General features: G+C 33.1%; 5 protein-coding genes, 1 long non-coding RNA gene and 1 pseudogene across 7 annotated transcripts; 6 read left to right on the top strand and 1 right to left on the bottom strand.

Annotated features, from left to right (window-relative positions):
- The first annotated feature begins 6749 nt into the window (after positions 1 to 6749).
- Positions 6750 to 15067, top strand: LOC139896108 (uncharacterized). The gene is made up of 20 exons (XM_071878691.1): positions 6750 to 6768; positions 7235 to 8773; positions 8860 to 8928; positions 9007 to 9205; positions 9386 to 9467; positions 10228 to 10350; positions 10976 to 11044; positions 11302 to 11383; positions 11469 to 11528; positions 11620 to 11672; positions 11758 to 11924; positions 12434 to 12602; positions 12948 to 13005; positions 13087 to 13143; positions 13241 to 13489; positions 13592 to 13653; positions 14092 to 14148; positions 14235 to 14328; positions 14468 to 14608; positions 14747 to 15067. Exons 2-20 carry the CDS (start codon positions 7256 to 7258, stop codon positions 14831 to 14833), a joined length of 3396 nt encoding a protein of 1131 aa, XP_071734792.1. The 5' UTR covers positions 6750 to 6768; positions 7235 to 7255; the 3' UTR covers positions 14834 to 15067.
- An 11296-nt stretch (positions 15068 to 26363) lies between these two features.
- On the top strand, positions 26364 to 27757 carry LOC139896106 (probable long-chain-alcohol O-fatty-acyltransferase 5; annotated as a pseudogene).
- Positions 27758 to 39824: 12067 nt separating this feature from the next.
- Positions 39825 to 40294, top strand: LOC139896105 (splicing factor 3B subunit 6-like protein). The gene has a single exon (XM_071878690.1). The coding sequence runs from the start codon at positions 39920 to 39922 to the stop codon at positions 40292 to 40294; it is 375 nt and encodes a 124-aa protein (XP_071734791.1). The 5' UTR covers positions 39825 to 39919.
- Positions 40295 to 41763: 1469 nt separating this feature from the next.
- On the bottom strand, positions 41764 to 46826 carry LOC139896104 (magnesium-chelatase subunit ChlD, chloroplastic). Its single transcript, XM_071878689.1, is given in 14 exon segments — positions 41764 to 41895; positions 41976 to 42096; positions 42252 to 42407; positions 42778 to 42912; positions 43141 to 43248; positions 43498 to 43653; positions 43734 to 43972; positions 43975 to 44176; positions 44411 to 44506; positions 44969 to 45061; positions 45189 to 45312; positions 45422 to 45823; positions 46110 to 46288; positions 46494 to 46826. Coding segments are annotated over 14 exon segments (2391 nt in total). The 5' UTR covers positions 46788 to 46826; the 3' UTR covers positions 41764 to 41809.
- An 8777-nt stretch (positions 46827 to 55603) lies between these two features.
- Positions 55604 to 59472, top strand: LOC139899631 (uncharacterized). 2 transcript variants are annotated; one of them, XM_071882484.1, is made up of 9 exons: positions 55604 to 55927; positions 56574 to 56784; positions 56897 to 56987; positions 57075 to 57220; positions 57333 to 57576; positions 57671 to 57775; positions 57851 to 58033; positions 58199 to 58403; positions 58477 to 59472. In XM_071882484.1, the coding sequence occupies exons 1-9, from the start codon at positions 55693 to 55695 to the stop codon at positions 58962 to 58964; spliced, it is 1908 nt and encodes a 635-aa protein (XP_071738585.1). In that variant the 5' UTR covers positions 55604 to 55692; the 3' UTR covers positions 58965 to 59472. The 2 variants fall into 2 exon arrangements, with proteins under 2 accessions (XP_071738585.1, XP_071738584.1); XM_071882483.1 differs by having other exon boundaries at positions 55606 to 55927; positions 57327 to 57576; positions 58477 to 59469.
- A 1503-nt stretch (positions 59473 to 60975) lies between these two features.
- Positions 60976 to 61722, top strand: LOC139899574 (uncharacterized). Its single transcript, XR_011777589.1, has 3 exons — positions 60976 to 61041; positions 61398 to 61494; positions 61669 to 61722. It is a non-coding gene; the product is annotated as an uncharacterized lncRNA (long non-coding RNA).
- Positions 61723 to 62999: 1277 nt separating this feature from the next.
- LOC139899979 (organelle RRM domain-containing protein 2, mitochondrial-like) lies at positions 63000 to 64648 on the top strand. Its single transcript, XM_071882800.1, has 4 exons — positions 63000 to 63117; positions 63748 to 63816; positions 63960 to 64145; positions 64596 to 64648. Exons 1-4 carry the CDS (start codon positions 63000 to 63002, stop codon positions 64646 to 64648), a joined length of 426 nt encoding a protein of 141 aa, XP_071738901.1.
- Positions 64649 to 72089: the final 7441 nt, after the last annotated feature.

Below are 72089 nucleotides of genomic sequence, written 5' to 3'. Positions count from 1 at the left end.
TGGATTTTCAGGGGGGCAGGGAGGGGTGTTGGCCCTCCCAAAGTTCTGAATAACTAGCGTATGTAGTTGATTTATTTTAGAAGAAAATGAAAGGTCGGTTTCAATTCAATGGAGAATTTTGCAACTGTAAATAAAAATGGTGATGGTGAGAAAGAGAGCAGGTAAGAAAGAGGAAGTGGGGTGAGTGCTACTGCTTTTGATTCCTTTTAAAATCATATCCTTTAAGTTTACATGGACGTTCACTTTTAACCTTATAACTTTAAAATATTAATTAAAATACTCCGAAAAAATAAGGATTAACTTTATAAAATAATCCGTACTCCCTATAAAGTAAGGAGTAAACAATTAAGAGATTAAGAGATAATAACTACATTATGAACAAATTTTTACAATATGCATCTAAATAACTAAATTCGTACGCTATTTTATTTTAGCCACTTAATAATTAAACTGAGTTGGAAGACTAAATATGTAGAGTTAAAATGTATTCCATATATAATTAAAAAGTTATGTTTAGTAGACTACTTATTTTTCAAGTAATGATTCATCAAAAGATATCATACATATTTTTTTTTTCAAACTATAATTTACGTTAAAAAAATTTTTGGCCCTCCCAAAAATTTGTTCAAGATCCGCCACTGGTCGTCCACCACTTTATCATCACCACAAAAGACAGCCAAGACCAGAGGCGGAGCCACCATATAATCACTGGTGGCACGTGTCACCAGTCAAACGGATGTCAATAGGTTGTCCAACGGTTGTTCACGGAGTAAAATATTTGGGTTTTGAGTGGTGCACCCATTAAAAAAATAAAAAATTGGCGCTACCGTTAACTCATATGAAAACAGATTTTTTAAGCAATTCACAATTGGTAGATGAAGTCATGAAGAATTTAATATATAAATTTGCTTTAGAAAGTTAGATTTACTACCGTGAAATAAGAAAGAAAGGAATTTTATAGAAAGATAGGGATACATGGAGATTTGAGAAAGAATAAGACTAATCCCACCTACTCTTTTAACTTTTACTGTGATGTGTAGGGATAACAAATAATATCTTCTTTAGAACCCGTGTTATTAAATGGGTATATAATTTAAATCCACAAGTTCAATACCTTTATACCTTTAGTCCTTTATATATTTATAAGTCAATTTTAGATATGTTATCAACAACTAATTTTATACGTAGTAAAATTTATACTTCTAATGTAAATTGTACATATAACTCTTAATAACAACAATAAAAGATACGGAGTATTTATAATAAAAAAAAACATATAGGAAATACTTACTGTATAATATAATTAATGAGAAGAAATAAAAAAAATGTTATGAAGGCTATATGAAATATTATGAAGGCTATACGAAAAGCTATGAAGACTATATAAAAAACCATGAAGACTATATGAAATACCATAAAGGATATGTAATGCCATGAAAGCTACGTGTACTGACACAAAGACTATATTATTGCCATGAAGGCTATAATCGCTAGATTGGGATAATGAGCGAGATTTATAAATTCTTTGATCAAAGAAATAATGATGCGCAAAACATAATATCAACCACCAAATAAGTGCACAAAATAAGTGGTTTGAATGAAACTCTTATAAGAATCATGAAGATTATTGAATCATGAAGATTCTTGTGGTAGCATAGACCACTGATATAAAACTTGTCGATCTTAACATCTTATTAAGTTGTATAAGGAACTATACATATCTGGTCTTAATAAAATGAACGGAAAAGGCAAAATTCATGTTACAAAATGGTACGAATTTTATGATAAATAATGTCTTGTTTTCAAAAAGAAATTTGTTAAGTTTCTCTGGTATATGTCATAATGGATATGATTATCAGTAAATGATTAAAAGCGCATATGATTAAAAACGCATATGATAAAAAGCGCATATGGTGAAAAGCGCATATGATGAAAAACGCAGCGCATATGATTAAAAACGCATATGATAAAAGCGCAGCGCATATGATGAAAAGCACATATGATAAAAAGCGTATATGATGAAAAACACAGCGCATATGATAAAAGCACAGCGCATATGATGAAAAACGCATATGATGAAAAACGCAGCGCATATGATTAAAAGCGCATATGGTGAAAATGATATATGATGAAAAAGCTCATATGGTGATTAATGAAAAAGCACATATGGTGATTAATGAAAAAGCACATATGATGATTAATGAAAAACACATATGGTGATTAATGAAAAACACATATGGTGATTAATGAAATGTATATTGTGAAAAGGAATCACAAATGTTTCTTGAAATAATTCAATGTGAGATATGTGAATAAATTCATCCACCATGTGGACCATTTAGATATTTCATGGTCCTAATAGACGCATCTAATAGATGGTCTCATGTTTGTCTGTTATTAAGCCGTAATATGGCATTTGCAAAGTTTCTTGCATAAATTATTAAATTGAGAACACATTATTCTGATTACACCATTAAAAGGATGAGACTTGATAAATGCTGGTGAGTTAACATCTCAAGCATTTAATGATTATTATATGTCTACAGGGATTGTTGTTGAACATACAATTGCTCATGTGCATACACAAAAATGGTTTAGCTGAATCAATAGATAAACGCTTGCAGCTAATAACTAGACAATTAGTAATGAGTACAAAACTCTAAATATTTATATGGGGACATGTAAATTTACATGATGCGACATTAATTCGCATTAAACCAAGTGCAAGTCATAAATATTCTCCATTACCAACTTAATTTTGGTCGAGAGCCAAATATATTTCATCTTAGAACATTTGATTGCGCAGTGTATTTTTAATTGCACCACCACAACAAATGGTTCCTCAAAGAAGGATTGAAATATATGTTGGATATGAAACATCTTCAATCGTAAGATATATTGAATCCATGACGGGTGATGTTTTTACAGCACGTTTTTGCTGATTGTCGTTTTAATGAAAAATTGTTCCCTAGATTAGGGGGAGAAATGAAAAAATAAATAGAATGATGTTTCATGATGTGAACATCAATTAAGGTATCTTGATACTCGCACAAAAGAATGCGAAGCAAAAATTCAAAAAAAAAAATAATAAAAAAATAATAATAATAATGCATATGCAAGAACTTGCGTATAAATTGCCCGATGCATTTACAGATGCAAAAGAGTGACTAAATCATATATATCAGCAGTAAATGCTCTAGCAAGAATTGAAATTCTAAAAGTTGGCAATAATGTCACTCATGAGTCTTTTGTCACATCTGAAACGTGGAGGACAAATTAGTTCCAAAGATAAAAATCCTCGAAAAGGAAATTCAGCTGATAATGAGGTAAATAAAAAAAAGTGTTCAAGAAGAACCACAAATCAATATTCCTTATGCAGAGGATATTGACGATGTAAATACATAAATTGCAATAAATTATGCAATATTATGGAACCGAAACAGAATGATAAATATTGATTTTTCATATAATCTTACAATGACATCATGAATAAAGATGATGATCTGGAACCAAAATCTGTCATTGCATGTCAAAATAGACATGATTGGACTCAATGGATAGGAGCAATACGAGCTGAATTAGAATCGCTAAATAAAAGAAAAGTTTTCGGATCAATCGTTATCACTTTTAAAGATGTGAAACGTATGAGATAAAAAATGAATTTTTATCCGAAAAAGAAATGAAAAAAAAATGAAGTTACAAAATAAAGCTAAACTTGTAACTCAAGATTTCTCTTAAAGACCATGAATGGATTATGAGAAAAACTTATTATCCTGTTATGGATGCAATTACTTTTAGATACTTAATCAGCCTAACAGTTTCTAAAAATTTAGAAATGCATCTCATGGATGTTATTACTACTTACTTAAAGGAATCACTTGATAGTGATATATACATGAATATCCATGAAGGGTTTAAGGTATCAGAAACATCTAATGCAAAACCTAAAGAAATGTATTCCATTGAATCACAAAGATTTTTATATGGGTTGATACAATAGTATAACTGATTAAGTGATTACTTGATAAGAAAAAGGGTATACAAATAATCTTATTTGAACATGTGTTCTTATTAAGAAAACAATGTCCGGATATGTGATTGTAAGTTGTTTATGTCAATGATCATAACATCATACGAACAAATAAAGAGATCTATGAAATTATTCAACTTCTAAAAAAAATTTAAATGAAAGATCTTAAAAAAAAAAAAAAAAAAAAAAAAAAAAACCAAGTATTGCCTTGGATTGCAAATTGAGCATATGCCTAACGGTTTACTTGTACATCAAACAAACTATACCGAAAAGATTTTAAAACATTTTTAAAGGCAAAACTATTGGTTGATATATCACTCAATATTGACACTGATCCATTTCATCCCCGTGAAGATCATGAAGATCTTTACGGATCAGAATTTCCATATCTAGTGCAATTGGGGTTATTATGTATTTTAAAAATTGTATAAGACCTGACATTTTTTTTGCAGTTAATTTGTTGACAAGGTTCATCTCAACCCCTACAAAAAGACATTAAAATGGGATCAAGCAGATATTTTGATACCCTTTAGGAACTGCTGATTTAAAATTATTTTATTCTAACGCTTCAAAACAAGATTTGGTTGATTATATATATGCAGGTCATTCATCAAATCCTCATAAAGATAAATCTCAAACTCGATATGTATTCCTAAATGGAGGTACCACAAAATCATGGCGTTCTTAAAACAAACACTTGTTGCAACATCATCAAATCATGACGAAGTGATTGCATTATATGAAACTACTCGAAAATGTGTTTGGTTGAGATCAATGACACAAATCATTATTGATTCTTGTGGACTAGAACGCTATAAAAGACCAACAACTATCTTCACCAACAACTATATATGAAGATAATGCAGCTTGCATAATACAAATGAAAGAAGAGTATCAAAAGTGACAGAACAAAATATAAATGTCGATGAGGTGCCAAAGCCATTGACGGTCTTAACGGTCATAAGTTTGATGGAAAATAATGGTATGTTGGTAAAACGCAGAAAAAGACTGAAAGAGATAGGAATTGAAACAACGGTTTGAGCAAACCACGAAGGAGACTGTAGACAAATCACATAGGCTAAGCTTGTACATAAAAGATTTAGATGAACACACGTTCACAATATTGGCATGAGGCATGTTCAAAAGATGTGACGACTCATCGATGTCTACTTGAGGGGAAGTCAACTCTATGCTGCACTCTTTTTCCCTTAGCTAAAGTTTTTATCCCACTGAATTTTTCTTTAGCAAGGTTTTTAACGAGGCAGTACTAGTTGATCTCTAACGAAACAAAATTATCATCCAAGGGGGAGTGTTACGATATGGATGGATTCTCATTTTGTACGCATGCAGATGAATAGAGATGATTGATAATCTTGCACAGTAAAATTATGAATTATTGATTACTATTTCACCTACTCTATAATTGAAAATGAAAACGAATAATGTACAGTTAACTTTTAGTATTATAAATACTCACTCAATTGTAAGGATATGTACACCATTATTGAATAAGAATTTAATCTCTTCTATCTTCCTTCATATTAGTATCTTCCTTCATATTAGTAAGATATATGTCATATACAATATGAAATTATAACATATATTATATTATATTCTTGTGCATAGTTGACTTATAATTTTAGGTCCGTTGCGTCGCGCGTTGATAGTTGGTTCATGTCCCGGTTCCAGATTTTCGAACGTCCTTGCGTACTATTTGATATCTTGTACTTTGCGTTTTGCGGCTCGTACTCTTGTAACTTTTAGACGTTTCTCAGCAATAATTTGAACCACTTAGATTGTACTTTGTATTTTTTAGCTTTTTGGTCATTTGCGTCTTCAAATCGTCGAATCTGTCTTTTGTCTTTACCTTTTATTATTTAAACGAATATTACTCGTAAATAGAACAATTGCAATTAAAAGCTTGTCTTTCTTGAAGGATAATGCTATGAAATATGTGTTCGTTTTTAGCATTATCAATATCAGTTCGAGGTTTTTAGAAAACAACTACTTATGTAGGATAGAAATTAAGTAGGTGTGATATATGTGAGATTGATTGCTGGTAATTCCGTATACTAAACAGGTTTCACACCGGCTTAGAAGGTACACTTTTGAATCTTCATCATTGATGTTTGGTTAGGATCGGGATATCATGCACTAATGAACACATTCTGGATTGATAATAACAAATTATCATATATGTGAGTACCTTGTGGATGTCCAAACACATGTGTTTTACTGATATACACTGGTCAATATAGTGATATTCATCGCTATATTTATGTTTTTGAACAATTCCATATTTTGTGTTTGTCTTTGAGTCGACATAACATTTATACATAAACACTTTTTTTGATTAAGAGTCACCGTGCAACGCACGGGCTCTTAAAGGCTAGTAATATAATATAATATAATAACTTGTATACATTAGTCGATCTCAACCGTCCATCTCCATATCATCAGATCATACGTCTCTGATCGCCACATGGCATAATCTAATTAGATAGTTGTATACGGGTCCCACTAATATCGTTTTTACTTTATCCATCCCCACCTTACTTACAACCCAACCCCTCTTCTCGTGCCTTCCATATCTCACGATTTTTTTTAGTCTCCCGCGAACACAAATTTCAGTTTCGTTGGTTGCCGCTCTATTCGTTGAATAATGCAAAAAATAGACGAAATATTGAAAAAATAAAATACCAAAAATAAACCCTAATTTTTCAAATTCGATCTTCACGGTTAGTTTCTCGCCCTTCTCTATATTTCAATTTCGATTACAGATCTATATCTATTATTCTGTATATACGTATAGATAGATACAATAAGAATTCAGATGCTCGATTTATGATACATAGATGCATGGAAATTGAATAGTTTATTGGTGAATTGAGATTACGTTTGATTGTGTTATCACGGTACATAACTAGATATAAAAGCTATTTCGTTCTCTGAATTAATATTTTAAGAAATGGATTTAGATTGAATAACGGAATTGAAGTTGTTTACTAAAGAACTGAATTCTGAGAAGTTGAATATCGCATAATTAGTGTTAGAGGTTGAATGTTGTAATTGAGTTTATTGAAAGAGTAACACGGGGTTTTAGATGCTATTGTAGGAATTAGGGTTTTAGCTTGATTAATTGGTTTGGAATGGTGTTGCTATAGATAGTGAATTAATTAACGTGTGATAGTTTTGAATTTGTAGAGTAGTAGTAACATTTTTGGGATGGGAGAAGGGGAGGTGTGTGTGGCGGTTGTGAGTAATTCGGTGGATATGGAGAGTGAGAAAATTCAACAAAAGCGTGATCATCAGTGGCTATCCGGTAATTCGGATATGGGGCCTGTGGCGAAAAAACAGGCTAAAGAGGGTTTAGTTGAGGTTGAAGTAGATGCTTGTGTTAGGGATCAGTTGGAGTTGGTCATAGTTCCTATTGAAGAAGAGTGTTTTGATAAAAAGCTGCCCACAGAGGGTTTCAATGGTATTAAGCTTGACCCTTGTGTTGAGCAGAACGTTAATGAAACTTCAGATAAATTGGAACTAGTGCCTTGTGATAAAATGCAATTAGCAGAAGCTATAAACGACCCCGTCACTTCTAATGAGTGTTTGAACGTGGAAAAACAATATATATCTGAAAGCAAACAAGCAACAGGTAGTGTTAATTATCTTGGTGTAGATTCCTTTTTTGAGCAGCCAGTTAAAGATGGTTCAGACGACATGAGGCTAGATTCTTTTGGTGAGATGGAACCGAAAGAGGCTTTGGATGAGAGTGTTTCTGAGTCTTCTGTTCAGAAACCTATCATAGAATGTTTGGGTGAAATGGAAACAGAGGCTTGTATCAAGATGCAACCAACTACGGATTTAAACGAGGGTGTTACTGAGTCTTCTGTTTTGCAACCTGTCAAGCCATGTCTGAGTGAGACGGAGATGGAAACTGAGGCTTGTGACAAGATGAAACCGGCAGAGGCTTTGAATGAGGTTGAACTGGAGCCTTCTGTTCAGCAACCTGTCAAAGAATGTTTGCATGAGATGGAATTAGATCTCAGTAGAAGGAAGAAGATTGCACAAGATTCAACTTATTCTGTAATAGAGCCTGCTGTTATAAAGCAGATAACACAGGCCTTGAATGATGCTGAGTTGCAGTTTTCGGAGGATCAGTCTGTTAAAGAGTGTCAACAAGATATAGTAGTAGATCCATGCATCAAGAAGGAGATGATGGAGGCTTCAAATGATGATATCTGTTCTGAGGTTTCAAACCCTAATGTATCTCCTCGTGATAATTGTTCTAGTTTTCACACTGCTAATAGCCAGCCTAATGTATCGGGCTGTTCTGGTAACTTGAGTAGCGAAGGGAGCTCGAGCCAAGAGGAGCAGGGCACAAATGACGCATGTATGGTGACAACGTCAGATGTTGTACTCGAGGTTCCAAAGAATACCAATACTTTATATGGAATTAGGAAAATTACATTCAAGTTCAGCAAACGGAAGGAAGACTATGATAGTCAATTAACCGTTTCTGCTGTGAAGGGCATGAGCAATGCATTCAATAATGGGACTCATAAGGTACCTAGGGTTACACATATTAGTGAGCAAGGTTTGCATGAACTTGGTGATTCTCTTTTATACCCTCCAAATATGGAAGTGATGCCTGAGCAAGTTGTTCCTGATGGTTATCCTACTAATGTGAAAAAGCTCTTATCAACTGGGATTCTTGATGGAGCAAAAGTGAGATATATATCTGCTGTGGTAAGGCACATCTCTTTTTTTTTAATCTATATATAAATTTAATGGTAACAGAATTTGAGACTTGTATATCTTTTTTATAAAACCAGGGGGAGCTTATTGGAATTGTGAAAGATGGTGGATATTTATGTGGCTGTGATACATGCAATTTTACTAATGTAAGTTTCACTTGTGTTTCAAAATGGTATATTTTTTGGATTCTATTACTATGCTTAAGGGCTGAATGATGGATTCAGGTTCTTCGGGCTCATGAGTTTGAGGAACATGCGGGTGGAAAAACTAGGCATCCTAATAGTCACATATATCTGGAAAATGGCAAACCTATATACAGTATAATTCAGGCGATGAAGACTGCTCCATTTGGTACAGTTGATGAAGCGATAAGAAACGTAGCTGGTTCGTCTGTCAACGAGGAACTTCTTCAGGTTTGGAAAGGTGACTGATGGCATGATTTTTTATGAACTTAAAGCATATTTATAGATTATTTGGAGATACTGTAGGTAGATAAGGATAATGGCATCGGAAAACATGTTATTTTGGATACTTTAATACTTACAGATTTATTGCTCTCTCCTTGCTGTTCCAATTCCGTTTGCATTTTCTTTTAATTTGCAGGGAGTCTGCAAAGAAACATGGATTGGGCTAAGACAGACAGCAACCATCATATGAAGCTTATGAACTTGTATCATTCGACAAGGTGCAGACTACCCCTCTTTCATCTTGCTCTATTATACAATCTTATGTGCGAACACGTGTTCATTTATCCTTTCCTTGTACACACTAGCATTAAACATGTTTCCAAGCTATAGGATACTCGTGTCTGGTTCTTTGGTCTATGTTCTAATGCGTGTAGTGTGTACTTGGGAAATTTGTATGCAGTATACAAATTTAATATCATATTTGGAAAAGCCTTATGACATGTATTAATTAGTTTAGACTATTTTATGACTATGGTGCAAATTGGATAGAATAATTAGAGTTGGTCTTCTTGCATAGTTGCACCATTATAAAGTTAAATTCACTTGACCCTGTTTAATTGCTCCAGTTTAGCGTTTGGGTTTATCTGCCTTTTTACACCCACAGTTACATACATTATGGTTTTCTGAAAATATCCTATAATGGTCAAATTGAAAGCTGGGAATATCGGTTTCTATAATTTTAGATTTCTTTTTTTACTATAAGGTATTGTGTATTATAATGTGTTGTCCATACTTTTGCGACTTCTTGCCGAAAGATATTTGTGTGTTCGGTTATTGATCTTGATTACTGTCAGGCTAGAATGGATGATCTTAGTTGGAAATGAGAATTTACAACTTTTGTTCTTGTCCGAAGATATTTGCGCACATATGGTTTTGGATCTTAGTTACTGTTAGACTACAATTAATGACATTTGTGGTATACTATATAGTATTATAGTATGAACTTAGTGAAGTTTTTTTTTTTTTTAATTCTTTTAGCTGCACCAGTGACATGAAAGAAGATGGTTTTAGCCCATACAGTTTCTCTCATAAGAGTTTGGCTTTGCAACCTCGATCTTATGCTGATGAGTTCACGAAAGAGCGAAAATGCCTGTTTAAGAGGTATGTATTCTCCGTATCTCTTTTTCCTTGTCATATCTTTCCCCTCTCTTTTTCTCTCCCTCACTCACATACGGATTGTATCACTTATACATACACATAGATGTATATATGTATGTATAAATAGGATCCATTGGAAATGGGTGATATCTACCTAGACTTATAGTTGAGTGATTGGCACCAAGAAGTGTACAATTTTGTTGAATTGGAGTTTTGTATGCTATGTGTGTCAATCTTCTTTTCCAAGCTTGATAGGCAGTAGGCCCCTTTTTTTCGTTTGCTTATGTGTATACAATCACACAATATCTTACGTACGACGTATTGATAAACAAAGAGATCATGTTACTTGTATAAATTTTCACGTACACAAATCATTTCATCTACAATGTGTCAATAAACAAAGAGAAATGGTTACATGTAAATGATCTGAGAGAGGGGCCTTGCAATGCGTTTATGGGTGCACTCTACCCGTTTGTTGCTATACCTTTGGTTGCTCAGGAGTTTACGAGAGTCAAAAAGGCGACCCATCTACCTAATTTGTTGCTATCGGACTTATTTTGTTATATATATGTATTCTTTTGTGTATATACATATTTTTTTTTCATCCGGTTTCACATTTATGTTACAGGCCAAAGTCGTACAGCTCCTGCACTGCAGTTGAAGCTAAACGAAGCTCTGAAGGTGGCCATAAGAAAAGGTATAGTCTGTATATGCAGATCCAGTTAGTTATATTAAAATTTTATATATGATAATGTAACTTGTACCACCTTATAGCCCAGTCCAGGGGCTGTAAGTTAAGTTTTAAGGTTTCATGTTGTGGCATATGCAAAACATGTTCTTCCCATTGCCCTTATCTTGAACTAGACAGTGATCAAGTGTTTCTTACTGCTATTACTATTTTGTTTTCCCCCGTTATGTAAGAAAAATGTTGCCCTCATTTGTATATGATGACAGGGATAATGATCTGCACCGTTTACTATTTATGCCAAACGGACTTCCAGATGGGACTGAATTGGCTTATTATGCCAGAGGGAAGGTGAATGTTTTTCAAACTGAATATTGGATAATTCTTATATTGATACACATGTATCTTTTGCTAAATAATCATATAAATATTGCAGAAAATACTTGATGGTTACAAGCAAGGGAACGGTATAGTCTGTAGCCATTGTGACACCGAGGTAAACATTATTTTTTCTTCATACCATTTGTATTTCGTATGATTATGAATTATGACATTAACTTCTATTTTTTTTTTTATATATAAAACAGATTAGTCCATCACAGTTTGAAGCTCATGCCGGATGGGCTGCCAAACGTCAACCGTGAGTGGTGTTTAAGAAGAAAATTCCAATTCTAATTGGATTTTTGAGTGCTTTTTGTGAATCTAATAGCCTTGTTTTATTGCAGGTACCGGCATATTTATATTCCTAATGGGCTGGCACTTCATGATATAGCTTTGTTGCTTGCAAATGGTCAAAGTATCACTACTAGCAATAGTGATGATATGTGTGCGGTATGTGGAGATAGAGGAGAACTGGTTATATGTGATGGATGCCCTCGTGCTTTTCATGCAGGTAAAGCAATAGTTACTATTGTACATTTATATAATGTTGTGTATTACCTTCTCATACGTTCGTCATGTCAACATGATGTCATCATATATGTATATCCTATATTACAGTGATTTATTTTTATAATATTGAAAGCTTCATACCTTAATGTGCATTAAGATTCTGTTCACATGCGTCTCTCTATGTGCCTGCAATTTAACATCTTGGAATGTAGATGAGATGCAATTTTTTTTGTGTTCTGTCCAAACCTACATGCCACATGTTTTCATGTATACGTATCCACTCTAATGTTATGTGTTCAATGTTATCTTCATATACATACACATATCTATGGCCATAATTAAACTGGGATTTCTCTTTCTTAGTTTATGTTATGTCGGCTATTTAAAATACTAAAATAATAAAATCCTTTACCTAATAAGGTTAATGATCATCTGACTTCGGTCCGGACTGATGCAAGCTTGCCTTTCAAAAAAAAAAAAATAAAAAAAAAATGATCATCTGACTTGCAGCTTGTTTGGGACTGGAGTGTGCTCCTTCTGAAGATTTCCGCTGTCCATACTGTAGAGACATTAATGCTTCTGGTAGAAAAGCTACTTCAGAAAACAGGCCGATCGTTATCCGACTGACTCGTGTTGTTAAAACCAGAGATTACGAAACTGGTGGTTGTGTTATTTGCAGGTTTGTTGATGTCGGCTCAAATCTATCTTATTTTTTTTCAGTCTTTTTTTGTTTAATTTGTTAACATTATGTCATCAGTGCTGGTATTTATGTACTGGATTTTGTTTTCAAATATTCAACTTGTATTATATATTTACTACAGCACAGAAAAGCATTTAAATAAACGGTTTTGAGGACTATACAACATAACTTTTCATGCATTGTTCAATTCTTTTATACTTCTATCTTATTATATACTTTTGCTTAGAATATACAGAGTATATTTTAGACTTGTTTCTTGCAAATGTTTACACTTTATAAGTTTTTATTATACTGAACCATCCATTTTTTGTGTCTCTTCACCAGGGCCCATGATTTCAGTGTAGCTGACTTTGACGATCGGACAATCATGTTATGTGATCAAGTATGCATAATCCTCTTTTGAACTGTTTACTTCATCTTTTGTTGTTATATTGTAATATATTTGGTTTGTATACTGCCTCAGTGTGAGAAGGAGTACCATGTTGGTTGTCTAAGAGAAAGTGGGGCATGTGATTTGAAGGTAAAAAAAAGCTATAAACTCTTTTTTGATTTATTGAACATACACATGTGTTTTTGGGTAGATAAAGATCAGGCATTAATTATTCAATCGTAAACAGGCACTACCATCTGATAAATGGTTTTGTTGTGATCATTGTAATATGATTCATGATGCTATTCAAGATGTGGTTATCAATGGAGCAGCTGTAATTTCAGGTTCAATATTGAACACAACAATAAATAAGAAACACATTGAAAAACGGATACTTGGTGGAGCTCCAAATGAAATCAGATGGCGTATGTTAAGTGGGAAAAGCCGATATCCCGAACATCTTCCGTTGCTATCAACGGCTGCTGCCATTTTTCGGGTAATTTCTTTTACTGTTTAATATTCTTTCTAATATGTTCTCTGTGAGTGTAATTTGGTTCCCAAGTCATCATTTAAAAAGCTACGTGGTATCCATTTGCAGGAGTGTTTTGATCCCATTGTTGCAAGATCAGGCCGTGATCTCATACCTGTAATGGTATATGGGTAAGTTTTTTTACGATGTGCTACTCTGGATCTTTTAAAATATCGATAATGATATAAGATTTTCATTCTGGTCCTTGAAATTTCCAGTTTTTGTTACTATTTTCAAGCAAGCGTTTGTTTTAACTGTCATCCCTAAGATATGTTTTCAGTGAAGTTCTGCATGTTGAGTTTATAAAACTGATTTTACTCATTTCTTGATTTGTTCATATTCGAGCCTACAAAACAAACAATATGCATATTTTTTGGGTTATATCAGCCTGTTATTTCTCAACTACTGACCTGAACAGGAATGCTTTCGTAAATGATAACCAAGATTTTCTAGCTATAGGATTATAAATAGTTACTCATGTTCATACTAATAGTAAAAGCTACTTGTATTACTGTATTTTTTCAAAGATTGAAGAGTAACCAGTTTCGCTATTCATGTGTCTAATGCAGGAGAAATATAGATGGACAAGAATTTGGAGGAATATATTGTGTTGTTCTGATGGCCGGGTATATTATTATTATTTCAATTTAATAATTTGTTTTTTTCCTTGTAACTTTATTTATGGTCTCGCATTTTTTTGGTTGTCGTGCAGGTCAATAGTTGTATCAGCAGGTCTTTTGAGAATTTTTGGACGCGAGGTTGCTGAGCTTCCCCTGGTGGCCACCAGTAGACAACACCAAGGGAAGGTAAGTTAGTTTTTTTCTATAAGATGTTGATGTTCAACGATTTAGTTGAAAAATATTTTCTATGCATAATTGTGTTATATTGTTATTTTGTTAAGGCTTTTAAAACGCATAAATAATTGTTCAAATTCTTTGCTTGTAGGGATATTTTCAAGCTCTATTTTTTTGCATTGAGGAGTTACTTATGTCATTGGGTGTTGCACTTCTTGTGCTTCCTGCTGCTGAAGAGGCTGAATCGATATGGACTAAGAAATTGGGCTTCAGAAAAATGACTGATGACCGGGTAAGACTTTTTAATAGGGATATTCTAAGTCTCTTGTTTATTAGGTGAAAGACTTTTTAATAGTTGTATCTTTCATTTACATTCATGGTAGGTAGTGTCATAATAAGATAATATTGTACCAACTTGTATGCATTTCAGTATACACAGTACGCGAGGGACATTCAGCTCACGATATTCAAGGGAACGTCAATGTTAGAGAAGGAATTATGTCGTCCTACATTGTGACCTCGTTTATTCTTTTGTTATCCGAAGTATAACTGCTGATTGTGAATTATTATTAAGAGAGATTGCAAGTGATGCACCAGTCATATCGAAGCATAATACACAAAATATACGAAGTTTTGTTTTTAGTTTTGATAGGTAGTTTGTGAATTATAGCTGTTGTCTTCTCTTGTATTTGGAGCATGAAGTAACTTGAATAGTTAAAGGTCGTGCTAATAAACAAGAGAAAATTGGGTTTTTGATTGCGACATGCATGTGGACCTTTTATTAAGCCTGCATGAGTTATGTGTTACTCACTATTTTGAGACTATAAAATTTTGTGTTTTGGTGTTTGGTTTGAAGATGGATACATAACCAGTGAACGACCTATAGTCAACAAAATGATTTATTATAAGATCGTTATTTTGCCTGGTTTTGGCGAACGACGAGTAGAACGGAAAATTGAAGCGACTGAGGAAAAAAGAAAAAGGAGACTAAAGGAAAAGGAAGCAAGGAGAAAAAACGAAAAGAAACAAAGAGGCTGGATGGACCTCAGGCCAGGTGCTAAATGCTGGCGTCGGTGGCGAAATAAGGATATGGCAGAAGTGAAAAAACGAAAGAGAAATAGAGAGAAATACAATATTAATTACTCGTATTTAGTTACGAGTATTGAGATAAAAAAACCACATGTGGCTAAGTTGACAATAATAGGGGATTAATAAAACAGAGATCGTTGTGAACCGAGTTTTTTTTATCACAACGAAAAGAGTGAACTACATGAAGATGATATATTGAACATATATAAGTAATGGAGTTAAATTTAATATTGTTGTGATAGAGATGGATGACAAACTTTTCTATAATAATGTGCTACCTACTTCTAATTGCAATGTATTATAAATAACTCATCAAATGTAATCATGTAACACATATAGAATATATTTTCATATATCACCATTCTTTTACTCATTCTTATTTTAAGTTTATTAGTAGCCTATAGTTAAGAACAAACCCACTAAAGGTAGTTATAAGCCTACTGAATTATAACACGAACCAAACCACTAAAGGTAGTTATAAGCCTACTGAATTATAACACGTTATCAGCACGAAGTGCTCAGTATAATCAAAGTTTATCTAAGCAAGCACAAATCACTAATCAAGGTATGAAATTCTTTTACGATATCTTCTATTATTTATTAGTAAGGTAAATATTATTATCATCATAAGTAAAATTATATTTCGGTAATCTAACTATTATTAACTTCACTAACATTTATATTTATGTTATATATGGTCGGTTATACCGCCTGAATTATATTTATGTAATCTAACTATTATTAATTTCACTAACATTTATATTTATGTTATATATGGTCGGTTATACCGCCTGAATTATATTTCTGTAATCCAACTCTTATTAACTTCACTAACATTTATATTTATGTTATCTAACATTTATGATTACTTATGCAATTAATCACTATTTATTTCATGCATACTAATGTTTATTCTTAAATTTATTATTTATGCATAATATGTTTATTCTCTTAATCTTCATATTTATACTAAACGTATTTATACTAAATGTATTTTATAGTAATCACATTTATACTAATAAAATTCTTTTATTAAAATTATTATTAATATAACGAGTACATAACAGTCGTTAACGTCAACTAACGATATTACAACGGTCATGTATACATAACGGTTGTTAACGTCAACTGACGACGTTACAACAACTATATTTTTCAAATATAAAATAAACATCTCCGTTTTTCACATTTTCACAAATCAATCTTCATTTTCTCAGATTACCACTCTCAAATTTTTTTTGTAAAGATGATTTACACAAGGATGATTTTTCCTATTGTATTGGTCATATTAACTATCATCATTGTTGCTAATATACCACCGGGTGAACCTATATTCTACCTGCCCTTGTAGTTTTATTATTTGTAATCATACCATTATTTTGTTGTTTGCTACTTATGAATTTGATTCTAATTTCATGTTGTTAGAAATTGATTATGATTATAATTTATATTGTTCATCTTTCTGAAAATAGAAAATGTCAAACTTATCAAAGCTTGAGTTTGATGCCCTAGACGTATCGGGAACAAACTACACATCATGGGTCATGGATGTAGAAATAAATCTTGGATCATTGGGTATTCTAGAAACTTTAAAAGAAAACAATACTTGTTCTGATCAAGATAAATTAAAATCAATTGCTTTTATTCGCAAACATATTGATATCACCTTAAAATATATGTATCTCACTATCAAAGATCCACATATTTTATGGGAAAGTATCAAGAGTAGATTCGATAATCAAAAGGAAATATTACTCCCAGCTGCGAGGGAAGATGTGACGATCGCTCCAAATCCATATGGACAATACGTCAATCATTGATTTCATTGCGAGGTATTTGACCTCTATATGATACGTTTTGTAAACATTGCATTCTTTTAAAAAGGCACACCATAATGAATATTTAAATCAAAGGTTTTCGACATCTGATAATTTCTACATATATACAATCACTGTAAATAATAGTTTACAATAGTACTTCCGTTGACAATGCAGTCAAAATAAGATACATGGTGATGATTTGGTGAATGCAACGTTTCCTTGAAAAATATGCCATGTATGACTCCATGCACATAGCTTGTCTAACATATAAGTAAACAGCGGAAGACTTCTAGGAAACCTGAGAATAAACATGCTAACAAGTGTCAACACAAAGGTTGGTGAGTTCATAGTTTTAATGTTTCGTATAATCTGTATATAAAGGTGGATCACAAGATTTCAGTTGTTTCATCCAGAAACGTTTATCAAAATATTCTACAAGATTGAGCACCCTGGTAACTAAACTTAACGTATATATATATTATACCCTTTGTATAATCATCTTAATAATACACGCAAACCAACGTGTACGCTTCTCAAATAGCATACGTCCGTTAAAAGGCTAGTGCTCTAGTTCGGACGGGGATATCAAGCCCTATGGATCCATATACTACTACTCGCGCCCACCAGTTCTTATAACCGGCAGTTACTAGTTACCAAAGCTAAGGGATTTTCGGTTCAAACTCGGTGTAGAATTTAGTATGTACTTGTATCCAGTGCGTTTAAAATAAAGTGCATGTATTCTCAGCCCAAAAATATAGATTGCAAAAGCAATTAAAATGGGAGCAATGAAACTCACGCATATAAATATTGTAAATTAGTTAATAAAGGATTTGCATGTATTCTCAGCCCAAAAATGTAGAGAGTAAAAGGGATCATATGAAACTCACACAAAATCAGTTTTAGTATTTGTATCCATTTAGTAAAACAGTTTATAAAACTGCGCATGTATTCTCAGCCCGAAAATATGTATAAAAAGGGATCAATTGAACTCACACAAAATCAGTTTTAGTATTTGTATCCATTTAGTAAAACAGTTTATAAAACTGCGCATGTATTCTCAGCCCAAAAATATATGTAAAAAGGGATCAAATGAACTCACACAAAATCAGTTTTAGTATTTGTATCCATTTAGTAAAACAGTTTATAAAACTGAGCATGTATTCTCAGCCCAAAAATATATGTAAAAAGGGATCAAATGAACTCACTGTTTAATATTGATATTCAATATTGTAGGAAAGCACGTAGACGCATCGGAGATGATAAACACGAGGTTTGATTCACAAAAATACCCCCGAACATTACCCATAATTTCCTTGGCAATAACCCATAATTTCCTTAGCTCTAGCTCGCTTGGAAACCATTTTGAAAGTTACTTGGACAGCACTCCGTCGTAATATTTTAGGTACATTTTTATTTTTGTATCGCAAAAATAATAATAATAATAATAAAAATAATAAGATTAATAATAATCTTATTAATAATAATAATAATAATAATAATAATAATAATAATAATAATAATAATAATAAATAAATAAATACGGAGTAAAAATAAATATCTGTGTGTGTGTTTGTGTGTGATTATCATCGAGCAAAACGAGCAATTTATAGCAATCAGAGCTGAAATCTATCCCCATACGATCGCATGGGGTTTCTTCTATATGGCCATGCGATCGCATGGCCTCCAATTACAGCTCACATTTCTTTTGTTTTTTTGTTTGTCGACATGAATAAATAAATATATAATATATATAATTTAAATAATTAATTATATATTATATTAAATTCACATGCATAGTTGATTTGTAATTTTAGTTCCGATAAGTCGTACGTCATCACTCAACTTATGTCCCGGTTCCGGTTTTTCAAATGTCCTTTTGTACGCTGAGAAAACTTGCATTTTACGTTTCGTGTCACATACATTTGTCAAAATATAGCCCTAAATTATCCCTAAATTATATCACTCAAATTATAACTTATACATTTGAGTGTTTTGGTCATTTACTTCTATAAATCATCGTCTCGCTATTCGTTAAAATACATTTTAAAATAGTGTTTTACTGTAGCAAAGTCAAATTTTACTGTAGCAATTCACTGTAGCAAAGTCAATTTCACTGTAGCAAATAGTGATTTTCGAAAACACTGTAGCATTTTGAGTAATGTGGCAATTTGAAAACACTGTAGCAAATTAGTGTTTTACTTGTTTATTTTAAACGTTTTAGTTCACTTATCTAAATATCAATCGAATTAACAAACGAATGTTACTATCGTTTACTAAATAACTTGAAATCGTATATATATATGCACATTAAGTTATATATATATTGTTCATGAATCATAGGGAACAGTCAAAGAATAATTGATTATATGAATATAGTTCCAAAACTGTCGTGACTCAATATTACAGACTTTGTTTATCCTGTCGGAAATGTTAATCATACAAAGATTAAGTTTAAATTTGGTCAGAAATTTTCGGGTCATCACAGAAGAATGGAGAAATCTAAGGTTCCAAGACTTTAAAAAAGTAAGTGAGTATAGCTCGGTCATGTTCAAGATCCGTTCAAAGCTTCAATTCTGTGGTCAAGAAATAAGTGATGCTGATATGATGGAGAGAACTTTCTCCAGAATGCATTCTGCAAACATAACTATACAAGAAAATTTAAGATTGCAGAATTACAAAACTTTTTCCAAACTTCAAACTTATCTCTTAGTTGCAGAAGTGAATAAAGAATTACTGATGAAGAATCAAGAATCTCGTCCTACGGGTGCGCTAGCATTCCCTGAAGCTAACGCTATTAACAATAATAATAATAAAAAAAGAAATGCACCTGGACGAGGACGTGGGCGAGGTCGTGGTCATATTGGTTAAAATCATCATCATGGAAATTACCATAACAATAATAAAAATCATAACTATGTTCGAAATCACCCTTATGGTAATGGTCGTGGTTGTGGTCGTGGTCGTAATGGGAACGGTGGTCGTGGTCGTGGACAAAGAAATAATAATCCACAAAATTATAAATTTCAACCACCATACAATCCTACAAATCATAACGTTGAAGGAAGTTCTTCAAAGAATATTGAAGATTCTTGTTATCGATGTGGTAAAATTGGACATTGGTCTAAGAACTGTCGAACAAATCAATATTCTGTTAATCAATATCAAGAATCTCTAAAGGGAAAAGGAAAAGAGGCAAACCTTGTGGATGACCTTGATACAAAAATCACTGAGCCAACAAGTGACTACTTTAATGAATAAATTTTCTATTATATGTCCATATCAAATAAATGGATATAGATTTACGATCTATACCATATCTACTTTACTATATCTTTTCTTATTATGTACTTTCGTTTATAACATATTTTTGAATGTAATATATTGATGAATTATGTACTCATTATTTGTTTCTCATATTTTGAAGTTCATGATGTACACTACTGGAGGGGATCTTTGTATTGCAGACAGTGGTACCACACACACTATACTCAAATCTAAAAAATATTTCACTGATTTTAAAGCAACAGAAGAAACGGTACATACTATATCAGGTCCTGCGGATTTAATAAAGGGAATGGGAAAGACAAAATTCATGTTACCAAATGGTACAAATTTTCTAATAAAAAATGCCTTATTTTCTCCAATGTCAAAGAGAAATTTGTTAAGCTTCTCTGACATATACCAAAATGGATATGATTATCAGTCACTGACTACAGAAAATGATAAATACTTAAGTATCACTGACAAGAAGCATGTGATTGAAAAACTACCAAAACTTAGTTCTGGTTTACATTATACATATATAAATGTACCAGAAGCACACATGGTAGTTAATGAAAAGGCATGAGATCCTGTAATGATCAATTTGTGGCATTAAAGATTAGGCCACCCAGGATCAACAATGATAAAAAGAATAATTCAAAATATACATGGAGATCCATTGATGGATCAAAAGATCCCTCATGATGCACTTATCCCATGTACATCATGCTCACTTGGAAAATTGATAATAAGACCATCACCTCTTAAGGTTGAAAAAGAATCACCAATGTTTCTTGAAAGAATTCAAGGTGATATATGTGGACCAATTCATCCACCATGTGGACCATTTAGATATTTCATGGTCCTAATAGACGCATCTAGTAGATGGTCTCATGTTTGTCTATTATCAAGTCGAAATGTGGCATTTGCAAAATTTCTTGCTCAAATTATTAAATTGAGACCACATTTCCCTGATTATACTATTAAAAGGGTGAGATTGGATAATGCTGGTGAGTTTACATCTCAAGCATTTAATGATTTTTGCATGTCTATTAGGATTGTTGTTGAACATCCTATTGCCCATGTGCATACACAAAATGGTTTAGCCGAATCACTAATTAAACGATTGCAATTAATAGCTAGACCATTGATAATGAGAACAAAACTCCCAGTATCTGTATGGGGTCATGCAATTTTACATATTGCATCATTAATTCGCATTAGACCAAGTGCAAGTCATACATATTCTCCCTCACAACTTGCTTTTGGCCATCAGCCAAATATTTCCCACCTTAGAACATTTGGTTGTGCGATTTATGTTCCTATCGCACCACCACAACGCACTAAAATGGGTCCTCAAAGAAAGATGAGAATATATGTTGGATATGAAACATCTTCAATTATAAGATATATTGAACCCATGACGGGTGATGTTTTTACAGCACGTTTTGCTGATTGTCACTTTAATGAAACATTGTTCCATAGATTAGGGGGAGGAATAAAAAATAAAGAAAATGATGTTTCATGGTGTGAACCTCAATTAATGTATCTTGATCCACGCACAAAAGAATGCGAGATCGAAGTTCAAAAAATAATGCATATGCAAGAACTTGCGAATAAATTTCCTGATGCATTTACAGATACAAAAAGAGTGACTAAATCATATATACCAGCAGCAAATGTTCCAGCTCGAATTGAAATTCCAAAAGCTGGCAATAATGTCACTCTTGAGTCTTTGCCACGCCAGACTCGTGGGAGACCAATTGATTCCAAAGATAAAAATCCTCGAAAAAGAAAATCAGCTGATAATGAGGTAAAAGAAAGTGTTCAAGAAGAACCACAAAACAATACTCCTTCTGCAGAGGAGATTGATGATGTCAATACAGAATTTTCAATAAATTATGCACATTCAAAAATATTATGGAACCGAAATGAAATGAAAAATCTTGATGAGATATTTTCATATAATGTTGTATATGACATCATGAATGATGATGATAATCCAGAACCAAAATCTGTCATGGAATGTCAAAATAGATATGATTGGGATCATTGAAAAGGAGCAATGCGAGCTGAATTTGAATCGCTCAATAAAAGAAAATTTTTCGGATCTATCATTCTCACACCTAAAGATGTGAAACCTGTGGGATATAGATGGGTTTTTGTGCGAAAAAAATGAGAAAAATGAAGTTACAAGGTATAAAGCAAGACTTGTAGCTCAAGGTTTTTCTCAAAGACCAGGAATTGATTATGAGGAAACTTATTCTTCTATTATGAATGCAATTACTTTTAGATACTTAATCAGCCTGGCAGTTTCTAAAAATTTAGAAATGCATCTCATGGATGTTGTGACTGCTTATCTATATGGATCACTTGATAGTGATATATATATGAAGATACCTGAAGGATTTAAGGTATCAGAAGCAACCAATGCAAAACCCAAAGAAATGTACTCAATCAAGTTACACAGGTCTTTATATGGGTTGAAACAATCGGGTCGCATGTGGTATAAACGATTAAGTGATTACTTGATAAGCAAAGGGTATACCAATAATCTTATTTGCCCATGTGTATTCATTAAGAAAACAACATCTGGATATGTGATCATAGCCGTTTATGTTGATGATCTTAACATCATAGGTACAAATAAAGAGATCGATGAAGTCATTCAACTTCTAAAGAAAGAATTTGAAATGAAAGATCTCGGAAAAATCAAGTATTGCCTTGGTTTGCAGATTGAGCATATGCCTAATGGTTTACTTGTACATCAAACAACTTATACGAAAAAGATTTTAAAACGTTTCAATATGGACAAGGCAAAACCATTAAGTACTCCTATGGTTGTTAGATCACTTAATGTTGACACTGATCCATTTCGACCCTGTGAAGATCATGAAGATATCCTGAGACCAGAAGTACCATATCTTAGTGCAATTGGAGCTCTTATGTATCTTACAAATTGTACAAGACCTGACATTTCTTTTGCAGTTAATTTGTTGGCAAGGTTCAGCTCAGCTCCTACCAAAAGACACTGAAATGGGATCAAACACATATTTCGATACCTTCGAGGAACTACTGATTTAGGATTATTTTATTCTAACAAATCAAAACAAGATTTAGTTGCTTATGCAGATGCAGGTTATTTATCTGATCCACATAAAGCTAAATCTCAAAATGGATATGTATTCCTAAATGGAGGTACTGCAATATCATGACGTTCTAAAAAACAAACACTTGTTGCAACATCATCAAATCATGTCGAAGTGATTGCATTACATGAAGATACTCGAGAATGTTTTTGGTTGAGATCAATGACACAACTCATTACTGACTTTTGTGGACTAGGACACGATAAAAGTCCAACAACTATCTATGAAGATAATGCAGCTTGCATAGCACAGATGAAAGAAGGGTATATCAAAAGTGACCGAACAAAACACATACCTCCTAGATTCTTCTCATACACTCAAAATCTCATTAAGGACAACCAGATTGAAATGAAATATGTTCAATCCAGCAAAAATTCTGCTGATCTTTTCACCAAAGCACTTTCAACTGCTATTTTTAGAACACACGTTCATAACATTGGCATGAGACATGTTCAAAAGATGTAACAGCTCAGCAATGTCTACTTGAGGGGGAGCCAACTCTATGCTGCACTCTTTTTCCTTTAGCTAAAGCTTTTTCCCACTGGGTTTTTCTTTAGCAAGGTTTTTAACGAGACAGTAATTTATAGTCAATATCCGAGCTAATAAAATTGTCATCCAAGGGAGAGTGTTGTGATAAAGATGGGTGACAAACTTTTCTATAATAATGTGCCACCTACTCCTAATTGTAATCATGTACAGTAAATCATGTATTATAAATACCCCATCAAATGTAATCATGTAACACATATAGAATATATTTTCATATATCACCATTCTTTTACTCTCTCTTATTTTAAGTTTATTAGTAGCCTATAGTTAAGAACAAACCCACTAAAGGTAGTTATAAGCCTACTGAATTATAACACGAACCAAACCACTAAAGGTAGTTATAAGCCTACTGAATTATAACACGAACCAAACCACTAAAGATAGTTATAAGCCTACTGAATTATAACAAATATGAATATATAAAATATATAATATTGAGTCCGTTTGTTGCACGACATTTATATAAATTAGTAGTCGATAACGTCAATATTGTTACTTATCAAATGTATATAATATAATTACAATAAAAAAAAAATCCTTTTTACTGATAGTATTTATATCGAAAACATTAAATTACTAATTACTAATTATTACTATTATATTATACCTATATTCTAAAAGAGATAGTGGAAATGAATAGTAAGGGCATTTTGGCCTTTTCAATTTTTTTTCCCATTTGCACAACAAAGCCCCCCACATTTTTTCCAAAAAATCAATCGACACCTCCATACAGGGGGGTAAAGTATCAAATTATCATTTTCATAAAAAAATCTTAAATAAACTCCACCCAAATATTCAACGTACAATATCTTCTCGTTCGCATCGAGTCAAATTTTCCCGACACCATCGTTAAACTCGAAATAATTTTAGGAACACAATGTCACTAGCTATACGCAAAACGGACGTTTTTTAAAAAACGCTAAATATTTGGGGTACTTTTCATACACGTTTAGCGAAACGCGGAGATGCACATATATTGTTAATTTAAAATAACATTTAAATTTTTCACGGGTTATATCTTTTAGTTCGAATCGAGTTGCGGTTCAACGACATCATCGTTCGCCACGAAATAATTTTACAAATTAAACGTAATAAAATACATTGAAAATCGAACCCCCGATGCGAAGCGAGGGTTCGATCACTAGTATAACTAATAGACAAAATTTGTCTTATTAGTTATCAATAGTACTATTTAATATTTCATTTTTCACACACCCAACCCCTAACTTTTATTAAAATACAAATCGAACCCCCTATTTTATACCTATATTCTAAAATATTATTTATCCCATCACTAACACTCAACCCCTTAACTTTCATTAAAATACAAATCGAACCCCCCATTTTATACCGATATTCTAAAATATTATTTATCCCATCACTAACACTAAAAATATTGAATAGTAACACTCACCACGCTACTACTGTGCAACTTTTTTTTTGTCTCAAACGATAAAAAAATAACTTTCATAAAAGGAACAACCCTTCAATGCTACCAAAAGATGTCGAAAAATATTGTTTTTTACAAAATAGATCAACTAACTTTTTTTTTTTTTTTTTAAAAAATCGAACGCTAAAAGAAGCAACTTTCACAAAGGAACAACCCTTCAATGTTAGATGTCGAATTTTTTTTTTTTTTACAAAATAGATCAAACACTTTTTTTTAACTTGCATTCAAAACGGAGCCCTCGGCGCGAAGCGAGGGCTCCACAACTAGTTAAATTACTATTATATAATATGGTAATATAATATGATAATATTTTAGGTAATGAAATATGGATATTAATAAGATTTTTTTTTTACATAAGTTCGGGATCAGACTTAACCATCCACGCAAGAAATTTAATTATTCAATGAAGAGATAATACGTAGGATTATTAACACGCGCTTTATATATTGTATAGATAGATAGAAATTTAATTATTCAATGAAGAGATAACACGTAGGATTATTAACACGCGCTTTATATATTGTATAGATAGATAGATAGATAGATAGATCCCTAGCGTGCGTTTAGCATTTTAATATAATTTAATAATATCAAATAGTTATTGTAAGTTATACGTGTGATGTTTGTTTTTCTAGAAATAAAGAATACTATATGAAAGGGCAGTTGATTGGTCAAGGAAATTAAATGTAAAAAAGTAGTTTGTTACTTATATCCCTTGATTAATAATCTTCGTTTTATGTCGCTGTCATGTATTACTGTAGTAGCATGATTACTTTGATTCTGAACCTGAAACCATATAACTAGAAACACCCTAGCTTCTTTTGATCTTTCGACACTAACTAACCAATACAATTTCACCCCAAAATCAATCACTTAAATCTGGCCCATTTGATGGATTTGAAACAAGAAATGAAGAATCTGATGAAGGTATCTGTTTCTGCATCAATTAGTCTTACTTATTGTTATCTTCTTGGCAAACAAATCCCAAAAGGCTTTCCAAGACTGTTAATGATCCTTCCCGTTGTTGCTTCATTCATCTCATTTCCACTTTTCTTTAATTCGGTTCATCTCATCGGCGCATTTTCCTTTTTCATATCTTGGCTTGCCAATTTCAAACTCATCCTTTTCGCCTTTGATAATGGACCCCTTTCATCCCCTTCGATTACCTTGTCACAATTCATTTCCTTCGCATGCTTCCCAATTGCCAAGAAAAACCCTACAACTAATTCCCATAAGAACACATCATCATTTGTTTTAAGTTATTGTGTCAAAGCTCTCCTTTTTGCTATTTTCCTTAAGGTATATTATGATCATGGTGCTCATATGAACCCAATGATGGCTTGGATCTTATTCGCCTCAATTATCTACTTGTCCTTGGATGTCATACTTGGTATGATCTCCTTAATTATAGGCTTCCCAGTTCGATGAGCCTTATCTATCCACGTCCCTTCAGAATTTCTGGGGTCGGAGGTGGAACATCATGGTCAATCGTGTCGTCCACCCAACAATTTACAAACCTGTTCTTACGCTTTCGAGTCGGGTCATTCCCCGAGTATGGGCCCCAATTCCAGCAATCTTGGCCACTTTTACGGTATCGGGTTTGATACACGAACTTATATTTTGGTATTTCACTAGAGATTGGCCGACATGGGACACAATGTTTTTCTTTTGTATACATGGTCTCTCTTTGGTAATGGAGACATTGATCAAGAAATTCACGGTTAACTTTAAGTGGAAGAAAACATATTTAGCCCATGGTCAACATGTAAGCACTCCGTTTGTCGTTTTATACGTGTTGGCGACATCTTATTGGTGGTTTTATCCAGATTTACTAAGGTGTAAAATTGTGGAAAGAGCGTTTCAAGAATACAAAGCCATTGGACTATTAACTAATGGCATATTAGTTGGTTAGTAACGTTCCATTGTGCGTAGTTTAGAAAAATTGATTACATATGGTTAACATCTTACGGAACAATGTTCTAGATTGGCATATGTCACTTTTGTAAATTGTAATAGTGGTCACAAAACCGTGTGGAATGGGATACGTTCAATTTGGTACCTCAAACTTTGAACAATTGTATTCATAAGGTTTTTATCTTTATATTTAGAGACGTTATGTATCACACGTTTAAGCTATTACTCTTTTTGAAGAATAACGTCCACATTTAATTGGAAAGAGTTGTCGACACAACTTTATAATTATTATCATTATTGTAACCAAAAGTTGGGCCAAAATAAAAGGTTTTATTCTCAACGATACTCGTGAGTTTTTAACATTTTGATGTGTCAATAATAATACGTATTACAATTATAGTTACAACATATTCTCGATCTGATGTAACCATTTTCAAGTTTTTCATTGTATACTTTTATGCTGCAAGTGATTTTATATGTTGTCAGTGACTTCTGATCCCCAGAGATTTTTTAAAGGGCAAATTATATAAAAAGTAACATATTTTCTCTTTTTCTATTTTTCGTAATCTATTTCATTTGACCATAATCAAATGATTAACTTTGTACAAGACCCTTTTTGATTAACTTTTGAAAACAAAATCCTTTTTTTTATGATCAAATGAAATAGATTACCGATAATATGAAAACAAAGAAATATATGTTACCTTTTTATGTAACATTCCCTTTTTTGATTGGCTTCACTAATTTCATCAATTAAAAAGCATGTGATGAGGTATTTTCTCTCTATTTCTCTTAGACCGCTAGTATCGGTTCGTGAAAGAGAACGTCGTTGCAAGCTTCTTTCAACGGCGCTGATACTAGCCATTGTCGTTGCCATCGCCACCTTTGGATGACAATCGTTAGGAGTTATTTTATTTATTTAATAACCTTTATTTTTACCCTATAATTTTTTTTAAAGACAAACTCACACACTCATCTAATAGTAACACGAATATATACACCACGGAATGTTCTAAACATGACTCGAACCCTTGAAGGTTGTAAGGATGACCTCGGTAAGGATGACCTCGATACCGCCAAGCCATTGGCTCTTTAATTATTTTTCCGTATAAATACACACACAATTTCAACAAATTTTCTCATACAATTTATATATTTTCTCTACTTTCAACCATTTTTCTCACACAAATTTTCTCTTTCTCATTTAATTAAATTTTATACTACAAATTTTCCTGGCTCTGTGCATCGTTTACTTTCGACTTGTTTTATGGTGGGGATTTTAGCGATGTCTATAAAACATACTACAGTGGTTCGTGAAAGGATCCGTTCATATACATTATAAACGATTCACAATAGTTGATTACATCGCGAGGTATTTGACCTCTATATGATACGTTTTACAAACATTGCATTCGTTTTTAAAAGACAAACTTTCTTTACATAAAAAATTGACGGCATGCATACCATTTCATATTACATCCAACTATAATTGATTTAATATTAATCTTGATGAACTCAACGACTCGAATGCAACGTCTTTCAAAGTATGTCATGAATGACTCCAAGTAATTTCCTTAAAATGAGCTAATGCACAGCGGAAGATTTCTTTAATACCTGAGAATAAACATGCTTTAAAGTGTCAACCAAAAGGTTGGTGAGTTCATTAGTTTATCATAATCAATCATTTCCGTAATAGTAATAGACCACAAGATTTCAGTTTCTATAAATATCCGTACACTCGCAAGTGTATAAAAGTATTCTATAAGTTGTAGGCACCCGGTAACAAGCCTTAACGTTCATATTTTACCCTCTGAAGTACACCAGATCAGGTGTGTTTAAAATAACCTCGAAGTACTAAAGCATCCCATAGTCAGGATGGGGTTTGTCAGGCCCAATAGATCTATCTTTAGGATTCGCGCCTACCGTACATAGACAAGTAGTTTAATGTTACCAAGCTAAGAGTATATTTCTGGTTTAAACCCAGATAGAATTAGTTTTAGTACTTGTGCCTATTCCGTAAAACATTTATGAAACAGCGCATGTATTCTCAGGCCAAAAATATATATAAAAAGGGAGTAATGAAACTCACCATACTGTATTTCGTAGTAAAAATACATATAACGTCATTTAACAAGTGCAAGGTTGGCCTCGGATTCACGAACCTATATTAATTATATATATTTATATGTTGGTCAATATTTGTCTAATAATTTTTGGTCAAGTCATAGTGTACCACAATCCTAATGCTCGAGACTAATATGCAAAAGTCAATAAAAGTCAACTTAACCCAAAATGACTTCTAAAATTTATACGTGTTTATTATATAACTTAACTATAGTCATTTTATATATTTAAATATATTTATTAGATTTTATAATAATAAAAGTCATTTATTAATAAAAATTTATATTAACGTTTATATATGATAAAATATACTTTTATATATCTTAAGTAGTAAAATTTATAAAGTTCACTTAATATCGTAAAAATATAGTGGTAAGTATTATTAATGTAATTATATTACGCGTGGTGAAAAATATCTTTGTATCCCCTATTTATTTGATAAAATAATATTGATCATAATAATAATAAGTAAAAATTGTATTATTTTGTAATAATAATTATTATTATTCTATAAAAAAATAACAATATTTATATTTACTAAAAATGTTATTATGATAAAATGATAATACTAACATAATAGTAATAATGATATTTTATAATAACAATGATATTTCTATTAAAATAATAACGACGATAGTAATAATAATCATTTTAACAATAATACTAAAATTCAGTTGACTATAACTTCTAATCCGTTCATCGAAACCATTCGATATCTAAATGAAAAGTTCTTAATTTTTCGCTAGCTTTTCAATGACATCCATATCATATACCCTATCTCAGTAGCATATGTATCTAATTCAGGATTCAACAAACCTATCTAAGGACAATATCGAATGTACAAGCATGCATAATCCTATATACTCGAGCACTAGTCAGGGATACACTATTGAAATATAAAAGTTAAGTTATGAGTGCTCACGTATCAATATTGAGATTCAATATTGCAGGAAAATACGTAGACGAAACGAAAATGATAAACGTTAGGTTGACCTCACGAGCAATACCCTCGATCAATACCCATAACCTCCATAGCTATAACCCATAATTTCTTTAGCTCTATTTCGTTTGAAAACTTATTTTAAAATCGTCTGAATATAACTCCGTCGTAGTATTTTATGTATACTAATAATATCTTGAAATAATACAAAGAAAATATATATGTGTAATTCGATTGAGAGAGTTTAGAGAAATATATTTTCAAGTTTCTATGAAATAATAAAACATATTGAATTCTATTTATAATAGATTTTTGAATTATTAAAGTGAATTATTAAAGTATGAATTATTAAAGTGAATTATTAAAGTATGAATTATTAAAGTGAATTATTAAAGTATGAATTATTAAAGTGAATTATTAAAATATGAATTATTAAAGCGAATTATTAAAGTATGAATTATTAAAGTGAATTATTAAAGTGAATTATTAAAGTATGAATTATTAAAGTGAATTATTAAAGTGAATTATTAAAGTGAATTATTAAAGTATGAATTATTAAAGTGAATTATTAAAGTATGAATTATTAAAGTGAATTATTAAAGTATGAATTATTAAAGTTAAAGTAAAGTAAAAGTAAAGTAAAGGTAAAGGTAAAGTATAGTAAAAGTATAAAACTATGTACGTATAATACGCGTATAAATATATATAATATTAATTTAAATCGTTATATATATTTGATAAAATAAAATATAAATATCGTTATTTTATCATACTAGTTAAGTAATGAGTGGTCAAAAAGAATAGATTTCTTAAATCACAGTGGACCTCATAACATAGGCCCGTAATCATATCATAATGTATCTGATAATTCAATCATTTGATATTATCTCTTAATTCTGTCAATAAATATATCGAAACAAATATGTTCATGTAAAGTATCATATATCTAATACTTTGTTAATGTTTTCAGTTAATATTATATATTATATATACATATCTATATACACATAATTGTTCGTGAATCGTCGAACACGGTCAAAGGATAATTGATTACATGAATGTAGTTCTAAACTTTTTGAGATTCAACATTACAAATTCTGCTTATCGTGTCGGAAACATATAAAGGTTAAGTTTAAATTTGGTCAGAAATTTTCGGGTCGTCACAGTACCTACCCGTTAAAGAAATTTCGTCCCGAAATTTGATCGAGGTCGTCATGGCTAACTATAAAAATGTTTTCATGACGAATATGAGTTGATAAATAGAGTTTTATCATCATTGAGTAATATAGATAAAACAATTTGATTACGCGAAGAGTATAAGTGAAGCTATCGCAAGAGAGTGAAATGAGTAAACGTATATTTATTTTAACCGATGATGTAGTTATGATTGATTTCCAGATTTCATTGGATTTAAAGAAAATCTTTGCAATAAGATTTGTTCTTCGGCGATTAAGAAAATCATGACCTTCTTTGATTAAATGCGATAATCTGTCTCGATTTCTCTGTCTGATATTTTACTATAAATCCACCCCCTTCGTTTCTTTATTTCCACAGCTCACACCTTCTAGTCTTTCTCCCCAATTCATACTTTAAAGCATTCGTTAATATGCTTCATCCAGTATTGATTCTTGATATACTCTTAACTTTCATATCTGTCATTCTTCTTTTTCATCTACCACCGGAGGAAGTTATTTTCTTCTACCATTACCTTGGGGTTATTGTGTTTTTCATTCTCTCGTGTCTTTATATTGCTATACGCATTGATATACACGATTTGTAATTTCGAGGTTGTTATCGGGCTTTATATTCTCCATTATATTTCGGAGCTTCATGCTTTCATTTTCTCTTCCCAGCCTTAAGTCAAGCGGATAATGGTCCAGAATTCGTAGATATGAATTTTTAGATGAACATAGTTAATGTTCCAAGAAGAAAATCGTAATGGCACGATCTTAATTTGGCAACTTACCAGAATATCTGAAAATATAGAGCTATCAAGATGATATGTTCTTAATATGTTTGGAAATTGGGTAGAATGTAAGAGTCGTGTAAATAGTACATGATGACGGTATGTTCTATGAATCATCACGTTTCATTAGAAACTCAGCATGACTTACTGTAATATAATCACGTTGATCAAGTGTCATTATATTATACTAACTCATGTTTCAGTTCCCAACACTGCTTTAAAAACATTCCTATTTTAAATTCGAATTTTTTTTTCTTCGGAATTTAGAAACTAACACAGTTTCTTTTTATATTGTAACGCAGATATTGCGAAGAGATAAAAGATTTCGGATAAGAATAGTTGTGAAAATATCTTCAGGAATATCGAAGATATTTATAATAAAAGATACGATAATATCTTAGAATTCTTAACATAGATGGATGATGAAGAAGATTTGTCTGTGAAGGTTTAGAATAAGAAGGAAGGTGTTTGCTAACGATTTCAGTAGGCACTGAAACATTTGGATCCTTTGAAGGCAGGTTTAGTCTTTGTGATTTGTCCACAGCCTCCTTCATGGTCTGCTAAATCCATTTTGCCAGTTTCAAACCTTCTCTTTTTCTCAGCTTTACCACCATACTATTCTTTATCATCAAACTTTTGACTGTTAAAGTCGTTTACAGTTTTTGCTGCTTCATCAGCATTTTTCCAATTTCGGAGAACTAGTTCATAGTTTGGGATGTTTTTCAGAAAATTCACATTCGGAGTATGTAAGTGTAGGAGATAGACGTTATATGTATACATATAACTTTTAACGTAAAATTATCGCGAAATTCAAAATACTGATTGCTAATTCCCAGTAGTTGGTGTGACAATTATTGTTACAGGATGTAGGTGAGTACATGATGGGGTTTTAATGAATAAGTATAGTGGATTTTCGGAGAGGCTTAAGTCGAAGGTTAATGAAGTTGTTGATAAGTTTACTGCTAATGTGACGAGATATGAAAGGTTCCCCGGTAACCATGATGAAGGGTTTATTCGTATAAACAAATGAAGGTGATTTGCTGGAGCTGTGACAAAACTGTCTATTTTGGAAAGAGATTGAAAAATTATATTTGGTAATAAATATCAAAGGATTTGACATGGATACGTGTTAAACTATAACTTTAGGTTCGAGAGCTTTTCAGGTGCATGACAGTGGGTAATGTGTGGTTGGATAATCATCTCGCATGTCTTTAGGAATTTCGAAGTGTTTGAACACATATTGTAATTGTTAATATACATATGATGTTCTAAGATTTTGAATGATACAAATATTTTTGTGAGTTCCATGAATAGAAATGAGGTTCCAGGACAGTTTTGAAGTCAAAGTATAGTTTTGAAAGATGTAGGAATCTAAGAGTGATGATTTCGGTTATATCTTGAATCGAATTCTGAGATTTTAAAATCAGAATATGTAATTAGATTTTGAATGAGTATGGTTGTTTTGATTTCTATAAAAGAATGTATATTGTTGTGAAAGTAGGGAGTATAATGGATGACTTGCTGAATCAGATTCGAAGAATGTAACATATTAATTGTGAATTTATATATCTCTCGGGTATTACCTACCCGTTTAAAAAAAAATTCACAATTAATATTTTGTACAAAAGAATTTTATTACAGTCTTTATGGAAATATATATGTGTATATTTCTTCAGATGTAATATAGATTTAATGAGTTAATATTAAATTAAACTCATTTGATTTATGGTTAAGGCTAGGATAGATAATTTCTAAACTTTAGAAATTACATAATCGCCGTAGAATGTTTCCCCAATGAAGTTATGAATCAATACTTAATCGTTGTGGTATTCCTTGGTATCTACATGGCGTATGACGTCGATGCTCGTAGGACAGATTGTGAAGTTGAGGTTTGCGATGCGGTTGTTGTTGGTGGTGGTAATGGTACTGTTGATGTTGTTGATGGTGGTACTGGTTATGCTGCTGGTGCTGTTGCTGGTGTTTGTAACCTTTGCACCATATTCTCCAAAGCCACTACCCGAGCGCGAAGCTCGTTGACTTCTTCTATTACACCGGGGTGATTGTCGGTTCGGACGAGCGGATAAATAAGATCTAGAATTTGGTGTAGTATATAATCATGACGAGATACTCTGGAAATGAGAGAGAAAATGGTGTTTCGGACAGGTTCGCCAGTAAGTGCTTCAGGTTCATTGCCAAGAGGGAAATGTGGTGGATGAAAGGGATCACCTTCTTCTTGTCTCCAATGGTTAAGTATATTACGAACCCATCCCCAATTCATCCAGAATAGATGATGGCTAATTGGTTGATCCATTCCGGTCACGCTGCTTTCGGAGCTCATGTGGAAATCCATATCGGCATAGCTGTCGGAATCCGAGGAACTCAAACTGGTTGAGGGATCCATCTTGTATGATCAGGGAAAGAATTTTTTTGTATGAAATAGATTGTAGAATTTAGATTTGGTATTCTTCAATACATAATTTACATATGTATATATAATACCAAAATCCCATAAATTACGGAGGAATCTTTGAAAGATGTCAGTCAAAGTTCACAGTAACAGATATGCTAAGATAAGAATTTGTCTATACACTATTATGCAATAAATGTAGGAAAATGCGTCTAGACTTAAGAATGATAAGCAGGTAATTTCCTAAGGGTGGTAAGTAGATGATTTCAGACTAAAAATGATAAGCAAAACTTTTGACATGCAGACACAGTCGAAGTCCAGACTCACTGATGCATCTTAACAACTATCAGTTAGACACACTAATGCAAGACCTGGTTCGCTAAGACCACCGCTCTGATACCAACTGAAAGGATCCGTTCATATACATTATAAACGATTCACAATAGTTGATTACATCGCGAGGTATTTGACCTCTATATGATACATTTTACAAACATTGCATTCGTTTTTAAAAGACAAACTTTCTTTACATCAAAAATTGACGGCATGCATACCATTTCATATTACATCCAACTATAATTGATTTAATATTAATCTTGATGAACTCAACGACTCGAATGCAACGTCTTTCAAAGTATGTCATGAATGACTCCAAGTAATTTCCTTAAAATGAGCTAATGCACAGCGGAAGATTTCTTTAATACCTGAGAATAAACATGCTTTAAAGTGTCAACCAAATGGTTGGTGAGTTCATTAGTTTATCATAATCAATCATTTCCGTAATAGTTATAGACCACAAGATTTCAGTTTCTATAAATATCCGTACACTCGCAAGTGTATAAAAGTATTCTATAAGTTGTAGGCACCCGGTAACAAGCCTTAACGTTTATGTTTTACCCTCTGAAGTACACCAGATCAGGTGCGTTTAAAATAACCTCGAAGTACTAAAGCATCCCATAGTCAGGATGGGGTTTGTCAGGCCCAATAGATCTATCTTTAGGATTCGAGCCTACCGTACATAGACAAGTAGTTTAATGTTACCAAGCTAAGGGTATATTTCTGGTTTAAACCCACATAGAATTAGTTTTAGTACTTGTGCCTATTTCGTAAAACATTTATAAAACATCGCATGTATTCTCAGCCCAAAAATATATATAAAAAGGGAGTAATGAAACTCACCATACTGTATTTCGTAGTAAAAATACATATAACGTCATTTAACAAGTACAAGGTTAGCCTCGGATTCACGAACCTATATTAATTATATATATTTATATGTTGGTCAATATTTGTCTAACAATTTTTGGTCAAGTCATAGTGTACCACAATCCTAATGCTCGAGACTAATATGCAAAAGTCAACAAAAGTCAACTTAACCCAAAATGACTTCTAAAATTTATACGTGTTTATTATATAACTTAACTATAGTCATTTTATATATTTAAATATATTTATTAGATTTTATAATAATAAAAGTCATTTATTAATAAAAATTTATATTAACGTTTATATATGATAAAATATACTTTTATATATCTTAAGTAGTAAAATTTATAAAGTTCACTTAATATCGTAAAAATATAGTGGTAAGTATTATTAATGTAATTATATTACGCGTGATGAAAAATATCTTTGTATCCCCTATTTATTTGATAAAATAATATTGATCATAATAATAATAAGTAAAATTTGTATTATTTTGTAATAATAATTATTATTATTCTATAAAAAAATAACAATATTTATATTTACTAAAAATGTTATTATGATAAAATGATAATAATAACATAATAGTAATAATGATATTTTATAATAACAATGATATTTCTATTAAAATAATAACGACGATAGTAATAATAATCATTTTAACAATAATACTAAAATTCAGTTGACTATAACTTCTAATCCGTTCATCGAAACCATTCGATATCTAAATGAAAAGTTCTTAATTTTTCACTAGCTTTTCAATGACATCCATATCATATACCCTATCTCAGTAGCATATGTATCTAATTCAGGATTCAACAAACCTATCTAAGGACAATATCGAATGTACAAGCATGCATAATCCTATATACTCGAGCACTAGTCAGGGATACACTATTGAAATATAAAAGTTAAGTTATGAGTGCTCACGTATCAATATTGAGATTCAATATTGCAGGAAAATACGTAGACGAAACGAAAATGATAAACGTTAGGTTGACCTCACGAGCAATACCCTCGATCAATACCCATAACCTCCATAGCTATAACCCATAATTTCTTTAGCTCTATTTCGTTTGAAAACTTATTTTAAAATCGTCTGAATATAACTCCGTCGTAGTATTTTATGTATACTAATAATATCTTGAAATAATACAAAGAAAATATATATGTGTAATTCGATTGAGAGAGTTTAGAGAAATATATTTTCAAGTTTCTATGAAATAATAAAACATATTGAATTCTATTTATAATAGATTTTTGAATTATTAAAGTGAATTATTAAAGTATGAATTATTAAAGTGAATTATTAAAGTATGAATTATTAAAGTGAATTATTAAAGTATGAATTATTAAAGTGAATTATTAAAGTATGAATTATTAAAGCGAATTATTAAAGTATGAATTATTAAAGTGAATTATTAAAGTATGAATTATTAAAGTGAATTATTAAAGTGAATTATTAAAGTGAATTATTAAAGTATGAATTATTAAAGTTAAAGTAAAGTAAAAGTAAAGTAAAGGTAAAGTTAAAGTATAGTAAAAGTATAAAACTATGTACGTATAATACGCATATAAATATATATAATATTAATTTAAATCGTTATATATATTTGATAAAATAAAATATAAATATCGTTATTTTATCATACTAGTTAAGTAATGAGTGATCAAAAAGAATAGATTTCTTAAATCACAGTGGACCTCATAACATAGGCCCGTAATCATATCATAATGTATCTGATAATTCAATCATTTGATATTATCTCTTAATTCTGTCAATAAATATATCGAAACAAATATGTTCATGTAAAGTATCATATATCTAATACTTTGTTAATGTTTTCAGTTAATATTATATATTATATATATATATCTATATACACATAATTGTTCGTGAATCGTCGAACACGGTCAAAGGATAATTGATTACATGAATGTAGTTCCAAACTTTTTGAGATTCAACATTACAAATTCTGCTTATCGTGTCGGAAACATATAAAGGTTAAGTTTAAATTTGGTCAGAAATTTTCGGGTCGTCACAGTTCGAAACAAACATCGAAAGATATTAATGTTACCGACTTTGATTTAAAGCGTGTTTGCGTTTTTAAGAGACAATGTTGATTTCGGGAGCTCGGACTTAGCATATTATGATGAAGACTTGGCAATATTCGAGTTTATTAAGAACGAAAAATGGTATGAAATAGTCGAAAAAACAAATATATGCTCGGAATGAATTAGGTTGTATCCAAACAATATATTTTTCCAACCTAATTACGATAGAGTAGTAATGAGTTAGAATACGTGAGTCAGAACTCGATTTATTAATTGTTTATGTAATCGTATTATTAAATTCTATTACATTTAAAATTATTGTAATTTTTATTTTTTAGGATTTTAAATCATTGTAATTCTTTTTTATGGCGTTTTAATATTTATTTGTGTTATTCTAATGAAATATTTTTAATTTTATAAAATTGATATTTATATATAATAATAATAAATAATAATAATATAATATAGTTAATAGTTAATAATAATAAGTGTAATAATAAAATAAATAGAGGATGAGTTCAATGTAATTGTGAAGATATATATAATAAATACTAGTGTGGTGTAATAAGTTATTAATGAAAAATAAATGATGTGACACTGACAAAATGTGGTTGTGTTATGTAGGGGTGTTCATCGGTTTGTTTTTCCAGTTTTCGGTCTATTTGGTTCGGTTTTTTCGGTTTTGATACTTATAAAATCAAGACCGAAAATCAAACCGAAACCAAATTTAAATATCAAAACTAAAACCAAACCGAATTGAAAATCAAATTTGATTTTGGTTTGATTTCGGTTAAAATCAAAAATCGCTAAAAATTATAATTCAAACCAACATAATTACTTGCATATAAACATCAAAATACCATGGATTACATGAATTACACCATTCACATTACCTATATTCTAGCTTATATAAGTGTAGTTTTTAATGACAAAAGACCATAATAAATGGCTTTCTACTAATAAAATAACTAAGTTAAGTTTGTTAAAGATCTAATATCTTCAAGTCATTAACTGCCAATCTACCATCTTCAAAGAGTTCTAACTTCAAGTCATAATTCCACTATATGCCAAAAGACTTCTATGTACAAAATGATTCCACTATATATTATAAATGTAAATATAAATATATTAATATGTTTTTAATTTGAATTCGGTTTTTAATTCGACGTTCGGTTAATCGAATTTAAAATTTTCAAAACCAAAAACCAAACCGAAAACCGAATTACGAATACGGTTTCAGTTTCGATCGATCCGAAAACCGTTTAAAAAATTCGATTTGATTTTCTTTTGTTTGAATTCGATTCGATATTCGAATTATTCGATTTCAAACAAAATTGTACACACCCCTAGTGTTATGGATAAAAGTAGAGAGAAAATTTTCAGATCAAAACGTTTTAACTTCATATTTTTAAAAATGATATGCTTGTTGTAATCCAATTGACAAGGTTATTTTAGACTTTTGCAATTTCAGCCGATTAATGGATTTAAAAAACATCACATACCACTTTTTTATCTATCTACGATTAATAACCTATTTTACCTTTATTTATATTTACACTTTACAATAGCGCGTGTGAGAATCAAAGCATTCGGTTTTAAACCGCATTCGTTCTTTAAAAAAACCCCAAATTCATCGTTTTCCGAAACCCTAATCTCTTGAACCAGAATCTCCAATGGCTACAATCAGCTTGAGAAAGAGTAACACAAGGCTTCCACCAGAGGTAAACAGGGTTCTATACGTGCGTAACTTACCATTCAACATCACATCTGAAGAGATGTACGATATTTTCGGTAAATACGGTGCGATACGTCAAATACGTATCGGAACCAATAAGGATACACGTGGCGCTGCTTATGTGGTTTACGAAGATATATACGATGCGAAAACAGCAGTGGATCATCTATCTGGATTCAATGTTGCGAATCGGTATTTGATTGTGTTGTATTATCAGCAAGGGAAGATGAGTAAGAAATTTGATCAGAAGAAGAAGGAAGAGGAGCTTACTAAGCTTCAGGAAAAATACGGTGTAACTGCAAAAGATCTTTAAGTGAGCTTTGTTATCGAATTCTATGTTTAATTGATGTATTTGATGATTTGTTAGGGCTTTTATTGTAATAATTTGGATTTGATGAATTTTATTATCATAATCTAGTTTTTGAAATCCAAAACGGTGTTTAATTGCTTTTTGATTTTGGAGTTGGCATATAAGCTTACATATATTCAAGTATACTTGGATTATTTTGTTGATGGTTGATGTGTTTTTATGATGTTTGCTTGTTAGTTTAATTTAATATATGGTTAGATTAGATTCAAAGCAAATAGGAAACATGATAAAGATGGAGTCTGTGAATGTTGAGCTTTTGGTGCACCAATTAAATGCTTCTTTTGGTAGATTAGGTGATCAAGGAATTGTTAATATGGTTTTGACTAACAATGTATTCCCACATGAGTGAGTTCTTGGAAGATATCTGGTGCGATTGCACTTGCAACCTTTTTCGCTCATGCTCTCATTGACAGAGAGATGAGGAGTCATCATGATCATCGTAAAGTGCTTTTCCGTTTGTGTTTCAAGCATGTTGCTTGTGTTTATGTCGATGCCACGTAATCCAACCACTTCACGTACTTTCTTGCTCGCAATATTTTCTCATGTCTCTATTGGAAGTTTTGAACATAATGGTTTCTTGTTACGTTTACATTGACCTAAGACCATTTATTACCGAAATTTGGAGGAAGTATGCCACCTATGTGACACGTGTCACCGGGATATACCCAACACCTAGAACTCTGGTTTTGCTCCTATCATAGCGTACCCCAAACTCCATTTTGGATGGGGAAGGACGGCGCCCATAGCGAGTGGGAGTGGTCTAACTTGTTTTATTAGCTTGATGTTCTTTTGGTAGATTAGGTGGTTAATGCACTACTTGAATTTGGTAAACACTAGGCAAGTTTGCATTTTTACTCGTGCTTTAACAACCTACTTCCACGGATTTAGTCCTTTAGCCACATTGTTATTGTTGCATTATTCTCTTTGCCAGCTTATTTAACACATTCATTATGTATGAACTTCTAGTGTAAGAAACGTGGATAGGTCGACACAATTCAGAAAGAGCACGGACAATATGTTTGGGGTGTAGACTTGTTGGGCGCTTAGTTGTTTTTGGTTTTGATGACGGTTTTGTTCTCGTGTTTTGTCTTCTCTGTTCTTTAGGTTGCTAGGTCGAGTTAGTTGTGTTTTCTCGCTTTTGTTGCATTTTCTTTTGTCCTCATTCTGTATGTATTTGGATTTCTTTAATCTTTTGATGATAGTTTCCTTTGGTTCTAATATATTTCGTTTTACATAAGAAAATATTAAAGACAATATTTCAACCGCCACTGAAACTTACATAGTGAAATCCTCATAATCTTTCACCTATATTCCGACCGCACATTTAACTCTGGGACACCAAACTGTTTCGTGTTTGGATATATACTAGAAATTGGAATATGAACATGGCACATAAATGTTGTGTGTCGTATCTCGCTTATATTGGGGGGAAAAATACAGTTACAACTTGGATGTGGTTCAAGAGTTTTTCAAAGTTGATAAAGCATCCTTTGTTGCAGCAGAGATGACAGCATCTGAAGCATTAGGCAGGTAATAATATTTTCCTGGGAAATCAGTAACACGAATATTAGTCATCAGTTTGCAACTGAATCGTACAACATTTTCGGTGGCTCGGAGAACATACCTTGAGCCACTCGAGCAATCTCTTTAGCAAAACCAGTAGAAACAAATTTGTTTTCCGTGTCAATCACAAGGAGAGACATTCCCGCTTTGTAAATTTTACCGGCCACTTCAAGTATTTCATCCTTCAAAATTTCGAAACAGAATAAAAACAATATCCAATAAATTGCATAAGGAAAGGATTCATTCCATAAGAAGACATAATCTTGTTAGTTAACATTTGTTATTTTGTGGGAAAACAAATATGTGAGTAGTAAGGTTTAATGGCGAATGGACTTACTTTCAACTCTTGAGAAGAAGGTCTAGGCGCATCTGAGACGGCTTCAGGATCATTGGATCTTTTGAGTGAAATATTAGCTCTACCATCCGTTATTGCTACAATCATTATACGTCCAACGTCCCCGCTCTTCTCTGCATTCATCCCTACCCTGACGGCCTGAGCAGATTACAAATCAACTAAATCATTAGGCTAATGCAGCCAGCATAAATGAACAAAATATATACAAGCACAACGATTGAAAGCACTAGCTGTGTTGGTTAACGTGGCAATATGAATTTCTTTCTTTGTGAACAGGCTAATTTAAGTCGGTTTATCTCTAAACGGTCAAATGTATGATGAAGGTACTAGCCAAAGATGAAACATGCCAAATGAAATGATACGACTAAATCAAATTTGACATGCTAGTCTCTTATAACATGTTAACATCATTGGACAACTATTTGTTTGATCAACCCACATAGTAGTATCGTTACCAGGATCCACCCATGTTGACCAGAATCTACTAATATTGGTTTTCAATTTTTACCGTGGTAAGTCCATGAGCTAGGGGAGATCCTCCACCACATGGAAGCCGCTCTAGTCGTTTTCTAGCCATCGATATGGATCTTGAAGGAGGCAAAAGAACTTCTGCCGCATCTCCACGGAAAGGAATGATCGCAACCTATAAGTATTACATTACACAAGTAGAAAAATGAAAATCGTTAGGATGTTTCAAAGTAAAGGAGACGGTCAATTAGTTCTTCCAGAATAAAATACAACAATTGTCAGAAAACTTATGCATTACCCACTTTCGAAAAAGACCAGAAACTAAATTTATTAAAAAGTTGCTTAGCTGATATATTCATGTTTAGTTTTAGCCGTTTGGTAACTACCTACTAATATATATTACCTGATCTCTGCTTGTATAACTCTCTGCTAATAGTTTAAGAGCTGCACCCTTGGCATTCTGCATGCGATTTAATGCCATGCTTCCACTTGCATCAACCACAAATATGACCTGTCCCCATCCACAAGGTAAATGTACTGTGAAACATATGATCTGGGAGATAACGTAACCATAAAGGCATTAGCAGTTGGTGCAAAGTCAATAGCTCAAGTTTTACCCATGTGTATGAGCTTGTCCTTCCATACAAAATTTTAGAAGGAAGAAATGCCTTTGGTGGTTTCAACAATTATTTACCCACTTTTGTTTAATTCTCTTAACATCAAAAGACAGGTTACAAAAGTGAAATCACAAGCTACTTACCAAAGCTCCTGCTTTGCGGGCCATTCTTTTAGCTCTCATATCTGTTTTCTCTACAAAAACTTTTCTGATCTTTTGTGTGTCCTGTGCTCTACGCAACTTTTGATAAGGTGCAGCTGCTCGTAAAGTTGCATCCACAGCCAATCTTTTCACTGGACCCTGTTTAGAAAACCAACAGATTTAGTAGAAATAAACAAACCAGAATAATGGAAAATGAAAAGAATATGGCAAGTCTTCACCTTGGGAAGCATTGGCTTAATATAACGACCTCTATCTTCTGAGAAAATGACATTTTTTGCCCTCCCAGCTTTCCCTTTTTTCCTTTGTGCTTGTTGTGCGAAAAAGAGAAGTTTCTCATCAACAAGACCGCCTTCTGCATCAAAGATAAACTCTTCGGGTATTTGGTCCTGTTGCTGTTCATTCTCCTCATCGTTTTCATTTTCCTCATCTTCCTTATCTTCATCCTGTTCATACAAAAAAGCATTAATACGACATATAACCGGATAAATTCATACATTAATTTAGTGTTTAAACCATGATGACAAACCACTTTTTCCTCTTCCTCATTCTGGTTTTCAGTTTCTTGACTTTGTGGTGGTGGTGGAGGTGGTGGTGGCTGTTGCTGTTGCTCTTCTGGAGGGGTCTCATTAAATATTGCACGAGGAAGAATCACAAGTTCAACCTGTCATCATTGGATAACAACATAGATTGATTGTTAGAAATTGAAAGAGTTGAGTTATTATCACGGTATACAGGATCAAACCAACTCAAGTTCATATCAGTCATAACTACTCGGGTTCTAAAATGAGTTTGAAATACAAAAAAGATTGGATTTGAGGATTCATGTATGCTTATATGTTGCAGCCTGCAACCTGTGTGAGGTCAAGGCAATAAATGAGTTCAAAATAAAACTTACAGCTTTCTTCAGGTCATCGACATTGACCTTTTCACGACCTTCCAGAGCCGCCAAACTTTTGGCAACACGTGCAGCATATAATTCAGCCCGGTGTCCCTATAAATGATGTAGGCAAAAGTTTGTAAAAGAAATTTCTCTTGTGGGAAGATACACAACTATATTCACTAGGGTGTTATGAAATAAATCTCAATATTTGGTTGTTCAGAATAATTATTAATGCTATATAACTTAAATAACCCATTCCGATACATTATACCAGTTCTGATACAGAATGTGAGATCCAGTGTCTTGCATACAGGCCACAATAATAGAGATTTTACAAACGATATTCTTATGGTGATGAAATTACAGGCACTGATAGTTAGTTTTGGACTTGTATCTATACCCGATAGAGAAGAATTGTATGTGGCATGTAGCAGTATATATAGGCGAATATTGTCTCGTTTATAATTTATCTTTGACAGATTCTATTTCAGAAAAAATTTCTTCTTTCCTATTTATTTGTGTGAATCATCTTGCAACAGAATATTTAACGCAAAGAGTTACACAAGGTTAAACCTGGGAACCACCACGAAGAGCTTCCATGACCAAGTACTTCAGTTGCTCTCTACTAACGCTTACATCCTTCAAATATTCCCTTGCCAAAATAATCTGTACAAAAACAACCGACAGAGTGTTTCTGTAAGATAACACATTTACTACATTTGATGCACCTTTAACCAATAATAGTACTTTGTACAATTTGTGCCATCTACCTGATTTGAGTAGTACATCTTACCTGAGTCTTTGCAGAGTCTGTTCCTTCCTCCATCATTTTAAAAACCTCGTTACTTTTTTCCTGAAACTGTGTTGCAATCTCTACAGCAGCAACACGATCCTCAAAACTCATAGGAAGATCTGCACTGCAGAATAAAGATTTCATTGGTAGAAAGTATAGACATAAGAACAACAAAGTCACATCTAAATAAGGATGCACTTGTATGAGTTTTATGTGATTCATATAAATTTTACCTTAAATTGATTGCAATACGGTCAAGTAAATGTTCACGTACAGCACCCTCTTCTGGATTATAAGTAGCAATCAACAATGGTTTGCATGGGTGACGAAAGCTGATTCCTTCCCTTTCAACGATATTAACACCATCCGTCAACACATTAAGGAGCAAATTACTTATACCTTCATCTAACAAGTTGATTTCATCAACATAAAGAACCCCTCTATGTGCTTCAGCCAGAAGTCCTGGCTGAAATACAGTGGTTCCGGTTTTAACAGACTCCTCAACATCAACAGATCCAATTAGTCTATCTTCTGTAACACCAAGTGGAATCTGCACAAACGGGGATTTGACAACTTGAGTCTTCACATTACCAGCAGCATCATATTCCACCCTATCAGCAAGCCCATCTTCCCACCTTTCCAAAATTATATATAACACAGAAGTTTTAGTCAGCCAATGAATCATAGTAACAATCAATACCTGTTTACTACCTTTTCCTGAAAGCAAATAATATACCAATTATAATAATTTAATTATTTGATTAAACAGTAGTTTTATCTCTCGATCAATCTCACTCTAGGTAAGTTAATGTAAGATCACATCCACGGAGCAAGGTAGTTCATATATTGTTATAATACCATTTAGAATGTACAAGTATTGTTTTAAGTTAATATCACAATATCGAGATATAGTAACCTTACTCTTCTGGACACGCCGGATCAGCATTTGAAGTTGAGCCAACAACTACATCAATAGGAGGCAGAATAGCATGTAAACCGCGCGCCATTACTGTTTTTGCTGTTCCTCTTTTACCAGATATCGCAATCCCTCCGATCTCACGGTCGATGGCACCGAGTAATAGCGCAGTTTTAATAGCATCCTGTTAAATATACCACTTTATCTCAGTTAAGCTATATTTACACATTACACTAGTAACAAATTACTGTCAATTATGTAAATAATTACTGTACAACATGTGTACTAATACATTCAATTACATTATTAACTGTATCAACTTTCAGATCACACACAATGCTTCTAAATTCATTACACAAAAAATTGGAAAATAGAGGAAAATACATAACCTGTCCAACAACTGCGGCGAGAGGGAAATACTGTCTGCCGTAAGAAATATTGGAAATCGGAGCGTCGACGGAGACAGTGGCGAGGCCGTTGCTGGATTCTAGGGTTGCAGAAGCACGAATGCGAAAACGATGAATGTTGTGTTTGATTTTAAGTGATGAATAACTGTTAGTGGAATTAGGGCTTGATAATTTGAAGGATGATGCAGAAGAAGGAAATATGAATGAATTATTAGTTAACGAGCTGTTAAGTTTACTATTATTTGTTGTTGAAGAAGAAGATTGAACAAGGGCCATTGAATGGAAAATGAGGAGTGAAAGGGAGAGAGTGCAGTGTTTTTGTTGCTTGTGTTTTTTCTTATCTCGTTAGATTACCGTTATCCATACACACCGGCAACGTCTATCGATTTTTTTTTTTTTTTTTTGACAACAGTTAGTTTGGGATTGGACTTAACCACCCCCGGCGATCATCTCCAACAGTTGCTATAACCACCCCCAACTGCGTGCCCATGAGAAAACTCGCACCAATCACATACGGGTCATAGACGGTAAAACCCCCCTCCCTCTTACCCTCAACGCGATGTGAGAAATATGTCATGGGTGTTACTTCATGACAGAGATGAAATTGTGTGCTTAATATGTAGCCAACGAGGGCCGAACTTCTGACCTCTCTTAAATAAGGCAGACCATCGACCACTGAACCACATCACAACTAATTGTCGTTAATATGCATTAAATACAATTAATTGTATAGGACTATTATCAATTTTACAACGCTTTAAAGCTTTAAAGTATGTTAACGACAAACATAAATCCGCCATAAGCCCCTAAGAGCTAGTGTTAGCCAAAAAAAAAAAAAATTAAATGGGAGGATCTTTTATATTTCCCTCTTCTAGATTCATAAATTACATACATTCCTAAACATGCATTAAAATCTATGTACATTATACATTGAAATATTTATTTTTAAAAAACATGTAATTTCTGAGTTTAGGAGAGAGGAATATGAGATTTTCCCTTTTTTGATATATAGTTTTGTATAAGATTTTTTTTAACGACAACTGAATTTCAGGATCAGTACTGATAATATTGATACCCTAGGCCAACCCCTGCTAGATTTGTCATATTTTTATGAGAGGTGATCCTCACACATCACTTACATCACTTTTTGATCCATCTATCCTTAATTTACTATTATACCCTTAATTATACTTAGAATTATAATATAAGTTCAACTCACTAGATTAATTTAGAGGTATAACTGTGAATTTATGAGACAAAAGTATATACAGATCAAAAAGTGGTGTGTACATATTTTTATTACTCGTATTATATAGGTGTAGCTAAATTAGATCTTATCTAGCTCATATACCAATTGACGGTCCTAAATAGGATACAAGTTTGAACCTAAGACGGCTCCAAAATTTTAACCTAAGCCCTCTTATAAGACAGTCATGCCCCAATTTGGGGTGGGTTTCCTGATTGTGTATTAGAAAAGCAAGTTTCTCACTTTCTTTAGATGTGTATGTAATTGTGAGAGAGGAGTTGTGAACTTGGGTAGAATGTGATATTTAATACTCATACACACATTCATTTGGTCCAAGTCCACAATCAAGATCTTCATTATTAGGCTCATGTGTGAGAACCAGTAGATAGTATCTGATTGAGTAGTTAAAAAAAAGTTGTTCAAAAAATAGAAGTGTTCTTTTTTTCATTGATAATAAGTTACATTGATCATTGAAAATCTTCATTATCATTATAAAGGATGATTAGGTAATTAATTAGTTATCAAATCCTTTATCTTTTATTATGGTAATGGTAATGGTATTGGTACTTAAAATGATAATGATTGGTACCAAGTTGTAGTTCTAGCTTACACATGTATGTAGACAACAACTAAAATTTCCTGCATATACATAAATCACAAGACATACAATGCATGTAAAATATAAAGCGTATATATATAAATAAGACTTACACCTGTATGGATCATATATATACAAGTACAGGTGTAAGATGTGTTGGAGGTTTTATTAATTTCTTTCGTGTAGGGTAAAATAATCGATAGCCGGATAAATCACTGAATCGTGGTATCACTTTCCGAAAGTAATTATTCGACCCTTATAGCCTGGGTTACACGAATATCACTTTGGGATAAGACAGAGATTAAATTCTTGTTTTGGCAGAAACAAGAATTCCTTTTGCAGAAGAATATTTTTTTTTGTTCGTAACTTGTATCTCTATCTTCTCATGCATATTGGTTAATATATTTATATACACCCTTAATCATGAAAGAGTCTTTTATTAAAATCAATTGGCCGATTGATTAATAAAAGTATCTTCTATAATATTCAAAAGTGGTTACAGGAAGAATATTTCTATAAACAAATATTATCACTTCCATCATTAAAGTAAAAGTTGTTACTTTTACAATAAACAAATATTATATTTTACAACTATCAAAGCATGAGTGATCACTTTATAATAAACAAGTATTATTCCTTCAACCACTAAAGCAAAAGTGGGTGCAAGAATAATTCTTCCGTAATCACTCAAAATTGTGTTAAGTGTTTTCTTACTGCTGTCTCTTAAGAACCAGCACTGCAAAAGGACCAGCAGCGCAAAAATCAGCAAACAGGACCAGCAGCGCAAAAGTCAGCATACAGGACCAGCAGCGCAAAAGTCAGCATACAGGACCAGCAGCGCAGAGGAACCAGCAAACAGGACCAGCTGCGCAGAACAACCAGCACAGGGACCAGCTGCGCAGAACAACCAGCACAGGGACCAGCTGCGCAGAACAACCAGCACAGGTACCAGCTGCGCAGAACAACCAGCACAAGGACCAGCAATGCAGAACAACCAGCACAAGGACCAGCAATGCAGAACAACCAGCACAAAACACTTAGCCAAATTTCAGCTTACTAAGAAAACTTAGTACTGAAAACACTTAGTCAAATTTCAGGTAGACCAAGTCATGATAGTAAATAATGGAAAACCACTTTTGGGTTCGGGTAATCTATCACTTGATGGGTGTACACTCCGTACCTCCAAACCCATTTACAAGTGTAGATTAAAACCCAAAATTACACTAAATTTACAACAATCCTCCCCAATTTAGTGCAATTCGTTTCATGAGAATTAAACAAATTAAAACAAAACTCATGCATAAATGAAAATATCTTGAAGATTGAATTTTCACCTTAGTACATTACACATTCCAAATATTCGAGAATCGGGGTGTTCTAAGAATTGAACCCTTCAACCCATTTGAATAACTGAAAATAACATACACATAAGTTTTCAAATACTCTAAAGCTATCCTGACACTTTACAAGCCATGTGTCCATATCCATTCATGAATGTATCTAAAGCAAAAGTCCAAGCTTTGTTGAAGCGGCAAAACTTCACATTCACATAGGTAGTTCATTTCAGTCATGCACCTGCTATTGCACTTTTTCAAATAAACCATTAAGAAGCTAAACTTCATCCTCACCTTCAACAGGTCCGAGTACATACCTTACCTTGGGATGATACAAAATTTTGTACTCCAAATTTCTAAGTATAAGCCTTCCACATTGAATTCAACTTCTAATTTTCATCAGAAGGGAATTGGGTATCTTATAATTAGAAATTTATGTGGACTTTAAACCCATCCCCACAGCAGACTTGTTCACCAAGTCTCTTGCCAATCCCTTCGTCAAGTGATCAGCTAAATTCTGTTGTGACCTCACGAACACTATAGAAATCACCCCATTCATGATGAGTTCACGAATCATGCTATGTCTGACACCTAAGTGTCTAGACTTTCCATTGTACATCTGGCTATAAGCCTTTGCCAATGTCGCAGCACTATCACAATGGATAGACATGGGTGCTATAGGTTTAGGCCATAATGGTATCTCATGGATCAAGTTTCTAAGCCATTCTGCTTCTTTACCAGCAGCAGCTAAAGCAATAAACTCAGATTCCATCGTTGAGTTGGTAATACATGTCTGCTTCTTAGAAGCCCATGAAATAGCACCTCCCCCAAGCAAGAACACCCAACCACTCGTTGAAGAATGATCTTCAATATTGGTTATCCAACTCGCATCAGAATATCCTTCTATTACCGAAGGAAACCCATTATAAGATAAACTATAGTCCATAGTTTTCTTCAAGTACTTCAGTACCCGCCTAATTGCTTGCCAGTGATGAGTACTAGGATTACTAGTATATCTACTCAGTTTTCCCACAGCAAAAGAAATATCCGGCCTTGTACAAGTCATGGCGTACATCAAACAGCCAATCACCTGAGAATACTCAAGTTGTGATACAGCTTCACCTTGATTAGGCATAAGCTTCTCACTTGGATCAACAGGGGTACTCACAGGATTACATTCAAAGCAATTGAACTTTTTCAACACCTTCTCAATATAATGAGATTGACAAATCGAAATTCCTTTGCTTTCACGTTTGATCCTAATGCCAAGGATAACGTCAGCCTCCCCCATATCTTTCATGGAGAATTTTGATGACAAAAATTCTTTTGTTAAATCAACCTGACTTTGGTCAGTCCCAAAGATTAACATGTCATCAACATATAGACAAATTATAACTCCTTTACCAGAATCATCAAATTTATTATATACACATTTATCTGCTTGGTTTAATTTAAAACCACTAGATAAAATCACTTCATCAAACTTTTGATACCATTGCTTGGGTGCTTGTTTCAAACCATATAAGGATTTTACAAGTTTGCACACCTTGCCTTCATTTCCTGGCATGACAAAGCCCTGAGGTTGGTTCATATAAACCTCCTCATCCAATTCACCATTCAAGAATGCTGTCTTCACATCCATCTGGTGAATAACTAGATTGTGAATCGTAGCCAAAGCAATCAGCAGTCTAATGGTAGTGATACGTGCCACGGGAGCATAAGTATCAAAATAGTCAATTCCAGACTTTTGTCTAAAGCCTTGAATGACTAACCTTGCCTTGAATTTTTCAATAGTTCCATCCACCTTCATCTTCTTTTTGAAGATCCATTTGCAACCCAAAGGTTTGCAACCAGGAGGTAGATCAGCTAACACCCAAGTGTTATTGCCCATGATAGAATCCATCTCATCATTAATTGCCTCTTTCCAGAATGCAACATCCTGAGACCTCATTGCTTCATCATATGTTTTAGGATCATCATCAACATTGAAACAATACGAATATTGGGTAGAAACATCATCCCTAGAACCTTCAACTAAGTATACTTGAAAATCTGGTCCAAATGATTTAGGTTTCCTTTTTCTTTTGCTTTTCCGAAGCTCAAGTGACTGATCAACAGCCTTTTCAGAGACTTCATCATTACAATCCTTATTGATTCCATTATTACTTGGAATCATATCCTTTGGTCTAGGTATAGATGAAAATCGATTTTCATCAAAGATTGCATCCCTTGAATCAATCACAGAATTGATTGAGACAAACTCATTAGGCTCTATTACATAGAACCTATATGCCTTGGAATGTTCAACATATCCAACAAATATGCAATCTATACCTCTTTCACCTAAAATTTTCTTCTTGGGATCAGGTAGTCTTACAACCGCCCTACAACCCCATACCCGAAGATAATTCAAGTTAGGTTTCCTTTTATTCCAAAGTTCATAAGGTGTAATCTTGTTTCTTTTGTTAGGAACTCTATTAAGCAAATAACAAGCTGTTAACATAGCTTCCCCCCAAAATCCTTCACTTAAACCCGAATAGGATAACATGGAATTAACCATTTCCTTAAGGACCCTATTCTTCCTTTCAGATATACCATTTTGTTGTGGAGTATATGGAGCTGTGGTCTCATGGATAATACCAACGGATTGGAAATACGATTGGTCAATGTATTCACCTCCCCTATCCGTTCTAAGTCTTTTAATCAAAGCCTTTTGTTGTAATTCTACTTCAGTTTTAAATATTTTAAATTTATCTAATGCTTCATCCTTAGTATGTAACAAATAAACATAGCAAAATCTAGAAGCATCATCAATAAAAGTCACAAAATATTTCTTGTTCCCTAAAGTAGGAGTAGCATGCAAATCACATAAATCACTATGTATTAATTCCAAAATTTCAGTATCACGATGTACATTTTGAAATGGTTTCTTAGTGATCTTTGTTAACATACACGTTTTACACTTTTCATTGTTCATGTCAAAGGCCGGTATTAGTCCATCTTTAGACATATCTTGCATTCTTTTAAAGTGTACATGTCCTAGTCTAGCATGCCAAAGTGTAGAATTATTTATGCTAGAAGTAGATATAAAAGCAAAATTAACATTCAAGTGATTAATGTTAAGTCTAAACATTCTATTACATAAATAACCAAAACCAACAAACATACCATGTTTTGACAAAACAAACTTATCAGATTCAATCACTTGTTTATAACCACAACAATTTAACACACTACTGGAAACCAAATTTTTTCTTATTTGTGGTACATGCAAAACATCAAACAAACAAATAGTTTTTCCAGAACTAAAACACAAATCCACACTTCCACGTCCATGAACAGAGGCTGTTGACTCATTTCCCATATGAAGAATTGATCTATCAGTCACGGACTCGTAAGTCTTGAACCAAAATCTATCCTTGCATACATGGGTGGTGGCTCCCGAGTCAACCCACCACGCGAAATCATCATCCTGCACAAAATAAGCCTCAGATATATATGAAACATAATAATTCTCATTTGAATTATTAAATATATTCTGACCTTTCGAGTTGTGGTTGTTTAAACCATTTCCCGAACCGCTTGTGCTAGATCCTTTGGCATTATTATTACCAAAAATAACCTTGCAATCCTTTTTCATGTGTCCAGTTTTACCACACTTCCAACAAGTCAATTTAGACTTCTTGTTCGGATTAGCCTTGTTATAACCTTGATGTTTACGTTTGCCCTTTTTGTCATTATTACTAGTGAACTTTTTATGTTCCACCATATTGACAACAGCCGTACCAGCAACTTCGTTGCTCTTTGGCTTGTCATTATCCTGCAACCTGAGGGATTCCTCAATACGCAGATGACTACCCAACTCAACAAGAGTTAACTCCTCCTTCTTATGTTTCAAAGAATGTTTAAATTCTTTCCAAGATGGAGGTAGTTTATCAATTATGCTTGAGACTTGAATAGACTCATCCATGTTCATCTTATGTTGTGTGAATTGACCAAGTATACGAATGAGCTCATTGTATTGTTCCAAGACCGGTCTAGAATCGACCATCTTGTAATTATTAAAATTACTCACAAGGAACTTTTTACTAGAAGCATCCTCAGACATATACTTGGTTTCTAAACAGTCCCATAGTTCATTAGAAGATTCAATATTTAGGTAAATATCAAAAAGGGAATCAGCCATACCATTGAGGATTAAACCTCTAGCGATGTAGTCATCGTTCTCCCACTTGCACCTTTTTCGAATTTGTTCAATAGTGGCATCATCACCATGATCTTCAGGAATTGGTGTGCTGAGTACGTACACCACACTCATGCTGCTCAGAAAGAAGTGCATCTTCTTTTGCCATCTCCTAAAATCAATTCCCTCAAACTTATCAAGTTTGGAGAAATTTGCCGTCATGTGTTTCATCGTAGCCGCCATCGATTATAACAAATAATTACTTTCGATTGTTGGAGGTTTTATTAATTTCTTTCGTGTAGGGTAAAATAATCGATAGCCGGATAAATCACTGAATCGTGGTATCACTTTCCGAAAGTAATTATTCGACCCTTATAGCCTGGGTTACACGAATATCACTTTGGGATAAGACAGAGATTAAATTCTTGTTTTGGCAGAAACAAGAATTCCTTTTGCAGAAGAATATTTTTTTTTGTTCGTAACTTGTATCTCTATCTTCTCATGCATATTGGTTAATATATTTATATACACCCTTAATCATGAAAGAGTCTTTTATTAAAATCAATTGGCCGATTGATTAATAAAAGTATCTTCTATAATATTCAAAAGTGGTTACAGGAAGAATATTTCTATAAACAAATATTATCACTTCCATCATTAAAGTAAAAGTTGTTACTTTTACAATAAACAAATATTATATTTTACAACTATCAAAGCATGAGTGATCACTTTATAATAAACAAGTATTATTCCTTCAACCACTAAAGCAAAAGTGGGTGCAAGAATAATTCTTCCGTAATCACTCAAAATTGTGTTAAGTGTTTTCTTACTGCTGTCTCTTAAGAACCAGCACTGCAAAAGGACCAGCAGCGCAAAAATCAGCAAACAGGACCAGCAGTGCAAAAGTCAGCATACAGGACCAGCAGCGCAAAAGTCAGCATACAGGACCAGCAGCGCAGAGGAACCAGCAAACAGGACCAGCTGCGCAGAACAACCAGCACAGGGACCAGCTGCGCAGAACAACCAGCACAGGTACCAGCTGCGCAGAACAACCAGCACAGGGACCAGCAATGCAGAACAACCAGCACAAGGACCAGCAATGCAGAACAACCAGCACAAAACACTTAGCCAAATTTCAGCTTACTAAGAAAACTTAGTACTGAAAACACTTAGTCAAATTTCAGGTAGACCAAGTCATGATAGTAAATAATGGAAAACCACTTTTGGGTTCGGGTAATCTATCACTTGATGGGTGTACACTCCGTACCTCCAAACCCATTTACAAGTGTAGATTAAAACCCAAAATTACACTAAATTTACAACAAGATGCATAACTCCAAGTGGAATTGCAACATCTCTCAGTGTTGGGTTAATATTAGTACTCCAGTTATTTTTAAGAACTTTTTACACATAACTCATAGTGTTGTATAATTAAATAATTAACCACTCTAAAAACAATAATTAATTGTAATTGTAATTGTAATTGTAATTGTAAATTATAAGAAGAGTCTTTTTCTATTATTGCATGTGTACAACTTGATAAATGTCATACCTGTATTTTCCATTTTTGATTTTTTTGGATAAAATATCTATCATCAATTTGCTCTTTCATTTATTTTTATTTGTCTATTATTGAAGACTACTTTGTACTCTAGCTAGAATACCAATTGTTATCTACAAACATTGTCAAATATTTTGATAAATATTAGCGACTTTTGACAAAGTTCACATCTTATTTATATTTTAGTATCTTGAATCATTCACTAGATTATTAGTTCTTTAAACTACTATAGTAGTTCACTTAGGAAGATTATTTTCCAATGGCAACGGAGGTCAAGAACACGGGGAGACTTACAGTTTTCTTGATTATGGTGTTGTGTTTATCGGTTCCGATGACTAAAGCGCATTACTTTAAGTACAAAGATCCTAAACAACCGATAGGTGTTCGGATCAAAGACTTGATGAAAAGGATGACATTAGAGGAAAAGATTGGCCAAATGACCCAGATTGATAAATCCGTTGCATCCAATGAGGTCGTGAAGAAATACTTGATTGGTACGAGTTTCTTTCAAATTCTGTAGTTCTAACAGGATTTTTCTAAATACAGTCCTTAAAGTCGTCTTTAACACGCATAAAAGTGAATTTTTTTTTAACTAGTAATAATTTTTGACATGTTTACGGAACTAGAAAATTTAAAATGGGTTTTACAAATCTAGTAAAACCGGTGTTTGAAACACCGGGTTGCAACTTTTCACCCCAAACCGGTGTTTCAAACGCCGGTTTGGGTACACTTTTTCCGGATTGTCCCACGATCATATGCTTTTATGCCACATGTATCCACCCGTGTCGTTGGATGTTTGACCAAATGACAAAAAGTACACAAACCGGCGTTTGAAACACCGGTTTGGGGTGAAAAGTTGCAACCCGGTGTTTCAAACACCGGTTTTACTAGATTTGTAAAACCCATTTTAATTTTTCTAGTTCTGTAAATGGTGCTTCAATTATTACTATTTCAAAAAAAAATTCTATAAAAGTATTGTACGCATCCTTCAAAATTAATACTATATATATTAAGCTTTATATACAACAAACAACTTTTATGCATGTAAACCTTAAGGGTTGCATTTAGAAAAATCCATCATACTATTATTTTCTTATGTTTATTTTTTTGTGTGTGCTTGAACTTGTGTGATATTTTCAGGTAGTATATTGACTGTACCATTACCAATTAGTCTTCCAGCCAAAAAAGCATCCCCTGAAAGATGGATTGACATGGTAAACGATTTTCAAAACGGGTCGTTATCAACCCGATTAGGTATACCTATAATTTATGGGATTGATGCTGTCCATGGCCATAATAATGTTTACAAAGCTACTATCTTTCCTCATAATGTTGGTCTTGGAGTTACCAGGCAAGTACTTAAAGAACTTGCAAATTTTCATGCATGATGTACAATGTTATATCTATTGATTATCATGGTCCAATGCATTGTTTAACTGGCTTTGTGTGACAAAATGAAACAGGGATCCTGTTCTGCTTAAGAAGATTGGTGCTGCCACTGCACTTGAAGTTAGAGCAACTGGCATACCATATGCTTTTGCACCTTGTATTGCAGTAAGCATATTGAAAGTGATGCATAACTATACTGTTAGTAGCGAAAAGGTGCGAACTTTTGGAATAATTATAATTCTTACTCAACAGGTATGTAGGGATCCGAGATGGGGTCGTTGTTATGAGAGTTATAGCGAAGATCCCAAGATCGTTAAGTTAATGACGGAGATTATACCAGGTTTACAAGGCGATATCCCTGTTGGTTCACGAAAGGGTGTTCCTTATGTCAACGGAAAGTAAGCTTCATACGTTCTCGCTATAAAATAATTATTGTATGTACATTATGGTATAAATTTTTCTATATATATATTTGGTCACAATATGTACATTGATTTCATGTAGTAACAGAAGAAAGATAGCAGCATGCGCCAAGCACTATTTGGGTGACGGGGGGACCCAGGGGGGCAAAGATGAGGGCAACACAATCGTAGATGCCAAAGAATTGTTCAGCATACACATGCCAGCATATTATGATTCGATCATCAAGGGTGTGTCTACTATCATGACCTCGTATTCTAGTTGGAACGGGGTTAAAATGCACACCAACCGTTACCTAGTCACTGATTACCTCAAGAACACACTCAAATTCAGAGTACAAAATTCGCTCCTCAAGTCAAGTTGCATTTAGCGATTCTCAACACGTGTGCATCTAATTTTATTTATTATTTTTTTAATATTGACTTCAGGGGTTCGTTATATCAGATTTTCAAGGGATTGATAAGATCACTACTCCTATACATGCTAACTATACTTACTCGATTTTAGCTTCGGTGAATGCTGGCATAGACATGGTCTGTTGTTTTCTTGTAATGTTCTATAACTTACACTTTTGAAGACTGTTAATATAATATATTGACCGTACGCAGTTCATGGTAGGATTCAACTACACAGAGTTCATTGATGGTTTAACTTACCTAGTTAAGAACAGGTTTGTACCCATGAGCCGTGTAGATGATGCAGTCAAGCGGATTCTACGCGTCAAGTTCACCATGGGTCTATTTGAAAATCCATTGTCTGATTACAGCATGGTTAAGCACCTCGGAAGTCAGGTACAACAACCAACATTTCTGACATAACTATATAAGTTAGCAGGTTACAAATAAACGGGCTGATTAATTGTTCAAAAAAGATGCTAATTATATGGTGCATATGGGTCGGGTTAAATCGACCCAAAACATCCTTTTTCCACACTTAATGAACTTGAGTGAAAATAGGAGCACCGGAATCTGGCTAGGGAAGCTGTGAGGAAAACACTTGTGTTACTTAAAAACGGCAAATCCGTACATAAACCATTGTTACCACTTCCTAAAAAGGCGACAAAGATACTAGTTGCAGGGTCACATGCTGATAATCTCGGTTATCAATGCGGTGGGTGGACAATCGAGTGGCAAGGGCTTTCAGGAAATGATTTAACAGCCGGTAAACACTTTTATTCCCTAAACTGTAATCTTTTATTTATAAATAAATCATGAACTAAAGTTTCATTTTGTAGGAACCACAATATTGTCTGCAGTGAAAAAAGCTGTCGATCCAAGAGCTCAAGTTGTCTACAATGAGAACCCGAATGCTGAGTTCGTTAAGTCTAACAAGTTCGACTATGCGATAGTACTAGTGGGAGAGCACCCTTATGCAGAGTTTCTTGGCGATAGCTCGAATTTAACCATCGCTGAACCTGGACCAAGCACCATTAAGAGTGTATGTGGTTCGGTGAAATGTGTTGTGGTTTTGATCACTGGTCGGCCTGTGGTGGTGCAACCGTATGTGGAAACTATGGACGCCCTTGTGGCTGCTTGGCTTCCAGGAACTGAGGGTCAAGGTGTTACGGATGCTTTGTTTGGTGATTATGGTTTTACGGGCAAGCTTGCACGGACATGGTTCAAAACAGTTGATCAACTGCCAATGAACGTTGGGGACCCACATTATGATCCATTGTACCCGTTCGGGTTTGGACTCACTACTAAGCCTACAAATAAGTTGTGAAAATAGAATTGATACCAAACCGGTCGTGTTAATGAGGTTATCAACTTGCAATTTTCAATAAATATAATTATACCATGTTTATATAATTCTAAATTTAAAAAATTACGAAAAAATATGTGCGTGTAGGTAAGAATGCGCAACTTTACATATGATGTAGGCAAAAAGGGACCAAACGTGTTACTATGTAACTCGAGTGTTGCCCAAAGCAACTTCACCTATTTCACCTATCGTTTTCGAAAACTATAAATATACGTAGAAGACAAAATAGATGAAATTAACTAAAATGTCGAACTCCTAACCCTAAATAAATGATTTTTGAAAGGGACAATTGGGATGGATCCATGGCTTACGGACCCGTCATATTATTTAGAGTCGTAATGCTAGTTTCGTATGTTTTTATCGAGTTCTAGGCATTGTATATACCAATCTGTAAATGTGCTTATATCTGTCTTAAGGTTGAGCTTCTAACCTGCTTAGGCTATCAAAATTGTACAGGTTGTAGCCAATTCCTTGTATCTTATTTCATCAATAATATAACTTCTTTGCTTTAAAAAAAAAAAAAAAATTTGGGACGAATCCTTCAATTATAACTTTTTTTATTGTTCACAAAGTATATCTATTTTGCTTGTCACTCTTTTATCATATCAGTTAGGAGCACTGTTGTAAACGGCGTCCGTTGCGTCCGTTGCGACGCCCGTTGCGGCGTTTTGGTGACTAAACCGTTTTGACCCCGTCCCGTTTTCTTATAAGCCGGTCAACGGTCAAAAGTCGGGTCAAATGCAGGAAAACTTGGGTCAACGCCGGTCAAAAGTCAGAAATTCTGTTAAAATTGGTCATTAGTCGGTCAAATCAATCAAAATTGACTTAATTTAGTATTTCATTTTGTATTATATTAACGCTAGTAGCAATTATAGGTACAAACTTGTCAACGAAGGTTTTTTAGCTCTAAAATATGTGTAAATATATTTATATATATAAAGTCAACATTAGTCGGCATCCGTTTCGACCCCGTCTTGGCCCCGTTTTTTCCGTTGAGACGTTTTGAGGTCGCTATCGTTTTGGCCCGTCTCGCGTCTTTTTCAACCTTGGTTAGGAGCAACTCTCAATTATCACACCAATTTAAAATCATCGAATATCTGTGTATCATATATCATAAACTTATCTATTCTATTCTAATATTTGTCTAAAACAATGATGTCATAAACATGCATTTTTCTTTGTAAAAAAAAAAATTCAGAAAAAAAAAAGAAAAAAGGAGAGGTAAGGTAGGTGATGTCATAAAACAGTTTTTTTTAATCATTATTTTAATGGTGTTTTAAAACATTAGGGATTAAAAAAAATACAAAAAAATAACAAATACGGAGGAATAAAAATAAAACAGAGGCACGGTTTCTTGAGACACACAAAATTACAGGCACGCCTGTATCCATCTCTTCAATCAAGAATTCAAAACTCAAAAATCATATCAAGGCACGCCTCAAAATAGGTCTTCATTTTCATCTTTTTTTGTTCAGTATATTGAAATTGAATTGAAAATAGATCTACTACCTGAAACTTCTTCATCATCTCCGATTTTTTTTTTTGCTCATCCTGACTTCATCAACAGCTTCATTTACAGGTTAGGAATCTTCTAACTATTTTTTTCGATTACAACTTGATTTTTGGTGTTAGGGTTTTAATTCCATCTTTTACATTGACAATAAAAGGATTTCTTCATGCTTTTTCAGTTTTATGAAGTTTTAGATCCGAGTATGAATGGATTATGTTCTTGAAGGTTCGTCTCTCAAGCTGGTCAAACTTTTTCATCGTTCTCATATTTGTTTTTCTGTGACTAACAGTATATTACATGTGTTACATCTTTACCAATTAATATGTACATTATCATTTGATATATATAAGTATATGTATGAACCTTGAGTTACTATTTATGGTTTTGATTTGCTCTTTTGTGGTTGTTTAATTGAGATTTGGAACAAATTTATTTGCTATGTGAAATCGTGAATCGGCATAAGAAGATAACTTGTGATGGTTTTGTAAGTACTGCATTAAATGGAAGAAGATAACATAGCATGGTTTTGTAAGTTCTCTTCATTTACTATTATTTACTGCTTCTAATACAACTATGGCTTAAATCGGAGTGATTACTTAGATCGTAGTGAGTTGAAGACTTCCAGTTATTATTGTGATCACCACGTGTTTGATGAAATGCTTAAATGAAAAAGTAGGTGAAAACCTTATAAAGTCAAAATGGTCATACTTTACAGAGTCAAACTAATATTTGGATGAATAACTATACAATTTTAGAGGAGTTGATGTCATTGTTAATGGTAATATTTAACGCATCATTATTCCTATTGTTATTCTGATTATGAAAGCCTTTTCATATTTTGGAACATGTCATTTTTGTACTAAGGAGCATTATTACTCTATTAGTGTTAGTGATTGGTGATGGACATTGATATGCTTTCTTGTGGTGCTGTGAAAGACGGAGTAACAATCTAGATGTTGAAATGTGGATCTTGATGATGTGGTAAGTAGACATCAAAGAAACAGTGATTTAAAGATAGGTGATTATACATCATTGTTTATTATAGATAAGCAGTTTACAAAATTGATGGGCTTAAGCACTTTAATATATAATCTTCTACTTTGTTTAATTTGTTGCATATAAGTTCAAATTGAATTTTTTTTTTTTTTGTTTCAGTATAGGATGCAAATTAGTGACTCTTTGGATACTCCATTAGAAAGAAGCTTTGGGGTAAGTAACTTATACTTTAGTTTATCATAGACTAAGTTTCTGTATAATGTGATGATACACTGCTTTTAAAAGCAGTTCAACAATGGTATGTGACATAAAAATCATTTCAAATTGTTTGAAGTTAATGATAATCGCATTTTAAAAATGTTAGGAGTGACATCAGATGGTTTCAAACCCATTTTTTTAAAAAAAAAATTGAATTTACAATTTATGTAAAAAAGGTACATGTTTGACATAAACCACTATGAAGTTTTAGTTATAATGTTTATGTGGATTATGTTTGTGTTATAGTATTGATCTTTAGTTGAGTTATTTTTTATTTTTATTTTTTTTTTGAGTTATACATGTCCTTTTTGATACACATCTTTATTTCAATATCTGATATGCAATATTTTGTGATTATGGATCTGTTTCAAGTGAATGGGTCAAGTCTGAGAATTGTACTCCATGATTGATGATATGCAAAAGTTTGAAAACCTTGATATAAGTTCAAATTTTAGTGATATGAGTTTGTATGTTAATGTTGACCCATCTAATGTTTATGTTCTGATTGTTGTGTGTATAAATTGTAATTATAAAAATCTATTTTGAAGTTATATGTGTAGTTAGTAGTCTTCTTCCAAGATCGTCCTGTTGAGCAACCACATGTTTATTTAATAGTTTATCAAAAACCAAATTAGAACCTTTTATTAATAAGAAATGCTTACAAGAAGCTAACACGTGAGTTGTTTTATGCAGATAACATGACTCCATACGATTGAAAGATCTTAATACATATGGATGATATATTTTGGATTATGGTTAATTCTGTTTTTTTTTTAAATTTTATTTTGGTATTAGTATTTTTTTTTGCTTTTTGTTTATTGCTTATATATAATATAATATAATATGCTTATTGCAATAATGACATCTAATAGTTAGTAAATTTGATACTACTATATTATTGTAAAGTTAGAATTTCACTGTAAATTTGTTTTGTGACAACGTTGATGATATAGAGATGGTGGTCGTTTTTAAACTCTTATAAAGCGATCATGTGTATATTCTTTCTAAACAAACCCATGAAATCACAGGTCCCTTCACTAGTATAACTATATATACAAAATATTGAACAACTTTAAATACACTCTATATCTAACTTCAATTAATTATAAAGAAAATAAAGAAAAATAAACTTTATAGGACCAGGATGTTTAAGAGCCTGCAAAAAAGGGTTTATCGGAGGTAAAACCCTAATCTCTCTATTCTCAACCCTGCTTTTGATTCACTTTTATAAAATGGCGTTTTCATCGGCTTTTCGTCGTGTTCTTAACGGATCATCGTTGGTTATGAAGTCTCAAATGACATCAGTTCGATTTAACTCAACCCTAACTGCCCCAAAGCTCTTTATCAACGGTACTTTTACGCATCCTTTTATGATTTTTTTTTTTTTTTTACAGTTTTTGTTTCAATTTCTGTAATTTTTGACATTATGATTGGTATATGTGCTATACTTATAGATTTTAATATGCGCTATATCTTTATATTATAAGAAAACACCATCTTTATCTGTTTGAGTTTGATGATGACTTATAGTGTGAATATTATACTAGCAGAAATAGGTTGCAAAAGTGTGTGAAATAGGTTGATAATTTAATTTTTGTTCAAGTGCAGATTGCAGTCGATTTACGTGTTTGCAGTATATTCGATGTTCTATGATATGCTATTGTTAAACATAACAACTAAATAAAAGAGATAATTGGAGATTGAATACAAAATAAGGTTGATGCTTTGTGCATAATAAATGCCACAAATTGATGGATGCGAATCCTTTTCTAGAACTAGAATGTAGGTTGTAGTGGAAAATGGATATATTCAGTGTGTCACAAGTGAGGTTGATGAACGGATACTTAAACTTCCGTTTATAAACTAATTAACACATACGGTATTTGTTTACCTGTATGGTTTAGGTCCAGCATTGTCATTGGATTGTTACATTGCTTGCGAGATTTTGCTGATGATAGTATTTTATTAGTATACTGGCAGGCCTAAACAAATATACATCAGATGAGAAACTTAAAGAAGCATTTGCTCCTTTTGGCCAGCTTGTTGAAGGTAAAGAAAACATGTTTACTTTATGTAGTTTTAGACCACCCCCTCAACCACCCCCCCCCCCCCCCCCCCCCCCCCCCCTTCCTCCTCTTCATATCATGTTCGCTTGTGTAACATAGTGGTCCACCATTTTTTTAACTTTGCAGCAAAAGTCATTAGGGATGAAGGCACTCGAAGATCAAAAGGGATTGCGTTTGTCACATATGCATCAATAGCTGAAGCTGAGAGGGCTCGCCAAGGAATGAATGCAAAGTATTTAGATGGATGGATTATCTTTGTCAATCACGCAAAGCCAACGGACTATAGACTTCCTCCTGAATTAGAATCGCAGCAGCCAAGGGAGTTAAGACTTCATTCTCACTCCGAATTACACCAGCCAAGGGATGTAAGATTTTCTTCTAGATCCGAGTTACATCAGCCAAGGGAGTTAAGGTTTCCTTCTGGATTCGAAATCCAGCAGAAGCCAAGGGAGGTAAGGTTTCCTTCTGGATTCGAAATCCAGCAGAAGCCAAGGGAGGTAAGGTTTCCTTCTGGATTCGAAATCCAGCAGCAGCCACGGGAGGTAAGGTTTCCTTCTGGATTTGAAATCCAGCAGAAGCCAAGGGAGATAAGGTTTCCTTCCGGATTCGAAATCCAACAGCAACCAAGGGAGATAAGGTTTCCTTCTGGATTCGAATTCCATCAGCAGCAACAGCCAAGGAAGGTAAGACGTCCTTCAAAATCCAAATTCCAGCAGCAGCCAAGGAAGGTAAGACTTTTTTCTTAATCCAAATCACAACAGTCGGCTGAATTCAGCTTCAGGAAAAACAAGACTATCGGTTGGTGTGGCAATTAGGAAGGCCACATTTTGGGGTCGGAGTCTATGAGACATTATTTTATGATTCGTGTATGGGTGATGATATGCACATAGCACTCCATTTTAAATTGGTGGTAGGATTTTGTGACACTTTGAAGCATATTTATATCTACAAGAAATGGAGTGTAGTTTAACAAATTTTTATTACTTTGGTTTTAAATAAAGTAATTCTGGATCATACCCCGTTTCTCAAATAAAGAAATAAACTTATAAGTTGCTTATGCATGTTGATGATTCGAGAATTACAAGAAATGATTAAGATGATAGTGAAGATATTTCAAACTTAAAAATTAATCTTTTCAAAGAATTTGAAATGAAAGGACCCTAGGTAGACTCAAATACTTCTTGGGATTGATGTTTTACGATCTCAACGTAAATTTTTGTATGGAAAAATAAATATTTCTAGACCTACATGGTGAAACAAGAATGGTAGATCAGTTGTGAGAAATCGTCTACTTAGCTCATGTCTAAACATTGCACATGTCTTGCGAGTCGTCAATCAGTTCATCCACCAGCCACAAGATCATCATATGAAAGTTGCATGAAGATCATCAGATTTCTAAAGAAGACAATCGGACATGGAGTAATTTTCATGAACAACGGCCACCTAAAAACCCAAATATCTACAGATGAAAGCTGAGCAGGATAAAAACGAGATGTAAGATTTACATCTAGATTCTTCAATCTAGTCGCCGGAAACTTAGTCACATGGATGTGCAATAAACAATAACTTGTTGCCCTATGAAGAGTCATAGCAAAAGGTGAAGCCCTATGGTCCGAAAACATCTAACGGAGATTGGATTTCCACCTGAAGATGCCGGTAAGATAATGTGCGACAACAAAACAACTATCGTAATTTTAGAGAACCTAGTCCAACATGATAGAATAAAACATGTTAAGATAGACAGACACTTCATCGAGAAGAAGCTCGAAGTTGAAATCATTTCACTACTTCGTAAGATCTGAAGACCAGCTCGTGGAAATCCTTTCCAAGCTGGTCTACAGAAGACTCTTCAACGATGTATTCATCAAGTTGAAAATCGGAAATTTCACTATCCAACTTATGAGTGTTAAAGAAAAAAAGGGAAAGAACTAACCCCGAGGTTTCAAACATATTCTCTTGTGTAACCTCGTGTTCCGCCATTTCTTAACTTTTGCAACAAAAGTCATCATGGATAGAGCCACTCAAATATCAAAAGGGTTTGCGTTTGTCACATATGCATCAATAGATGAAGCTGAGAGAGCTTGCCAAGGAATGAATGCAAAGTTTTTGGATAGGTGGATTATCTTTGTCGATCCCGCTAAGCCAACCGACTATAGACTTCCTCCTCAATTTGAATCACAACAACCAAGGGAGTTAAGGCTTCCTACTCACTTCGAATTACACCAACCAAGGGAGGTAAGACTTCCTTTTGGATCCAACTTCCGGCAGCCGCCAAGGGTGGTAAGATATCCTTCTGGATCCGACTTCCGGTAGCAGCCAAGGGTGGTAAGACTTCCTTCTGGATCTGAATTCCGCCAGCAGTCAAGGGTGGCAAGACTTCCTTCTGCATCTGAATTCCACCAGCAGTCAAGGGTGGTAAGACTTCCTTCTGCATCTGTTCAAAATAATATTTCAATCAAACTTATTTTGAATAATAACTTTTATTATTTCTTATTTGTGGTGTTTTCTAGAATTGTAACAGGTTTTGGAAAGATGATGCTCTTAGTTGCTGAGTAGCAGATTCTTGGAGTGTTGCAGTCTGGATTTCATTCAAGAAAGCTTTAATTTATTATTGAAGATTAAATTATTATTGCTTATAATAAAAGAAGTCTTGAAGATTTATTTATTCCAGATTGGGCCAAAGTTCATTTCATTAGTCAAACCCAATTTAATGAAGATGAGTCCATATTATGTTCAAGCCCATCAAGTGATACCAGTTTACAAGTCGAGCCTATAAAAGGAAGACCCTATCTTCTATTTAGGGTTAACATTCTCATTCGAGTTACTGCAGCTTTGATTAATCAATCTCTGATCAATCTTCATATTCTCCAGATTTCAGTTTCATGTTTGTGAGATCAATACACATCTTGTGTTATTGATTGAGTGTTTGTTATTATTCCTGTATACTCATTTGATGTGAGTATAGAGTTGATTGTGGTATTTTTGGTAGATTGTGATTTCTGAATTGATTCTTTGTTGTGTAATCGTGTTTCTGTTTGATTAGTGAAGATTATTGTTCGTTTGTTTTAAGTTTTCATGGTATCAGAGCGGGTACGCTCTTGATTGTGTTACGATCGAAGTTCTAGGGTTTGTTCGTGTTCTGGTGTTTATAGCCGTTGATTGAGGCTTCTTGAAGATCTAGAGTGTTTCTTTGGGTTCGATTAACGACATGTGTGTTGTGAGTGGTGATTGATATTAGAACCCTAATTTTCTCAAAATTAGGGTTAGGGTTTCTGCCTCTCAATTGAAGTCTTCCACTGATCATCTCTTCTTTTCTCTGGTTCTTCTTGATCTACAAAGGGGAGTCTCGCGTTTATTCATATTATTTGGCTTTTCTAATTGTTTTTTTGTTTATTATCTGTGTGTTGTTGATTATCTGATTTGATTAATTAATCACTGTGCCCAACTCTTGATCCAAGTTCTTGAAACTTGTGAAAACCTGATCAAGCACAGTTCAGATTAGTTAATCAATTACTTGTGTTTATTACTCTTCTTGCTTTATTGCTGCTTATTTGTTTGTCTTGCTTTGTGTGTTAAAATGGGTGATAGTACTTCTGCTACACAGATTAATAAGTTGAATTTTAGTGATCCACTTTATCTTCATTCTAATGATACAACTGGAACACCAATAACTTCAATCAAATTAAAAGGAACAGAACATTATAATATTTGGAGTAGGTCAATGAAATTGGCTCTTTCTACTAAAAATAAAATATGATTCATTAATGGTTCTGTTTTAAGAAGTAAAACTGATGAGGTTCTTGCCTCTCAATAGGATAGATGCAACTCTGTTGTACTATCCTGGATTCTTGGATCTGTTACTGAAGATCTGTATTGTGGTCAAATTTTTTCAACTAATGCTACAGATGTTTGGAATGAACTTAAGGAGACATATGATAAAATTGATACTTCAATTATCTTTAATTTGCATCAACACATCAATACACTTAAACAGAATGAAAGTATTCTTTCTGAGTATTATCATAAACTTAATACATTGTGGAAACAATATGATGCAATGGTGTCCTCACCAGATTGTACTTGTGGTGCTGTTGCTTGCTCCTGTGAAGCAGACACATCACATAAAGAGCATAAAAAGATGATGAAATTAATGCAATTTTTAATGGGCTTAAGTGATGAATATACTACTGTTAGAAGTAATATCTTGTTAAGAGATTCCGTTCTAGATGTTAAAGAAGCTTATGCTATCATTTCAAGAGAAGAATCACATAAAGGAATCTCTGTTGATAAAATTGGTAAAACTTAGGCTAATGCATTTGTGGCTCAATCTAATAATACTTTTAATAAGGCTGGTAATAACTCTGGAAATTATCAAAATCAAAATAATAATTATAACAGAAGTCAAAACCAAACCTTAAAATGTAAAAAATGCAATAAGCTGGGTCATACCATTGTTAGATGTTTTGAGATTATTGGTTATCCACCATCCTTCAGAAGAAGGGTTAGTGGAAATCAACATAATGAGAATTTTGGAAATAAATCTTATGCAAATAATAGTGTTTCTAATAAAGATGATTCTGTAAGTGTGAATTCTGCTCCTACAAGTCTTACACAGGATCAATTGATGAAGCTTCTAAGTTTGATTAATGACAATGCAACTTCTGTTGATGCTAGTGCCAACATGGCAGGTACATTTGTAAATCATAATGTGTTCTTTAATACTAATTTTAAAAGATTCTTCAATAGTCACATTAATGATAAAATGAAAAATAAAAGCCAACGTTGGATAATTGATTCTGGAGCAAATCAACACATGACTGTTTCTGAAACTGGATTAATTGATTTGGTTTTGGTCATCCAAATGGAACTCAAGCTAAAGTCATTAAAGTGGGAAATTTAAAATTATCAAATAATATCATACTTCATGATGTTCTGGTTATACCAGAATATTGTGTTAGTTTATTATCTGTTTTTAAGCTATCTAAAGATAGTAGTTTGACTATTAGCTTTGATGAACATAAATGTTTTATTCAGGACTTGAGAACAATGACAACTGTAGGGACTGGTAGTCATTCTGGAGGTCTTTACATGTTTGATAAGAAAAATTTGAACAATTTGGGTATGCCTTGCAATGTATGTGTTCATTATGTTACTGCTCAACTTTGGCATGCAAGACTTGGTCATCCATCTGATCAAGTCTTAAAGGTTTTAAAACAAAAACTGAATTTAAAAGATTTTAAAGAAAATTGTCCCTGTGATATTTGCCATAAGGCAAAACAAACCAGGGAACCCTTTCCTCTTAGTGATCATACGTCACAAGAGTTAGGTGATTTGTTGCATTTAGATCTTTGGGGTCCTTTCAAAATTCAAAGTAAAGAAGGATATAAATATTTTTTAACTGTTGTTGATGATTTTTCAAGGGCTGTATGGATTTTTCTGTTGAAAACTAAAGAAGAAACTTTTGATAATGTTTTAGCTGTAATCAATTTAATTAAAAATCAGTTTAATAAAAATGTCAAAGTTTTAAGAAGTGATAATGGAACTGAATTTGTGAATAACAGAATGAATAATTTTTTAAAAACAAAAGGTGTTGTGCATCAAACTTCTTGTGCATATACTCCTCAACAAACTTGTATTGTAGAAAGAAAACATAGACACTTGCTTAATGTAGCAAGAGCTCTAATGTTTCAAGGGGGTTACCTTTAAATATGTGAAGTGATTGTATTTTAATTGCTTGCTATTTGATTAACAGGACTCCTTCAAGTGTGCTCTCTGGAAAGACCCCTTATGAATGTGTGTTTAAAAAAGAACCTAGTCTCTCTCATTTGAGGTGTTTTGGATGTTTATGTTATGCAACTGTTTTAAATCCTGAAAATAAATTTTCTAGTAGGTCTTACAAGTGTGTTTTAATTGGTTTTGATAATGTTCAAAAGGGTTATAAATTGTTAAATTTGGAAAATAAAAGTATTCTATTTTCTAGAGATGTAAAATTTTATGAAAACATTTTTCCATTGAAATCTGATTCTGTTGATCTGAATTTTAATGTTGATACTTCTGATAAAAATAATTTGCATTTGTTTGATCAAATTTTTTCAACAAACCAAAACACCTTAAGTCCCAATGATGAAGGGAGAGCTGAATATGATGGCGATGGTAGTGGTACTACAGGCTCCACTAGAGATGATGACATTACAAGAGATGATTCATCTCCTAGTAATGAAAGTTGTCCTAGTGATGGTCAAAGAACTTCTGCAACTCCCATGGATAACATATCATCTCCTGAGGGCAATAATTTTTCAAATATTCACACTAGTCCTGCACACATTCAATCTGTAAGGAGGTCTACCAAAGAATCTGTTTTTCCAAAGAAATTTGATGATTTTTTAGTTGAGGGAAAAGTTAAGTATGGAATTGAAAGAGTTGTTAATTATTCTTTTCTTAACTCTGAAAATAGATGTTTTACCTCTAATTTGAACAAATCTTATGAACCTAAAACATATATTGAAGCTTCTAAGGATAGTAACTGGGTAGAGGCCATGAATCAAGAAAAGGAAGCTCTTAATAGGAATAATACATGGATTATCACCGATCTTGCTCATGGTAGGAAACCTATTGGTAACAAATGGGTTTATAGGATTAAATATAAATCAAATGGAGAGATTGAGAGGTATAAAGCTAGACTTGTTGCAAAGGGATATAGTCAAAAGGAAGGAATTGATTATGATGAAACCTTTTCTCCTGTTGTGAAACATGTAACAGTTAGATGTATTATTACATTAGCTGTTCAAAATAATTGGACTCTTTATCAATTGGATATTAATAATGCTTTTCTTTATGGAGACTTACACGAAGAGGTGTACATGAAATTACCTGAAGGTTATTTTTCATGTAATGATACTAAAGTTTGTAAGTTAACCAAATCTTTATATGGATTAAAGCAAGCCCCAAGGCAGTGGAATTTTAAATTAAATTCTGCTTTGGTTGAGCATGGCTTTAAACAAAGTGTTAGTGATCATTCTTTATATGTTAAGTCAAATGATGATGTGTTTATTACTTTGCTTGTTTATGTTGATGATATTGTTATAACTGTTGGGATTTAACAAGTTCATAATATACTTAAACCATTTTAAGAATTAAGAAAGCGGAAGCATGTTAATTACCAATTTTAGACTTATTAAACTTTAATCAATTAAAGTTAAATCCCAATTAGGATCAAGTTGTGAAACATACTTACAAACTACAAGATAGATAAGAGATTATACCTTCTCCAAGCTATGTAGTTGATGATGAAGATGATGATGAAGAATAGAGCTTCAAATGGATGAAACCTCAAGTAGTTATACCCCAAACTTATGCACCAACACCTAGCCTTAGTTAGGATTTACTTGCACTTGAATATTGCTTGCAAAAAAAATAAAAGAACACCTTACACTCTCACAAAGGCCATGGCCTGTTCAGCAGAAAATGAGAGAGTTTGAATCAGTTTTTTTGCTTGTTTTGATGTGTATGCATGTGTTGTGAAGTCTCCAAGAAGTCTTGGTTCATATGCTTAAGGAATATGTGGAAGTAACCACTTAAAGCCTAGTCAAATGCATGCTAGTTTAAGGCTCCAATGCCACTTCCAATTTTGTTTTATATTATTAGTTTTATAAAAGTTAGATTTTATAAAAACTAATTTATAAAACTTCTATATAATTTTTATGTACATTTTTATTATATAAAACCCATTTATATAAAATGTAACATAAATTTATTAATTATTTAACCTATAAATAATTAAATCCAAATTATATAAATTATTCCATAATATATATATATACACATCAAGTAATATTTAAGAAAACCATTTTTCTTAAGTTTCAAGTGACGCGTATTTAATCAATGATCCAATCGTTAAGATTAAATACGTATAAGGTGTCGGTAAGTTTGTTATTGGGTATGACCCGACTTGGATCATAACACATTAGCCACATTAATTTAATATGTCTCTCGGCCAGACGAAATACCTTCAATCTCCCACTTGCACGAGAAACATAAGAAATTAATGCAAGTGATGGATACCACCTAACGACCGTCCATCACCCCCAATATGTTATGACTTAGTGCCATTCAATAACATCATCCCTTTCGAGTTCCCATCTCGAATATGATTAGGTGAATCTTTCATTTATCCTTTCATCCTAGATGTCATGTTAAATCCAAGAGACATAGAGTGATCACTCTCTTTTAGATTTAACTTTATCAGGCCTTAGACAT

The sequence above is a fragment of the Rutidosis leptorrhynchoides genome, chromosome 3 (genome assembly GCF_046630445.1).
Source record: "Rutidosis leptorrhynchoides isolate AG116_Rl617_1_P2 chromosome 3, CSIRO_AGI_Rlap_v1, whole genome shotgun sequence".
Classification (NCBI taxonomy): Eukaryota; Viridiplantae; Streptophyta; class Magnoliopsida; order Asterales; family Asteraceae; genus Rutidosis; species Rutidosis leptorrhynchoides.
This window is presented reverse-complemented; position numbering and strand designations above follow the sequence as displayed.

Coding starts and splice junctions, on each gene's coding strand:
- LOC139899979 (XM_071882800.1), top strand. CDS start 63,000: ATGGCGTTTTCATCGGCTTTTCGTCGTGTTCTTAACGGATCATCGTTG. Junction 63,118..63,747: donor CCCAAAGCTCTTTATCAACG/GTACTTTTACGC, acceptor GTATACTGGCAG/GCCTAAACAAATATACATCA. Junction 63,817..63,959: donor TTTTGGCCAGCTTGTTGAAG/GTAAAGAAAACA, acceptor TTAACTTTGCAG/CAAAAGTCATTAGGGATGAA.
- LOC139896108 (XM_071878691.1), top strand. CDS start 7,256: ATGGGAGAAGGGGAGGTGTGTGTGGCGGTTGTGAGTAATTCGGTGGAT. Junction 8,774..8,859: donor TGAGATATATATCTGCTGTG/GTAAGGCACATC, acceptor TTATAAAACCAG/GGGGAGCTTATTGGAATTGT. Junction 14,609..14,746: donor GAAAAATGACTGATGACCGG/GTAAGACTTTTT, acceptor TATGCATTTCAG/TATACACAGTACGCGAGGGA.
- LOC139899631 (XM_071882483.1), top strand. CDS start 55,693: ATGGCAACGGAGGTCAAGAACACGGGGAGACTTACAGTTTTCTTGATT. Junction 57,577..57,670: donor AGAACACACTCAAATTCAGA/GTACAAAATTCG, acceptor TATTGACTTCAG/GGGTTCGTTATATCAGATTT. Junction 57,776..57,850: donor TGAATGCTGGCATAGACATG/GTCTGTTGTTTT, acceptor GACCGTACGCAG/TTCATGGTAGGATTCAACTA.
- LOC139896105 (XM_071878690.1), top strand. CDS start 39,920: ATGGCTACAATCAGCTTGAGAAAGAGTAACACAAGGCTTCCACCAGAG.